At 40.3% G+C, this 72,089-nt stretch overlaps 2 protein-coding genes across 2 annotated transcripts; one reads left to right on the top strand and one right to left on the bottom strand.

The window, feature by feature from the left end:
- Positions 1 to 18,555: 18,555 nt before the first annotated feature.
- Positions 18,556 to 20,192, bottom strand: LOC128918430 (forkhead box protein D1-like). The gene has a single exon (XM_054222636.1). It carries the CDS (start codon positions 20,073 to 20,075, stop codon positions 19,230 to 19,232), a length of 846 nt encoding a protein of 281 aa, XP_054078611.1. The 5' UTR covers positions 20,076 to 20,192; the 3' UTR covers positions 18,556 to 19,229.
- A 6,847-nt stretch (positions 20,193 to 27,039) lies between these two features.
- Positions 27,040 to 54,556, top strand: PPP1R3A (protein phosphatase 1 regulatory subunit 3A). The gene is made up of 4 exons (XM_054188320.1): positions 27,040 to 27,857; positions 48,604 to 48,662; positions 48,774 to 48,910; positions 51,145 to 54,556. Exons 1-4 carry the CDS (start codon positions 27,064 to 27,066, stop codon positions 53,692 to 53,694), a joined length of 3,540 nt encoding a protein of 1,179 aa, XP_054044295.1. The 5' UTR covers positions 27,040 to 27,063; the 3' UTR covers positions 53,695 to 54,556.
- Positions 54,557 to 72,089: the final 17,533 nt, after the last annotated feature.

Here is a 72,089-nt window from a genome sequence, read left to right as displayed (position 1 = left end):
AGAGAAAGGCAGCTTCACTGTAAGCAGCAACACATTCATATGAAGCCTTCCTAATTTGCTGGTCGATTTTTGATAAGAATTTTAAACAGGTATACCAAATATCCCTTCCAAACCATGTTGATACTTTTAGTTTAGCAGCATACTAAAAAATTAGGCAAATACATAAGCACAAAATGAGTCTCACTGGCTGCCTTACATTTTCGTAAAATAAGGCACATAAAGGAGGAGTTATGTTGCTCATCTGGGGTGTAGGTGATGCCTACTGATGATCCACAAAATGCTACTCACAATAAAGAACAGCATCTGGTGCTCCTCATGGAGACAGTCCGATCAAGGATGAAGACGACGACCTCGGGTGCTCAAAATGTGAAGACTGACCTGAAGGTTTCTTCCCTGTGACAGGCTCATTGCTCTGAGGACAGAGAAGAACTGCAGGTAGAAGTGTTGAACACAGATGGAAGGTAACCTAAACAATTTTCTGAAATCAGGCTCAGCAAATTCATTGACATTTAGAATTTGACTAAATAAACAGGGGGAAAGGTATGGCGCTTTTATAGTTTATATCTTCACAATCAAATAAATTCAGCTCAGTTTAGATCTCAAGCTGTGAAGGGATGCTACCACATGAAGGGCAGCTGAGGGAGGTTCAAAACCATCAGGAATTTTCCATTCAGTTCCTCTCTTGTCACTTCCCTTTCTTTTCCCTCCCCACTTTGCTTTCCTGCCTTGCTCTCCTCTCATCCTAGAAGACCTCTCTTTCCTCTAAGTCTGCAACAATCAGTATGAATCAGTGAGGACAGGGAGGCAAGCAGTGTTTGCATGGATCTTGCGTAGCAAACGGCTCTCCAGACAGGAGTTACATCCTCAGCAGGGAAGGTGTTTGGTTGGGCAAGGGCAAGATCAGTCTTTGGGGGATGCTGTGAAACTCTGGTGGCAGGTGGAGGGCAAGGACCTGGCCAGGGCACGGTGATCTGGCTAAGGCTGGCTTGGTGGGCAAAGCAATCCAGGGGGCTTCTGCTGGGAGGTCAGTAGCAGGACCTGGGGGAGGGCAAGGTGGAAAGGTGGATTGGGGCAGGTTAGCTGGACCTTCAAATGGAGCTGCAGGGAGGAGAATTAGATGGTCAGTGTGGCTGGAGGTTGGGAACCTAAAATCCCTCGGGAAAAGTAAAGAGCTGAACTGAAGTGGCTTGGGAACCACTGTGCTAGAACCTAAGTCAAAAGATAGGTAAGATGGAAAAAGCTAAGAAAAAAAATACCAAGGAATTAATAGTTGCATAAAAAGCAAAATAATAATCTTACAAAATTTTATCTGTGTTTAATTAAGCATATGAATAGTTTCATTGATACTAGTGGGAATACACACAAGTAAAGATAAACAGAGAAGATAGAAACCTGAAATAGGAAATGGTGCATAAAACCGGGAATAATTAATACCAAATAGGAAGGGCTGAGAAAAAACTAAAAGGGGAGAGAGAAAAGAGAAGGGCAAATGTAATTTTTAAAAGAAGCCAATTAGGTGCAGAAAAAACAATGCTTCATTGATTATTTTCTGTTGATGGTTTAAATATATGAAAACATATTTAACACTGGTATTGCTTTTAAAGGCTCAACTTAGAATACATTAAAGAAAGAATATTCAGCTTCCTCGGATTAGTAAGCAGGCAAGATTTGCATTTAAAATAAGAGCCCAGATCGTGCACCCTCCCAGGCAGGGTTAAACCAGACCAGAAAAAATTGCAGGGTCAGGGCCAAGGCAGCTGCCTGCATGCCTGTTATGTCTGTCATTGTTTGTTTTGTCTTTTTGGACTTGTAAGCTCTTTGGGCTAGGAGCACTCCCCATGGGGCCCGTCCAGCCTCCACTGCCTTCAGTGGGCACTGGGGAAGGCTTTGTTTGTCCAGCATTTGGCTCAGACGAGTCAGGGCCTGATTGAGACTTGTAAGTTATAGATGTAATACAAGCAAAATATCACTTACAGTCACTGAGATATGGCCAGGCTTGAATGTTTTTTCTTACACTGGGACTCTGCGCAGTCATGAAGTTGCACCCACATAGAGTGAGAAAGAGTTTTTGGTTCTTAGATACCGTTATGATTGCTGGATATAGCGTAAAAAAACAGGACAGATGAAAAGGCAGTTTAAAAGCAGTCCTTAAAAGCGCATGTGCTTATTTTAACACTAGCTGTGGTGGCACCAGCTCTGCTGGCACCACCGCAATAGAGGCCACAGTAGAGAGGAGGAGGGGTCTGGTGACTCTTCTGGTGGACACAGATGACTTGCTGTCCTGTTTCCCCGTGCTGAGAATAACAAGTATTCCAAGGCAGAGAGGAGCTAAAAAGAAACCCTGCAAAGACTGACACCTGAACCTTGACCTTGGTAAGTGACAAGGAACTACTGGGGTCAGTACTGGGTCCGGTCTTGTTCAATATATTCATCAACCACCTGGATGAGGGGACAGAGCGTACCCTCAGCAAGTTTGCTGATGATACAAAACTGGGAGGAGGGGCTGACAGACCAGAAGGCTGAGCTGGCATTCAGTGAGACTTAGGCTAGAATGTTGGGCGGTGAGGAACCTAATGAAATCCAACAAGGACAAGTGTAGGGTCCTGCACCTTGGAAGGAATAACCCCATACACAGGTACAGGTTAGGAGCTGACCTGCTGGAAAGCAGCTCTGTAGAGAGAGACCTTGGAGTCCTGGTGAACAACAAGTTGACCATGAGGCCGCAATGCGCCCTTGTGGCCAAGAAAGCCAGTGCTCTCCTGTGGTGCATTAAAAAGACCGTGGCCAGCAGGTCAAAGGAGGTCATCCTCCCTCTCTACTCTGCCCTGGTGAGGCCATACCTGGAGCACTGTGTCCAGTTCTGGACCCCCCAGTTGAAGAAGGACAGGGAACTACTGGAAGGAGTCCAGCGGAGGGCTACGAAGACGATCGAAGGACTGGAGCACCTCTCTTATGAGGAAAGGCTGAGAGACCTGGGTCTGTTTAGCCGGGAGAAGAGAAGACTGAGAGAGGAATCTCATCAATGCTTATCAATATCTAAAGGGCGGGTGCCTAGAGGATGGGGCCAGACGCTTTTCAGGTGCCAGGACAAGGGACAACGGGGACAACACGGGAAAATCCATCTCAACATGAGGTAAAAGCGCTGGAACAGGCTGCCCAGAGACAGACGGACCAAGGGGAGCGATCCGCGGCGGAGATGCGTTTTGCCCGCTCCGCGCCCCGCGCTCCCCGCTCCGCGCCGCGGGCGAGAACGGCGCTTTGGCGCCACCTAGTGGCTTGCTGTGGAGCAGGACACCCCCCCACACCCACCCCCCCGCGCTCCCTGGGCCATTCCCGGTGTTTAATTACTCCTTGCCGTATTAACGCGGGGGCGCAAGGAGGGGTTGTCTGCAGGACGAGGCCGTGCGAGACGCACGGGGCAAAGATTCCAGGATTCAATAGCAGTTCAGAAGACAATTCTTTGTTGTTTGGTTTTTTTTTTTTTTTGGTGTAGAATTACAGGAAAACCATAAAAAAAAAGCAGAGTTTGCTAATGCCGGAGGAGGAGATGTGCTGGTTGCCGGGGAATTGGATTGTGGTTTTGTTTCGGCTGTAGTGGAAGCACAGACTGGGTCATGGCGGAGCTCCACGATAAGGCGCCGCTCGCTCTCTGCCTCCAGATGATCCGCTACCAGCAGTCGCCGTTTCGAGCGGAGGTTCGGGGCAGTCTGTGATGCCCGGAGTGCAGCAGACTGAAACATATTTATTCTCATTTTTTTTGCAAATTATCTATTCTCAGGGCACGCCTTTTAGAATCGCTGGGTGCGATGTTTCTCTTAACATTGTGACAGAGGACAGGAATTGCTTCTAAAACGTTACAAAACCAGAGAACCCAGTAAAAATCTCAGGGTAAATTTTGACTTAAGGAATTGGAAGAGTCTTGAGGTGAAGCAGGTGTGTGCCACCTTGTAAGTGTTTCATCTGAAAGCCCTGTGAAGCCCTGGTGAAGGGCTAATTGGTGGGCCCTGGTGAAGTGGTGGGCCCTGGTGAAGCCCTAATTCAGAGGGCATGTTAAAGATGGACTGTTTCTCTCCGCTCCGTTTATTGCAATAAACAATGTCTGAATTGAGTCCATCAGAGAAACTAGGAGTAAGCAGCATAGTGCTTGCTGGGGAAAGAAGAGCAGCCACTAATTTTATGATGCCTCTGTACAAAGAGTAGCAAAAGCTTCTCACAGCGCAGCCATTTTACCTATTTGGCCTATCTCTTCCCCTCCCTTTGTGTCCAAGGAGCAGCATCAACCTTCTCTTCACAGTTAGGGCATGAAGAAAATCCTGTGGGCAACTGGTCAAAGGGCTGTGAGGGCCCTGAATTCTCTTTATTACAGAGTCCATTCTTGGATCTTCAGAGTTGAAACTTAAAGTCTGGGTTCCTACTGCTGAAAGTATATTTCAAGTGTTACTTGCTGTGTGCAAATATTTAGAATGTTAAGTGTAAGTCAAGGCTGCCTTTCCTGGATTTTTAGGCTTTTTTGAGGGAGGGGGGGGATTTTTTTTTAAATTTTTTTTTAATTTCTTTGCTTCTGAGCCATATTTTGTGACTAAGATCTAAATTTAAGACTGTAAGGCTAAATCCAACAGTACAAAGTAAAACTTGCTGTTAGTTCAGTGGTGGATTTTGTTTGTGCCCAGGAAATTCCTGTCCCATTGAAGGCAATAGCAGAACTTCTAGTGTTTTCAAGAGTGCAAGAATTTCCTGCTATCCTTTGTTTATATAAAACTGCCCAGAGGGTGTGACAAGCATTGCAGAGTTTCAGAATTATTCCTGTAAATAAATTGACCAGAAATTCACAGGTGTTAGGTATTATTTCAACATATGAATCGCTTTGGGGACTGAAGAAAAAGGCTCTATATACCTCATCCTAAGGTTGAAGTCAATGTATAGTAGTATAAAGGCTATATACTGTCTCAGTCCATGTGAATATCTAGTTTATGAGGAAAGCCACTTGTTCACAGCAATGGAAAAATGCATTAAGAGATTCATATTGAAAGAAATTCAAACACTGCAAGCCAAGAGAGAAAGATACCAATGCCGTGTATTGCCTCCAGTGGAAGGCAAGAACTCCTCGTATTCTGGAATTCAGCGATGACCCATCCGGCATATCTGAACATCTCCACTCTACTTAGGGTTGGCATTAGCCGAGTCACTTGCCGCTTTCAGTTATAGCTCCCTCATAGAGAAGGTATATTAGAAAAATCAATAGAGAAATCGATACATTTTACCCAAGTTATCAGATGTGCTCCAGATGCTTAAGTTGCTAAATAGCATTTGATTCCAATAAAACGTATCTCACATCCTTTGTATTAAAGTGAGAGTTGGCATATATTTCTCTTTCCTCCCTCTCCGTTCCCAGTTGAGTAGTGTTTGCACTCTGGCACCAATTTATGTGGAATTTCAATGTGTTTTTGAAATAAAATTGATTAGCATTTTCTCTCCTGAAAAACTGTCTTAACATCATCCCAACAATTATGGGAAATTAGGTTGTATAAAAATACTTTTTAGTTTTATTTCCCAAATGAAGAAATAATGCGGCATAATGAAGGGTTGTACAAGAGAGCTCTAGGAGTACTTTGAAAAAGCAACAGTCAGTGAAGTGGAAAAATGAGGGAACAAAGACTGGATTTCACAGTAAACTGTTTCCATTGGATTTCATCTCTAGATATTACATTGATATTTCATGTGCATACAAATTATATTCCATGGGAACACTACAGGGTAAATTAACAGTGCATTGCACATAGATTAGACATGCAAATGACAAAAATGGGAGGTAAGTATGTAAAAAAAAGCATCCCTAAATCAGCACGTACTTAACTCATCGACAAACAGGAGCATCAGGAAAGCATTTTAAGACATATTACATTTTGCAGGAAGGTGTAGAGCTTTTGCTAAAGATGTTGGTAATGGTCTTCTCAAATTCTCTCATGATAGCATTAGTCTTTAATGCAAGATTGATAAGCACTTTTTTTGGCAAGCTAATTCTTACAGTAAATCTATTAAAAAAGCCAAATCCAGGGCTGCATGGTTTCATGGTGATAATAGGCCACAGTGCCTCATACCTGTAGGTTAGAATCACACCTTGGTACCTCGGTAGTGAAATTCCAGTGAGGCAGGAGTTTCAGTTATTTCCAAAGCTTAATAACCGTGTCACCAAAGAAACTCACCACTGCAATTTACTTTGATGATAACCCTTGCTGACAGATCTAACCAAGTGACCAACATTTGAAGGAATGGGGACACTGACATATGAAAGTCTGGGTGAAGGTTATCTACGTGTGTAGTTTACTCATGCAGTATGAATTGCATCTGTTTAAGCAGAGTTGCATCCACGCAGCGTAATTGCAGTGGTGTAGCTAGCAAATCAGTCCGGTGGTTTTATTCCACTAGAGTCATCAGAGATTTAATCTTACAGTAAGTCAGATGATTTCTGAGTTTGATGTTCACTGTAAACTACTGTCCTGTCTTGACCAGCTGGTCTGTTTGCCTGAATGATCTTTACTACGGCATCACAATGGTGGCTAGAAGTTATATCTCATTAAGTGCTGGCTCATATCTGCATGTCATATCTAAATTCGTGCTTCCAGTGAGACCTCTGTGAGCATCTTGCAGCTCCTCAATTTCTTTGTAAAAGTAGAGACATGAAATTCATGGAGTTCAGAGGCAGTCGCTCAAACATTTTGGAAGTTGCTGAGAAAATGGCAGTGCAAAGCCTTCACTGCGATGTCATACAGAGCTCTACTGAAACAAAGGGTATGGAAATGTTGTCAGAGAAAGCTAAGGACTGGTCATGTTTGAGCAGTTAGTTAGACTGTTGTTGACTCAGACTGCCAGCATCAGCCAGTGTCTTGTTTCAGACGTGGTCAATGCACAAAAGGATTGTGTCTCCTGTTTCAGTCTCTTGTGTCAGTCCTGTGTCACTTGCCTCCATGACGAAGACTGATATCAGGCACTACTTTGGATACCAGGATGCTATTGATTCACCCAGACCCAACCGGGACCTCAGAAAGATTGACCTAGCACCCTCCCTTTAGACCCATTGCCAGCCAGCCTTCTGCCTCTGAAAATATCTCATTTTGAGCCGAATATCACTGCTGAGAGGACTAAGAGCATGATTGCACATGCTTTAATTAAAGGTCACAGGTCTGACAGGCTGTGACGTTATCTAATATATAGCTTTTCCTTTAGAGCTGCAGATCACCGCTTTGTGAGCCAGTACTTGTTCTGAGCACCGTCCCCAGTTCCCTGACTCACACCATTGACATGATGGACCTAAAGTAGTGATGAAACTTTGTGAGAATGCAGTAGCTCAGCTCCTGCACTCTTCTCACTGCCACTCTTCTCTTTTCTCCTGCCCTCCTGACTGAACAAGGTTTTTAAGAGGCAGCTGAAGTCTGTGGTAAGCCAGAGAGTGAGTAAGCTTGATGATTTGGGAATGACTTTCTGCCAGAGCCTATCCCTTTTCACCCCGTTTTCTCTCTTCTCCCCACGGAGCAAGTGTCCTTGTCCCCGCCACAGGCTCAGTGCGGTGGCTCCATCTGTACAAATACTTGTTTGTCAGAAGTTCTGGTCTTGGTTTCTTCAATTCCCCTTACACTGACCATGCTGTAACACCCAAGTGATCGTTGCAAAATATTAAAAAATAAAAATAAAGATAGGAGCTCCTGGAGCCTTCTGAATCCAAGTCCAAAGTGAAGAGAAATTCTCAAAAACAACAGTTCAAAGGACACTGCAGAAGGAGGAAGGACTTTTCCCCTTCCCAGGGCCTCTTTGTGGGCAGGTGGCTGCCGGGGAAAGGATGCACGGCAAACCAGGCACAGGAAAGTGCCACAAAGGCCAGAAAGATGCTAAGGCAGATTATGAGGTAAAATAGAGGTAAACTTAGGAACATGCATGAGGAACATGCTCTGCATCTCTTCACTTCAGCATTCCTGGAAAGCCACATCAACCTCATCTCTGACTAGCTCCCATTCTACAAATTTGGGAGCATTTCTTTTGTTAGCAGCCTTTAATGCACATGCTGTCCTTACTTCTCTTTCCCTCATGACATGCCCCCTTTCGACTTCTCCAATCAATCAGTGTCATTCAGTGTCATCTCAAGATTCTGTCCAGATCTGACATATCTCCAAGAGGCTGTGAGATGGCCTACACCGAATCAAGGCTAAAGCATTTTGAATCTTTCTTTTATTCAAGATCATGGTGTTTGCACTTTTAGGAAAATGGAAAAGGTTTGTTTCAATTGTCAGATCATATGTTTGCCAAAAAGCCAGGTATATTGAATATGTTGAATACATCTCTGACACACAGTTAAGAAAATATACGGTTCTACATAACAGATACAGCAAACCCTTCATTTAGTCTGTCTCCTCTTGCAAGGCATAGAACATAAAAATTCCTAAAAGTCTATTATTTGAAACAAGTGTCTTCACTCACATAGCCACAGAGGGCCAGACTTTGTGTCATGACTGGCATATACCCTTCAATAAAATCCTGGACACCATTATTTTCCAGTAGATTTGCATATGTTTGCATATGCCCTTTGCGTGGAAGAGTGAATCCCTAATCTAGAAAAGTTTTAGGTATTTTGCTAAAATACTATAAAGAAATTTGCCGTCCTGCAAACAAAGGGGTAATTTTGCTTTTCAGAGTAGCTGCTGTAATGGTTTTTAGAAAAAAAACCCACAAAGTTCTGTTTTCCCGTAGAATTAAAATTTTGTTTCTTCTTTTAGTATTTGTCCCCTGTAAGGTACTATTTAAATCACAGCACAAATGCACTGCAACTGGCCACGTTAGGCCATATTTCTTCTTTGGTCTTTCAAGTGAGAGAATTCTATTGAAGTACAGCTAAAAAAATTAGCCTTTCCAGTTGCTTTTCACATGTATACATCAAACTGCCATTGTAGGAAACAATTAATTGGCCTGGTATGTTGGATCTTGGAAACTTGTCTTTGCTTTTGTTTGCTAACAGATTACTTTGTTAATTCCAAAGGTTTAGCAAGCACCTTGTTTTTTTTCCAGCAAAGTTTCATTCATCCGTTCTTGTTCTATATGAATAGATGTCTTCTGGTCACTGAGAGATAGGATTTGGCTTTCACATTCATATGTTTTCCCCTGGTTAATTGTTTGAAATGTTTGATACCCCAGATGTTCATTGGCCTCTGTGGAGTTTGTCAGACTGCACGTTGGCAATGGATTTAAGAAATGCATTCAGACATGTTTTGAATCTGTAAAACGCTGTATTCACTGTCGTACATTGGGCCTGTTCTCTGCTGCCCTCCACAGTCACTCACATTGGCACAAACGTCAGAGCTCACTTCCATGAGTTAAGGATCAGGCTATTAAGGAAAAAATAAATCATAATTTGTATGTAACAAATGGAATTCCAGTTTGTATTCTCTGAGTTATCATGATCAAAGTGTTTTGTTTTGGTTTAATTTTCGGTTGCTTAGATTCTTTTTTTAACTTTTAATTTTTTTAGATTCTTTTTTTCTGCAATCTCAGCATTCACAAGTCAAGTCCCCAGAAGACCAGACAATCGTCTTGATTATGGTCCATTTCGATTGTGGTCTGAAACAATCAAAGAGGAAAGAGAAGCAGAGAAAAAACAAGAACGAGTGAGAATCTGGCTTTGTGAGTATGTTTATGAAACTCCCTTGGGAAGCAGAGAACATCTCTTCTCTGGCCCCTGATCTACTGTGTAGTTGGAGCAATAGTGAAGGATGTGCTGCAGCAGGGCTTCCCTCCTTGCAGGAAGCTGCCCCTTGCCACTGGGCTGTAGGAACGCACAGTATCTGGTTAAGTTCTTACTGACTTTGTGTCGCGCAGCTTTGCAATGCAGAGAGGAACAGCTTCAGTGGGAAAATCGGGGTGCCTGGGAAATATCCTGTGACCTGTTAGGTGGTGCGTATTCCTCTAAACTGAGTTTCAAACCTTCTGGAGATACTAGGAAAGCAGTTAAACGCTTTGAAATTGGTAGAAACCAAATTTTCATTTTTAATTTAAATAAATACACACCACAAAATGACAGTATTTTCTCAGCTTTAAGGTACAGCAGGTTTACCGGAGTCTCTATGCTTGTGGTGCACAGTAGTCATCTAGCTAGCTGCTGAATTATTTCCTTATAAGATCATTTAACTTCAAAACTTCATATTATACAGGTCACATGTTCTGGTGATATTCAGAAGGGAATTGTCACTTTCAGACAACTAATATCAGTCATTCTTCTATCTATATTTGGATTGCAGGCTCAGGAAAGTGTGATGGCAGTTATTAACTGCTCTCAAGAAATCCACTTGCAAGATGGATTTATTTCTTGATTAATGATGGAGATTATTCAAGTATTAATTCCAGTTTTTTATATCGCAAACTTGATATCATCCTTGTTCTCTCCACCCTTAAAATTACTATGATTACTCTAATTGTTAGAAAGCTATTATTTGATTCAGATTTGCAAAGTAATTATCAGCTAGTAGCACATCTGCCATTTCTTACTAAATTTTGGTATGTATTGTTGTATCTCAATTAACAAAAGATCTACTAACTGAAGCATTGCTGTATGAATTCTAGTGAGGCTTTCAAGCATGACATAAATTTTGTCCTGATTGATTCTGACTCTTACTGTGTGCTGTTTAATTTCTTGCTTTGCATTTCAGAATTGTTCTGTGAACCCAGTGCTTGATGTTTTATGCAATGATTTCTTCGTGTGCAGCAATTGTATGTACATCTAGAGGTTTTAACTGATGGAGCATCCTTTATGACATTATTTTTACTTCTGATTTGCAAGTTGTATTCTCATTACCTTTTTTCTTTGATTGTGTCACAGGCTACAGGGATTAAACAGAATTACAGTTTTTAATCTCATCTTTGAGATGGTACTACTAACGTAATGGGATAATTACCTCCACATGTCTAGCTTCTCTTTCGTGAATATGAGGAGCAGTGAAGGCAGCAAACATACCAGCTATTAATACTGGAGCATCACTGATTTGCTTTTTACATCAGCTGTACCTCTTATATAAAGTTGTTCAACTTGTTGCAAAATTATGAACCATTTAAGAATGAGATTCTGAGCATTCATAAACATGCACACGTGCTTGCGTGTGTGCGCACACACACATACTGCAAATGTCTGCGAACATATCTATATTAGATAAACAATTTCACTCGCTTACTACTGAGCTGTTTAAAATGTGTCTTGTGCTGAAAATGTGCTAATAGGTCAGTCCATGTGCAATGTTGCTTTAACACCGTAAACTATTCTGGATTTTGAAGTTTAGTTTATGTATGTTTTCTGTAAAAATACTTTCATGACCTTTTCTAGAAGCTATTACCAGACAAAACCTATTTCAAACTCCTTTTCTCAAACTCCTTCTGCAGTCTCCAGATTTAGAACCATCTCTGATTACAATGGTTTTCCTTTACAACTTCTTATTTCAGTAATTTTACTTACTGGTTTTACACATAACGATAGCCATGAAAATATTCTTACAAAGTTGAAAGTTAGGAAGAAAATTAATTTAATTTGTGGAAGTGACATGTAGGTTGGGAAGACTGGAATATATGCTGTTTCAATTGCATCTAATAGCTGCTTCATTTGTTTATTTGGATATTTTTATTGTCCTTAGTATTTACAGGTATTACTGTTATCTGAGGAACCCCAGCATGTTGCATGTGTATTAGAATTACTAAATAATTCCAAAAGCCGTGAACAGACTGGACTGTGATCCACGGCTTCAGAATTTTTATGGAAGAGGAGCAAAGACAGATAATACATTTTTCTCCTATAGCGGAGCTGTATGTCCCAGGCTATAATGATATTGCTTTTTTGTTTTTTAATTGTTATCTAGACTTTTTATCATTTGTTGGGTTTTGAAACAGCACAGTATTCTAATTTTATATTTTGATTTTTTAAATGCTTACTTTAAAAATTCGATTTCGTATTCTATTGTTAATAATTCTTGTCTGAGCACATATGGCTAAGACTAATCTATTTACAGCACAGAAATACATACATATCTGTCAACATCAACACTAGAAGATTGTAGTGTTTGAATTGCTTGGAGCAGAACGTGGTAACACTCATTATTTCCTTCTAGACTTGCTGTGGAATTGGCTTCTGCAACAGCAAACTGCTTGAATTACATGTTAAATCAGTTAGTTTATTTAGGGTGAAATTGCTATTTCTCATGTCCAAAATTCTGCTGTGTCCCTAGAGTAGCTATTTGGGAGCAGAACTGTGCTCCCCTGGGCATGGAGAACTGGGCTCTCCTAGGGAAGGCCAGCATATGGGGCAGAGCACTGAGGGTCAGGAGTCTTCAATTTCTCAGTCCTGCACAGCATTCAGGAGCGGCAGCTTCTGTTACAAGTTAGGTGGCCCTCTATTCCCTTCCCTCCCTAGCTGCAAAATTAAGTATATACTAACTGATACAGAGGGTTTCCTTTCTTTTTCTTTCTTTTTTTTTTTTTTTTTAATTTTTTTATTCTGGCTTTATTGTGTTGTAGCCTTACTTCCTTACTAAAGATTTCTCTTACACCCATTTGGACAGGATGGAAGCACGAAAGCACTTTCCCAGCAGGCAGATTAATGTTTTTTTTCTTACTAATAAAAGAGGGAAAGCTCTTCCGTTGCAACTCACTGCCTCCTTCTCCAATACAAAACCAATACTCTCTATAAGAAGCCATTCTCAGGCTATTTTTCACTAAAAGTTCAAATTTATCTGATGTTTTTTGCCTGGTGTGAGCATTCCCCCATTATTTTTCTACTCCTTCATTTGGAGAGAGGCAGCTGCGTAAACATCCAGCAGACCTGGCACTTTGTCATGTGTCTACCTGATCAGATCTTCATTCTCAGCTCTAGACATACCACAGCTGAGACGCATTAACACTTCGCAAGTGTAGTGTCAACCATGCACTGCCTTCAAAGGCCACAAGTAGGTAAGCTCTATGTGCTGAAAACACAGTAACAAAATGAATGTTAAAACAGTTAAATAAAAATGCTAAGTGTCGAAAGCTCCAAAGGGTTTTTGAATAGCTGACAGCTCTACCTGGAGACAAGAACTTCCCAGAAGCAAGTCCATTAGCTGAGACTTTGCTTGCTGAGCCATCAGTTTGAGTCAGGTCTACCACAGATTGTGCTGAGAAATCTGTTGGGCGCACAGGAAAATTAGCACAGCATGGTCTTATGATAGAAATAAAGTCCGCAAGTCTGATTTTTACTAAACTTATGCTCTGTTGTATCCAATGAAATTAGTTCTTGCTTCCATGGTTGTTGGTAGGTTCAGAATCAGGCTCTGTATCATCTTTCTACATTGTTCTTACAGTAGTTGTTAAAGTCTTATTCCAGTATGTTGACATAAGCTTAGCTCTGTCTCTGATGAACTGGGAATATTGGGATTCAGGGTTCTGCTTTGACTGTGTTGGCTGAGCCATACTTACGAAAGTAACAGAGTAGGGCCACAAGGAAACTTGAGGTGGGAAATTCAGTTTGGAACTGGAAGACAGCAAAGTGAACACAGACAGAGGAGGACAGACTAAACACTGGAGGAAGAGGAAGAGAGGATGAAATAGTTAACACAGCTGGCCAGGTCCTCAGTTGTACTGGGAACAGGTAAGATGCAGAGGAACCATTCATGGACTTTGTATCCAACTTCTTACCTAAACGTAGTGTGAACATAGACTACGACAGCCTTAAAGACCACAGGAGAGTCTGACCTCCAGCTTTCAACCACATCCTCTATGCCAAAGCGCCGTTGGGGCAAGGTGGTATGTGAGCTGCCATGGTGGCTTTCAGCCATTTGAGATGGCCCTTCCAGGGCATTTCTCAGGTGCTTGGACGCACCTGGTCAGGGGTCTGTGTTGGCTAAAAAGATTCAAAACTTGGTTTATGGTACAAAAAGTGTGTATTTTGACCCATGTCTGCATGATCCATTTGGCAGAACGCTGCACCTTACCAACAGAGATGGAATTAAATTTGTAAGTAATTATCACTATTTGGTGTATAATATAGATTAAGGATGTTACGATTGTTTCATTGTGTCCTGGTTTGAGGTAAAACAGAACCAATTTTCTGATTTGTAATTTTACTTTTTAGCTGGGCCTCTTCTAACTGACTAAACTCTGAAATTAACAGCATATTGTTCAGACCCTGTTCACTCTCAGAGTGATAAGACCTGATTATACCAAGGAATGGTACGCACAGAGGCTCTTGCTTAGACTTATTGCTATAACATCCAAGGTCAGCTAACTTCGCTGTTTGCCCCGTTAGAGGGTCGGAAGCGGAGAAGCGTAGAGGGGTCCCAGCTATAGGGAGGAGCGGACAGGACAGGTGGCCCAAAACTGACCAACAGGGTATTCCATCCCATGTGCATCACGCTCAGTATAAAAGTTGAGGGATCAAAGGGGCAAGGTGGCTCTGGCTCACTTTTTCTTCAATGGCCGACGTCTGAGGAGGACCCTGTCTGTTCATCTGTCTTTGATCCCAATCTGAGCATTCCTGACTCTAGTTCCGGAATTCACCTCCTGTCACCCAGACTCCAGTCTGGGACATTCCCTGTGTCTGCTGGTGACACGATTGTCATCCTGGGAGCTGGATACTGTTTTGTATATATTGTATACATTTTTTTCTTTAATTTTTATTATTCTGTTATTACTTACTATTTTCTTATTTATTATTATTTTCATTAAAGTAGTTTAGTTCTTTTTCTAAACTCGTAAAATCTCCTTATCTCTTCCTCTCCTCTCTGAGGAGAGAGGGGGGGGAAGGCCATCTGTCATTCTGCTTGGCCAATCCGGCCAAAACCACGACAATTCTTCTAACATACACAGGCCAGATAATACAAACCTGGGAAGGTCCTGGTTAAAATTATGCTTCAAAGAAATTCAAAGGTTTAGGTACAGGAGGGCAGATTTAAATCAATCAGCCATATCCGTGTCCTATAGTGATACTATATTGTTCCCATGTGATTGTGGCTGGGGCATTTTCATTTTCATAATCTCATTTCTGATGACACCAAGTCTCAAAGAGGTTTTGAGTGTTTCCTTTTTTTTCTTTTTTTTCCCCTCATGGTGTCACTAAAGGCCAAACCTGACATATCCTCATGCAACCATATACAGAAGCCTCACCACTCTGGAAGAGGTATTTGTGCTCTGCTGCCTCCAAAGGGAGCATTGTCTTCCATGAGCTGTTGCAGGGAGTACAAGAAATGGATAACTGTTGGGTGAGCATAAATTAGCGTGCGTAGGTTTGAGTGGCTATACAGTTTGGAGGCTTCTTTTTCTAGAAAGCTTTCATTTGTGCCCCAGGAGAGTGGTTACTTTCAATATGAAAGAAGACAAGTCTCAGCGTCAGCAGTTGTGCCGGGCAGCAAATGTTTCAGAAATTAAACTGTATACTAACTTTTTGGGCTTTATAGGCTGAGACATTTTACTGATTTTTTAGAATAAATATTTGTATAAACTGGTGAAGGTCAACTGCAAAGGCAATGTTATTATCTGACTTAAAATGATTACCTGTGAAGTGTTAGTAAAAGGTTCTCATGTTCAGGCCTAGTTCTCTTACTGCTCATCATTAAGATGCAGTTTATTGAAAGCGTTCGCAAATGTATGGTTCAAACATAATTTCATTATATGGAAGTCATTTTCTTTAGTGCCAAAAGAAGAGGAGAGCAATTGGCAGTATTTATTTACGAGAGCATACGTGACCTCCATTCCAGCTATTTATGTCATATGCTGGCATTTCATCTGTGTACGCCCAAAGTAGATCTGCTGTAAAAAGATGACCTTTGCCTTATTTATGGGCAGAACAGAGGTGACAATGGTCAAAATGCTGAGATTCTAAGTTCCTGACGTTTTTATCAACCCTGGTAGTGCATTTCAGCTGGAAAACGCTGAAGTTGTTAACAAGCAATTTTTGGATATTTTGTTCCTGTCAGTTTTTCTGTAATTCAGCATTTGTAACTGTTGTTTTTACTTCTAAGGGAATCTCTTGCAGCACGTGTACTGCCTCAGATATTCCTGTACAAGCATATAATTCATCCGCTTAATTTTCAAGAACCTTTCTGTCTTCTCATTAAATGGTAATTTCCTGTATCAGAAATTTAATGTCTTCTCTAATTGTAGAATGATATTTCAAGATCAGAAAATTATTTAATTTTATATGCTAAGTGGATTTGGGGGCTTGGAATTCAGCTAAAATACACAAGTTGATTTGTTTCTTATTGCTTTTAAATTTTTACTTCAAGTTGTTTGCAAATTAGTACTTTGACATTCTCATCACAAAATGACACACTAACCCTACCCCTTCAGCTGTGATGAAAAACATTATTAAGATTACAATGTCAAGCTTTCAGAAGCGAGGGTGGAAAAAAAGGCATCTTGTCTAAATTGTGCATTCCTAACTTGGCCCTTACCTCAGTAGAAGGCATTACAATATTGCGCTTGATATATGAAAAAGTCTATTTTTCTCTTGCCATATTTAATACCCAAAGTAGACCTGTTTTGCAGATTAATTAGAATTGCTTAATGAAGAAATGCTAGGGTTTGTTGCGGAAGTTGGAAGGCAAACTCAGTTGAAGGGAACTCGGTTGGCAATTACAGGAAGAAAAAGGATTGTCCATATTACGGCAGTTTCAGTTTGCCTTGAAGAGGTGGATTCCTCTCTTTCATCTGCTGCAATGTTCCTGGACAATTTGTTGAAATCAGACTTTTCACAGGTGGTCACTTATTTCCTTGTTGCTTGTTATCCTTGGAAATGTTCTGAGCACCCAGAGCTGACAGCCAGGGCACTGGGCGCCGGGCTCTGAGCACATAAAATGCTACACAATGATTTCACAAAAGCGATGTCCAAAGTAAGTGTGTACCTTGGACCTCACTCTTTCTAAGCTTATGTTTCAAGATGTTCCTCATCTCATGATGTTTTGAAAGTAAATTATATTATGGCTTTGAAAGATAATAATAAAATAGTGGTTGGGCAATGTTGTCTTCAGAGCAGAGTTTGAACTATGCACACTAAGAAAGCCACTGAATGATGACAACAAAATAGTTGCTTATTACATGAAAAGAATCCTCCTCCACTGAGGCATGCAGGTGCTATACAAATGAACAAAAAGTTAAAACACATTGAAAAAAAAAAAGTAAGAAAGCATACTGACAGCTACATAATCAGACTGGAAATATCTAAGATGGGAGTTCTCAGGCTATGGTATGTGTACCACTAGTGGTATGAAAACTATTTCAAAGTGGTCTTCAAATAAAATCTGAGCATCTGAGCAGAAGAATGTCTCCTCCTGCATGTGAGTTCCTCTTATCGCATTCCCACAGGAAACCGGGATGAAGATCTGCATGGTATGTATGGTTTGATTCATGCCACGTTTCCAACCACCATCACTAATCTGGTAAAATGCAATTCTTTTTCCAGAGCAAACTAAAATGGTTACTCTGGGCTTAAAGGATGTCCTGTTAAGTGACAGGTCACATTACCTCAAGCAAAGTGCCATTTTATATGCTTACTCCCCTCCTCCAACTCTTATTTAGTGGGGAAGATGCAGTCAAATGGCATTGTGTCCTTCTAGGAATATCCTCAGGTGCACTTCACAAGCTTCTGCCAAGTAAGCTAATGGAGCCAGTGAGAACAAACAGGAGTAACTTGTTGTCTTGTGTAATTTTAAAGTAATTTGCTGACAGCTAAAGAACTGTGGGTATTAAATTCCATCCCAGGCATTCTAGTACATAAACTATAGCAGGCAGAGACTTTTCCCACCTGCTGCTCCTTAAACCTGCCCTGACTCTTCTTATCCTTAGCTTTCATTCTCATCTGATTATAATTGCCTGGCATTCACAGCTTGTATTCCTCAGGCTTCTCACAGGTCCTTGCTCAGCACGTCTGGGCTTCTTGTCCCAACCCCTGTTATCTCCATCGTTTCCTCAGCCTGGTCTCCCCATCTGGCCAGCCCCTGGACGCCACCTTCACCCGTCTTCCCCCAAGTCTCAAGTTTTGTCCACATGCTAGGGCTCTTCGTGACTAAGGCACAGCAGAGCCTTTAGGGCTTTGCTACACAAATCTGCATTTTCAGTAAGCAAATATTTCAAAGCAAGTTTTTCTGAAAGTTTATAACTTGGCAAAAGCTGAGCGTTTTCACCATAACGCTTGCTACACTTTCCTGACTAAAAGTTCCTGTTACAATGAGGATTCTTGATAGATACATATGTTTAAAAAATGTATTTAAGGGAGCACTTTATATCATCGTATACTCTATAGCTGTGCAAGTAACCATGTCCGTACATATGACTATGAAAGCTAAAAGTACAGATATAAGCTTAAGCAATTCTGGGTAGGTAACGTCATCTGAAAAATGAAAATTTCTGAAATGGATTAAACCCAGCTAATGGGTAAACTCATAATTAGTCATGCTGTCATTAATTGATTATTTAAGTATGTTAATTAATATGTGGCTGTGCATTTAAGAATCAGATTTGAACTCAAAAACATATTAAAGATAATATTGCAATTCTATTTCACTCGGAATATTTATTCATCTGAACATTTATTCAAACAGAAGCAAGTATCCACTTAACTGCTCAAGATACATAAGTGTACAGTGCTTTTTGAATCAACAAAATGCATCAGAATTAATAATGCCAAGTGAGTCCTAACCAATGTATAAAATTAAATGAGTAGAAGAATAACTCACTTAGTATTTCCAGCAGCACGGGAGGTGACAAGTAGCATTTCAAAGACATTCCCAACTGACAAAGGAAAAACGTATTAACGCTTCCTACTCAATGTAATATAAAAGTAAATACATGGGTGTACATATTTGAATATATAAATCCACATGCATGTGTATTAATAAGAATCTAATAGAGCAGTAGTATACAGTAATATCATTAATACAGGACAACTTAAAAATAATTTTATTGGGCAGTCGGCCCTAATGGATTTACTCTTACACAGTTATCTATGCACGGCCAGTGACTAATAGAATTATTAAAAACAGTATTCATTGTTATCATTTCAAAGCTAACACACTTAGGTAATAATCATTGGTAATCACTGGCTTACAGAAATAAGTAAGCCCTTTTGCTGTCTTTAAACATATACAAACCTTCAAAACTGTGCCATATATATTAATACATGGTATCTCGACAGAGTCCCAAGCTGCCTGCGAAGTTACTGCACTTCAAGTACTTTCTAGTACTTAACAGATCTGTCTGAATGCTTCCCTTTGCTGCTGCTTTTGAGCAGAAAAGAGAAGGGAATTAGGGAAAGCCTGTTGAATATTTAGGAAAATATTCTGCTGCATAACTGAAGTAGCGGGAGATCCATAAAACCAGTCCACAGAAATGTTGTGTGGTTTATCAGTCTGTAGTGGAGGTGAAAACTTCCCCATGATTAAATCACTGTTTACATTCCATTTTTGGTATTCATGCACAAACTGCGGTCTGTCGGCATACAGCGTTTTCCACAGAGGATCCAGAAAATAATGTGTTTGGCAAAGCCAGTTTGTTGCTGGGTAGGAAGGATAGTGTCCCCATGGCACGAAATAATTCACAGCAAGGCAATGCTCTAGCTCCTTTTGACGCCCTCGCTTTCGAGACCTTCGATGTTGCCTGAAGTCCCCGTGAACAAAGTCATTTAAGTTTGATGGGTGAATACTCCAGTAGTTTCCTTTGCCATCCTCACATCTTCCCACCTTGATGAAACAATCATTTAGTGAAAGGTTGTGCCTTACGCTGTTCCTCCAGCCTCGACCTTTGTTCCTGTAGAAAGGAAAGTTATCTTCAATGTATTTGTAGATAGCAGCTAAATTCAGTTTATTTGCAGGGGAAGAAAGAATTGCCTTTGCAATTAATGCTATGTAAGATAGAGGTGGTTTTTCCAGAAATCTTGGTTCATCCACAGTCACAGAAAGACCCTTTTTGGGATGTATGTGAGAGCTGGGAATGTGGGGTGGAATCCTGTGAACCAGTTTTCCTTCTTCTTCTCCTCCTACTGTATAGATGTCTAGACTTCCTTCATTGTTTTCAGAAAAGTCTCCACTCATTATAGCAGCACGAAGCCTAGCATTTATTTTAAGCGTCCTGATGTTTTACTGCGAGTTGTCCGTTGAATAATTGGTCCGCTGAATATAACTAGCAGGAGAAATAAAGCTGGACTTTAAATGTGCTGCTCTCATGTACCCAGATTCCTATTTTATACTCTGTTAAGTCAACATCCTTAACAATGAAAACTGAACTGCCTATGTTTACAAAAGTCAAGGTGCAAGTCCTAGCTGAATGAAAAAAAAATACAAAATAATTACACTATGTTAAGTATGAAGATAAACAGACCATGACGTTAGCCTCTCACTTCATTATAATCTGAGAAAACACCCTTCAGTGTTCCCCATTGAAACATAATGATTAATGAAAAATTGATGGTGGCTAGATAGAGTTGTGAAAGGTTTAGACCCTCCAGTGATATGCAGAACAAATTGAAACCAACATGTTGGTTCCTGTGTTCTACACTTAGTCAAACATGTCGTATTTAGTACAATAAACATTTGTTTTATGCGCTAAAAAGAAAGTACAGTGGGCAATGAAACTTGCTATCAATTTTTGTAGCTGCAGGGTACCTATTCTTGGTGAAATTGAATTAAAGCACAACCCGTCCAAAAATTGCTCCCTGTTTTTCTTATTAACTCTCTGATCCCAATTGTGTAACTAGTTTTCATGCTGAGTATGCATGTGACCGGTCCTGCTGACCCAGGAGACCACTTGAGGGAGCAAGTACCCCTCAGAGCAAGTGAGCGCTGGGCTCTGGGACCCTCAAAAGCATGAATTGTCTCTCGAACTTTGACATTGCCCTCAGCCTTCTGAGGTCTGACACTGTTAAGGAGAAGATGCTTATATCATGTCATTAGTCAAGAAAGCTAATTTAATATGTTTAAATATGTTCCAAAACAAAGCAAAACAAAATGGTAGAAGCTTTGAAAGAAGAGGTATTGTCTTCTTTTGGGTCACTTTTGATGTTCAAAATATGTATTCCCAAATGAGATCTGTATTTTGAGGCATCAACAACAGCCTCAAAGATTCAACCTTAGGAGGCTGAAGTTGGTGATATTGTTCATGCTTTTATGGGTTCTGAAAAGAACCCTTGGATGCTTCCTTCAGATGCTAATACTGGCAAAGAGAGAGAGAGGGACTAGGGCACCCGTTAAACTGACCCCTTTGCCTCTGAGCTGGAAGTTCACATCCTGGCTGATCATCTTAAGTGGACACCTGGAAGCTTTTCCTCAGGCTTTCAAATCCACCAGCCAGTGTTTCAGTTGGTAACCACAATGTTTTTAGATCAGGAAACAAGACTCAATATAATGTTATAGTTCATGTGGGTTAGCCAGCATTTCTGTGTCAGGGCAGAATTGCCACCTACTTGCTTTCAAGATTTAATAGAGGACCTTTCCACTAACCATTGTGAATGGGATGTAATGTACCTGGCATTTTAACAGCCTTGGCTGTTCAAAAATCCTGGTGATGACATGATGAGCTACTAGTTCTTTTTCCTGGGCCTGAAATCTCAGCAATGACTTCTCTTGAAGGCATTTGACCTGCTCTATCCCTAACAGAAATTCCCTGCCTGGCACATCCCAAAGTTGCCATCATCTTTCCATTACTGGCAGCTTTTCATAACCTTCTGATGACTAATTTGCCCAGTTTGTCCTCGTCATCTCTTATTTGCAGCTGAATGGTTGCCAGATCATAGCAGAAATTGTTGAAATTACCTCTGAAATGTGTGATCTGGCACTTTAAACTATTTATTGCAAATCATTCAATTTCTGTTGCTGCAACTGTAAGCAGGTCATGCCTAAAGGGGTTCCTACAATAATAACATCAAAAGTTTGACTTCAATTCAAAATACCGGATTGGCTATAGATTATTAGGTTATTTCTACTGAGATTTGTTTTTTTTTTGTGGAACGCTGCAGTTGCAGGCTGCAAATGCCACTCACTGTGACAAGGACTATGTCTTCCTTCCCTCATATCTCCAACAAAGAAACACAGAATCAACCACACATTCTACTATTTTATTAGCAACTTTGTAAATGGAGAGGATTTTAAAGAAGGACTAGGCACAGAGATTAGACTTTGGGTGCCTACAAATACCCAAATTAAGTCAAGAATAAAAAAACCCATTTTATTAAGGTTTTCAATTTGAAGGGCAAATTTTCAGAAACTGAGGAAACTGAGGTTGTTAAAGGGAGCCAGACTGAAGAGTTCAGAAATATAAATGTAGTGAAGGCCCAAAAGTCGAAAGCATAAAACTTGAACTCAAATCTTAAGCAAGAAGAAAAAATGTGTAGGAAAGGGCTCCACACTTAAACAGACGAACAATCCTTTCAGTAAATAAAGGAAGATTCTACAGGGAATGAAAGATAAAAGGGTGAACAAAAAGAGCTACATTTGGAAGGGCTGAAAGCCCTGGTCTCCTGATCTCTCTGGTTGGTTTTTGTTTTTGTTTTTTTTTAGATACACCCTCAAGGAAAATATTCAACCCATACTTCTGGGCATCTTGCTTGTTCCTCCTTTCTACACATTATTTCTGGAATTAACTTTTGTTTTCCTCTGAGTCATGTCTTTAAAGGTGAAAAGCGCCCTCTTTCCCCAAATCAAGGTTCCTTCCAAAAAAACGTAAGGCGTATTCCCTGTTTTATCCTTATTCTTTGTGGGAATCTTCTTGTCACTGCCTGAAATGTCTGCAAAGCTTTCATATTAGAGGGAGAACCATCTGCACCGGCTCAATGTCCAGTTTTATCTGAAAAGACAAATCAGAGGCAGGGAAAGCGTGCTGTCTACTTTTACTATACAGACTTTTTCCAACCTGGGGAAGCAGACTGTTCTTCAAATATCCACATACACACCCCCCTTATTAAAGCAGCATTTTCATTACTGCATTCTCTACAGCGCTGCTAAAACATTGGATGGTTAGAAATCTGAGATTTCCCACAGAACACTGTAACAAAGAAGGGGGTAACTTTATCAGACACACTAGTTAAATTGTTTATAATTTTTATTTGTCAATAAATGAAATGTTATTGAAAAGATGAATGGAGAAACCAGAGCATTTGGAAATTCTGTTGCAGTAACGTAATCTGTTATGAATTTTCACTGTGCAAAGATTGTCTTTTCCTCTGTTGGTGTTTGGGTCTCTCATCAATTTAGGTCAAAGAGAGTTTTGTCAGTGAATTAGCTGTGATTGTATGAACGCGGGCTACCCTGTTACAAGAATTCTAATGTTTCTTTTTAATATTTACAAAGACTGCCATTTTTCTGCTTGGCACTGTGAAAACAGCACATATTTTAAGAGTAAACTGGTTCCTACTCTGGGTCACAGAGTAGACCAGATGCAGTCACAGGACAAAGTTTCATAAAAAAATCCGACAGCGCATAGAATCTGTAACTAAGAGCAGAAAACAACTGATGGCAGCTTTTGTCCTCACTCAGTCTGTATTACTGATATTTAGCTTCAATCAAGTGGAATTTAGAGAGAAAATCTTGCTTAAGTGAAATGCTGTGCTTTCTTCCTTAGCTCTACATACTTTAAGAATAAATTGCTGTATCAAAACACCTCTCGCAATATGCCAGCAATGTTTTTTTTCTGAAGGATATAACCTTTAAAATCTTTCTTTTACCTCTTGTTCAGCAATTTTGACCATCCAGCAGTCAGCTAGAATAGTGTTCTCTGCAAGGAGAAAATGTTTTTATGCCTTATCCTAATAGATTTATTTAATAGCAGTGAAGTAAGTAATACATCTCATACTCTCAGCTGAAGAAGTGCAGTTTTCTAGGGCACAAGGGAATACACTGTTAGGAAGCCAAGTGGAACCAGATTTTATACTACTCATCTTTAGTCCATGCTTAAGACATAATTGTTTTTCAGTTGACACAGAAAGGTATATTCTCTCTCCCTCCAGTTATGGCCAAGAAAGATCAGCTGGCCAGTGCTAATAATAGATATGCCAAAAACATGGGCAGGTGCAAGTATTTTTTAATTAAAGGTCTATTTGGCTATCACTTTTGTTGCTCTGCTGTGTGTTTAATTAAGTCCCAAGCCTGCTAAATCTGTGACGTTTTTCCCTGTAATATTTACTGTGTTGTTCAATAGAGAAGTTATCCCATATAGACTTGTCTTATTTTCTACACTAGCTTCCTTAATTCTACCTGTTATTTCCACTGTTGCTTAAACAGTGTTTAAGAACACCTGGAAACCATTTGTCTTGATTCAACATTTGAATTTGGTGTGTTCAAAAACATTAAGGAAGTTGAGGCTTTAGAAAAGAAGTGATTAGAGAAGTTGTGGCTCAGTGGCGGCACTTAGGCTAAACTGCTAAATAACCCTTTGATTCCCAGCTCCCATGTTTCTTTACAGCCAGGACAGAAGTAAAGGATTTGAACTCAATGAATAGCAAGACAGTTACAAGTGCGCGTAATAATCTAAGTCAATTAAAGTCACTGGTATTGCTTGGTTTAAAAAATAAATGTTTGAATGCATCTTTGTTTTCAGGACATCCTGCAGTCCTTGTCATGGCATGTAGTGATTTGATGGCTTGGGCAGAACATCTAACCTAGTGCCTGCTGAAGCCAATTGAAAGGATCTCATTGACTGAACTGGTGCTGGACTAGACAAAGACAAATCACTGTTTGGTTTCAGCAAGCAGAAAGAAAACAGAAAATTACAACAAAAAATAATCGACAGATCAAACCCCTCTTTAACTGGACTTTAAGCTATTTTCATACAATCTAGCAGCAATACTAGTTTCCATGTTATTTTGTTGGGCTTTTTTTCTGCTTTCCTCCTTCCATTTTCAACAAGAAATTCTCAAAGCATGCATTGGTCTGAGACACACCCTTCTTGGCCCTTGAGTGGTGGGCAGCCCTCCTCCTTCCTGCATCTCTTACCTCTGTGACCCACCAGAGTTCACCGGGTTACCTTCCCATTTGCATTCCTCTATGCGGCTTTTTGTAAAGAAACCTACAGAATGAAAAAGGGGAAATGGCTTTTCACAGAAATAGGTGCAACCATTAGGGTAACAGTGTCATAAATAAGTTCTCCTTATTTGCATAATTACTGCAGTAGTATTTTCTTAGATCATGTTGACAGAAGAAATTGAGTTGCCATTACAGCAAGATGCCTCCTTTCCCAAACTGAACCTAATTCACACGATGCAAAGCCAAAACGTGCATGCAGCAAATCAGCTCTGCAGCTATGTGCAGAGCAGTAAGCGGGAACAGGCAAAAGTCATGCTTCTGGGGTCCCACAGAGTGAGAAAAAACTTGGAACTCTTCCATGAGCGCAGCTCTGGAGATCTCATTCCTTTCTTAGTCACTCATGAATACATGGCCGGGTAGCACTACCATCTATCTTTAAACAAGAAATCTTGAATGCTTTTCCTGTTGGCCCTTGTTGAAAAGTATAGCATTGTACTGTACTGGTTCGAAATTGGTAATATCCCCATTTATGGACTGTGGTAAGGCTTATGTAGTTTATAGTAGAAAACTGTTTTATAAATCTCTCCTTATATGCCATTTTGTCAAAGTATGACAGTACTAGGGAAGCATCAATGTTTTCATAGTAGCAGGCGGGACAGCTGTTGAGAGGTTAAGATGGAGAAGCATTGGAAAGACCTGGAGATGCTCTCACGGTGTGGGAGGACGCCTCATCATAAAAGGGGATTCACGGTAAGATATGGCTTACCTTGTTATCTGGTAATAGACATACTCAGATCAGCTTTAAAGTTACCAGTGTCACTGTAACGACAGGGGAAAGGATTCAAGGTGGCCTGCAAGACCAGAGCCATTTGAAAATGTGTATGAAGGTTTCTAGCCTGCACTGAGATCTACGATGCCATTAATGCTGTCATTTTCTAATATGGCTAATTCCAAACAAGCCCTGTTATATTTCTTAGCTCATACTGCACTCTTAGATTATAGTATAGGCTTACCTGTTGAGACAGACACAGGAGAAATAGGAGAGGTTAAACAATATGAAGGAAAAAGGCGACATTTCGCATTCATGATCTTTGTCCCATAAAGACTGCGTCTTCCCACGTGTGGAATGCCATAAAAGTAAAAGCCAAATGCTAACTGATTAAGTTGATTGAGAAGCCGTGGTTTTGTTTCATATGATGGGAAGACATCCCGCACAAAGGTTGAAAACCCTTTAAACAGTGCAGTGTGTTTCTTCCTCCTGTTTACAGCTGTGTGGCACGGGACTTGTGTTTCAGGGTTGGCTGCACAAGTTAATTCTGCAAGTTGCTTTTTTCTCCGTTTGGCTGGATGATGCTAAATGCAGTCTAACACTAGATGATTTCATAATCTAATTAGTGGTGAATTCAGTCATATTTACAATGGCGCGTTACAAGTTCACCTCTAGTGTACTCATTTCAATGTTTTATAGCATTCCTGCTTCGTTTAGGTTGGCATGGCTAATCCTTAGCCAGAAAAAGCTGGCATAGTCCTAGGATCTGGCCCAAGGAGTCAGCATGGTATGAAGCCAGGGCAGAATGTGACATTGCACTTTCATATCTGCAAACACTGTAAAAAAAAAGGGCCTTGAAAATATATGCGGGAATAGTTTATGATATAGAAACTATTTATCTCATGAAGTATACATCCTAATCAGAGATGAATAGCTCCTCATTTGTGCGATGTGATGAATTTGTTGTGCAACATAAATTGATCATCTAAAAATAGCTCAATATGTGCAGCTTAACAATGCAAAGAAGTTGGTTTTTGAGTACGATTTTTCTTCTTAGCATATAGAACCACATAAAAATAGGGAATGCAATATTTGAAATGTATCGTTGAAATTATAACACCTAATACTGTCAGACAGAGAACAGGCCAACATAGCTCACACACCATAGCATCTATTAATAGTCCTGACTCCCTTTTGCAATGTCAACTGAAACATTAATCCTTGTTTTAAATCACAGTGTCTCAAATATCAGCTGCTACTAGTTGTACAGTTGTCTTTCAGTTTATATCAGAGACCCCAATGGAGTCTTTTGAAAGACCTAGTCGGGTTAGCAGGGCTAACTTATTAGAAGTCCCCACTGTAAATGATTTCTCTTCAGAGGATGAAGATGTTAAACCTGACACTGAACATCGTTTCTCTCCACTTCCCCGAAGGCGGAATTCTGCTTCTTCAGAGGAAGAGGAGGCAGAAACCCCCCCCACCATCACAAGAAAAGTTTCATTTGCTGATGCATTTGGGTTTGATCTTGTGTCCGTTAAAGAGTTCGATACCTGGGAAGTTCCAAATACAGGACAAAGCAACGACACAGAAGATGAAGTTTTCCCTCAAGAGGAATATTTTTTCTCTCAACTGTTTACGTTACCTGCTTCACAAGAAGAAGTTTTGCAAAAAGTGCGAGAGCAGAAAGTACTGTTGGAGTCAATCGTGTTCCTGCCTGGGATTACCTGTATGAACGGCATTATACGAGTCCTCAATTTATCCTTTGAAAAACTGGTGTATGTTCGAATGACACTGAATAATTGGCTCAGTTATTACGATATCCTCGCAGAGTTCATGCCCAATTCTTGTGGTAGTGAAACCGATCAGTTCTGTTTCAAGATTTCTTTGGTGCCTCCTTACCAGAAAGATGGAGCTAAGGTGGAGTTCTGTATACGCTACGAGACATCGGTTGGTACCTTCTGGGCAAACAACGACGACAAAAATTACACACTGATTTGTCACAAGAAAGAAACTGTGCCCAAGGCGGATAATAAACCACACAAAGAGGTTGCTGATAGACATCTTAAAGGCTGCTTAAAGACAACACAAAGCAGGTGAGGTTACACCTTAACTTTTGGTAATTTACAATATAGCTGGCTAATTCTGTATAAGTGTGCTTGCTGGAGCTATGACTGCCCATGCTGTTTTCTTCTATCGTTTGTTTTTTTTTTTTTAAATGATAAATTAGGCCAAGACTTGTTTTCAGTAAAGCTCTTGCATATATCAGCCAGCAGTTTTCTGCAGACAGATTGATACTGCAGACAGTTTTAATACATGGCATGCATGCCACTCATTTGAAAGGTAGTGTGAGGGTCTATAAATTATGGGCTGTGTACCCATTTTGACCTCTGTAGGATATAAATTGAGCTGACATCAGTGAGAGCTTTGCTCCAGACTGAGGTAGCTGTACAGTTAAAACACTTTACATCCATTTCCTTGGTAAGTCAACAAAAATTTAAAAGCAAAAAAAATCCTGAGTTTTCACATGATTTATTTCATATTTCATTCTCTACATGTGATTATTAAAACAGAAATGGCACTGGTGGTTCAGGAAGCTGATAACTCGGGGAAGGATCCTATTGCAATTAGAATGGCTGGTACAAACTTTTCTGCAAGTGGTTGGGCTATTCTGCAAGTTGTATATTAGGGTAATAATAGGGTAATAATTTTCCTGCCACTGGTTGATGGTTCTGTTTGCCAAATGGTGAAATCAATAATGATTTATAAGGCAGAATTAGTAATATATTAAAGAAAAAAGATACATAGAATTTATCTCATATATATTATTCTAATTAAATGTAGGCAAGTACTATGTTAATTATAGAGTAAAGTGGCAGTGGTTAACTCATAACTTGACCCCACATGAAGAGAGACTCTCAGGAATAGTTACTTTTGGCTTCCTACTCTGTTCTTAACTCCTTTCTGTAAGCAAAACAATGTTGCCCGTCAAAGTCTAATTCTCAATATTTTGCTTACCAAATTTGCTGTCAATCAGTTGGAGTTCTGCAGAACCGAATCTATATTTTACCTGCAGCATCCTTAGCAATACTTAGATCCCAGAACTGAATTCATGTGGAGTTTTTAGTTCCTACAGTTTCCAAGTGAGGCAGTGCTGTTTGATTTCCCCGGTGCTCTTCCACTGGACTGAACTGCTGGGGAAGGGGGATCAAAACCGCAGCAGTAGTGGGAGCTTTAGGAGAAGGGAGACAGCAAGGGCTTCCCCTGTGCAGAACCTCCTTTCCCAAAACCCAGACTCGCTGTGCTGAGAGCCTCTGCCAGCCCTAGTCCCACCTCAGCCCAGTGAGGAGAGGCGCGAATACAGCTTAGTGCCTGCATCAACACCATGGTGTAAGAGCGGCCCCAGGGCTAACCTGAGTCCACAATGCTCTCCTGATAAGTGTCCTTTGGGCCACGATGGTGCTTCCATGGGGGAACATCCTAGCACATAAGAGCAGAGGGAACGATGCCCTTACCTGCCGTGTGGTCAGACCCTGACATTTGTGCCTGGTTCTGTATGTTGTATCTGTCCTTCAAAAAGTGTCACAAGACCCATTCTGGGTAAATAAGGTAGCCTGAGATGCCCTGCAGAAGGGCCGTGATATCAAATGCCACAGGCATATGCAGGCGGTGTGACTTCAGTCTGAGTTCAGGTAGCCCATATGGAGCAGATGATGGACACGGAGACCTGAGTCTTAATTTAGTGAGCCCCGGGCTTCCAGATGCTTTAAGGACTAACCTGCAGATTTAGATACAGTTGGGCATCTAAGGTCAAATGACTCCTAACAGCTTAAAGGCTCCCTGAAGCCTCCTGTGACATACCTAGTACTAGCATAAGTTGTAGAAGCATTTCTTCTGGGGGATCTTCTTCTACAATTATATGCTGGATGTTCTATATGTAAGTCAGACAGAGAGGTATTTTAAAAAATGGGAAAGGAGGTAACATATATACTCCTTCACATAAAATTACCTCGTCTCTAATCAGAGTGTAAAATTGCCTCCCCCAATATCAGTCTGCAGAGGAATGTATATATGTATATATGTGTGTGCCTGTGGGTATAGATATCTATATATGTATGTGTACATATATGTGCGTATTTGTTCATATATACACATACACACATGTATATTTGTGATATTAAAATTAAAGCGATCAGATTCTTGTTTACATTAAGATATGTTGAATATTTTTGGCAAAGAGTTAACTATTGTGCACTTTCAAGACCCTCTTTAGTGGCAGAAGGATGTAAAGAGACCTTACAGTAAATGCAAAAATGAGCTGAAAGTATTTTTGGAATACAGTTTCAGTGGTCGCCAAGGCTTCTGAAAGACAGTTCTGGCAGATTGTAATCCAGGACTAATTTTATGCTACAGGGACTTCATTGACTTCACAGGAGTTACAGCTTTCACCAGTGTAAATGAGGTCAGCATCAGGGCCTTTCCTTTCAAAAGAACTAAGATGCCAACCTCCATTGCTCACTTGTTTTTCAAAGTGTCTTTGTACATGTTGCCCCTTTGAGTGAGGAGGAACACCCTGCAGACATCTGCAAAAGTACCTCATTATTCTCCTTCAGACCCTCATTAAAACTCCTTTGCTTTGATGTCTAGAAAAAAGTGCAAGAAAAACAAACCCCCCAAAATTGGCAAAGTGAGGCTGCTGATGTGCTATGACTCCTCCACATCACGTTGAACAGTGCTGCCTGTTTCCCTGCTCTCCTCCACCAGCCTGTCTCTCTCTCGCCTCTTGTTTTATGCTCAGATGAAAAACTCTGCAGCATTTATATACGCTGTGCTGGATGTTCACAGGACATTTAGCAAAGTGGGAGTCCTTTGTCTTAGGAGCTGTAACTGGCTTGTCTTAGGAGCTGTAACACTGCAAACAGATATACACAGAAGTAATAACGATTTTACCGATGGTTCACACAATAAATACACAGGCAAGGAATATTACTATCCATGCCCATGAGCTGGATGTCTTCAATTAAATATTTTTTTCTATATTTCTTCTATAGCAATCTGAGAATATTTTAACAGGGCACTTGTTTAGGCCCCTATTTAAAATTTAGAAACGTGTTATAACTTTTTTTTTTTAAAATCTTGGCTCTGAGATATTTATACTTTCTCTTAAAATGCACCATTCACCTCTTCAGTTAAAAAATAGGACTGTTAAAGAATTATGTTTTTTAAGCAGAGAGTCTGATCCACTCTAGGGCATACTTGTGCAGCTCATTAAATGTCATTAGTGAGGATTAGTTGCATTAGTTAAGTGAAAGGAATAATATGCACTTTCAGAGGAAGTTACTGAGGAAACACAATATGTCTGCATCACGTTACCCTTAAGAATATGAGCCAAGACAAAGTTGTGTGAATGAGGGCAATAGGGTGGCTTCTGACACCACTATTAAGAAATAAGATAAAAATGGACTTAACCCTCAAAAGTTGCACCTGAAAGAACTGATGGCAAAAAGCAAAACTGCATGGAATAATTAATGCTGAAAACAGTCTAGATTTGAATATTCAGAACCACAGGACTTAAAATCCTGTCCACTCATTCCATGTTTAATTTGCTTTTTCTTCTATGTCTAGGCATGAGCAAATAGTCTTCTCTTAAGAGTTTCATAAAGTATTTGCTTCTAACCGTATTTGTCCGAGGTAAAATTCTTTCCCACATAAATTTTAAATATTTTTGTGTTTTTCAAAAACCTTGAAAGGATTCATAGACACAAAATGTAGTCTGAAAAAATAATGTTTGAATTAATTAATTTATGTTTTAGTCTATCTGAAAGTGTGCATTTGACTTATACATGCTCATAAAAATACTTCAGGGAAAAAAATTGACTCCTACAATTTTAAGGCTGTCACTGGAAAAGAGAGAGCTTCTGGCAGTAAATAGCCCTGATTTCTATCGTAGATATACGTAAACATTCAGAAAAATGTAAATTAATTGTATCAGCTCCACTCTTTTCTCTTTTTGTTTGACTCTTGTGCTTTTGGGACATGAATAATGATTCTGAACACAAATTTCTCCTGGTGCTCAGGTTTGGACCACATGATTTTGTTGTGGACCCCAGGCTCCTGCATCGGTCTGATCAGACAGGGACTGGTTGTGTGTTGCATGAGGCAAACTCCTGTAGATCATGCTGCACGGCGCAGTGATAACGACCTGCAAACCATTCCCCCCCCCCGTCACTGGTGAGGCTGCGCCCCATTTCTGTGCTTGGTCCTGGTTTGCCATCGGTCAAGAGAGCAGCGGGAGCAAGAACGCAAGGAAAATGGCTGATAAGCATGAGAATTGTTTTACAAAAGGGTAAAATGTGTATTTGGACTCCTGTCCTCTGACAAAGGAGGAGGCGGCTAGTATTTTTATCCTAACTGTTAGTTATCCCCCTCTTACCTCTCTGAGCCCAGGAGCGTATCACCCTGAACTGATGTTGGTCCTGTGCTTTTTTTTTGTAATAATTGCCAGATTGTACTTTTCTTTGAATGGTGGTGCCTCAATTCACTTCCCTCTGTTATGCCACTTTAAAGTAGAACGCAAAATAGGGCAATGTCTCATACAAGAGCTGCTCTATGTACAATGCGCGATGATGAGAAGGAAGAGATTAAACCCCCTGGGTCTGTGGGCCACCAGTGCCAACTTCAGCAGCATAAATACTGAATGGTCTTAAAGCAATTGCCAGTGAGAACATTTTTTCTGCGCATGAGTACTCGCCTGTCTTCAGCTGCTGTCTCGTCCCCTTTCTGATGGAAGGCAAAGGAAGTAAGTTGCTGAAGATCCAGCCTGTTGGGACTGCGCTGTGCTCAGTCAGTCCTCCCCAGGCAGATGGCAGACCAGTGCCTAGGTTGCCTGGAGAAATGCAGTTCTGCATCATCTCCTCCCGGCCTTTCCCACAAACCCATAATGTGACTAAAAAAATCAAAGACTTCTGAGGGAGATGTTTGGAAATAGCTTCGCCTATACTTTGCTATGAGGAACAACTGTATTATTCCCAGCTGGTCCATTTAAAATATGGCATTTAAGTTATGTTCCCTTTTAATCCTTGTTCTTTTGATTATTGCACATCATAATCAGAAAGGGAAAAGGAGAGCAGAAAAGGTGTTAAAACGCACATCTTCTTTGTGTACTGCTATTTAATCTCAAGGTTGTTTCTGGCATCTCAAGTCACAAGTTACACCTTGATCAGCATACAGATATGGGATTTGACTAAAGTTTATTTCTATTATTAGGAAGTGACTGCAGTCACTGTTTTTACCAGGAGAGCAGCTGCTACAGAAGCTATCCATTCACAGGGAGCCAGCTAAAAGCAGCACTCCTCTGCTGTTCAATCTGACCTAGTATTCCCAGCCCTTCCCTCGCCTCCTGGTCATTGCCAGTCTCTGCCAGTTGTAGAAGTAGGAGCACTGGCACCAAAACAAGACCTCTCCAGGTACTTGAAGACCGTGATTGTCGGGGACGCAGGATAATTATTCAAGGCAATCTAAAATGTATTATTCAGACAAGCCCGGTAAAAGCAAGCTGTGGAACTGAGACTGAGTATTAGGAGTACTTCTTCATAGTGACTCTAGAGTTATCTTTTAAGGAAACTGCTGTGGCCTTACTCTCCAAAGTAATTTAAAATAAACTAAGATAAACCATATGAAAAATGTTCTACAGGGAACAATCCTACTTGGCCAGGAACTATGCTCAATGGTCATTTTCGATCCGTCTAATCATAATATTTCAAAATCTGAGCATACTTACTATTTGAACTATGAAAGACCCCAAAGATAGATATCTAAGTTAATGGCACAAGGCTTTGAATGCTACCACAGAAAGGCTGAAGAAACAGGTGGAAGTTATGGATGAGAATGGCCTGCACAGAGCAAACAGACATCTGCTAGCCATACTTGTGTTCTCCTAATTTGAGAGCACCTGAAGACTGAAAAACTGTCTCATTTTTGCTTTGGTGACTGTGAACTCTGCTACCCATGTGCCATCCATTTATTGCACTGGAAATATTAAAAGAAGCTTCTAAACTTTTAAGTAACAATATGTGAAAATAGCATGTTCCTTTGTCGTCAATCTTAGCATAGTATTTACTCTAGATCTAATTAGTGTTACTGGTTTCTCATTCACTTCCATGATCTACCTTAGAAACTGCTCTCACCAATGTTACAGAACAGAAATTTGTGCTCTAATGTATGGGAAATATTGGTTGCTATAAAGCTTTTTCACTTGTTCGCATAAAACCATATAAAACTGATGCTTTGTAATCTGAGTATCATTTCTCAACCACGTGATAAGTGAGTATTTGTAATTATACATTCATTGCTTGGCTTTACACTTGTAAGATTTTTTTTGCAGTTGCTACAATTTCATCAGCTTATTTATATATGCCAATACTGTAACACTATTACAACTGACTCTTAGAGCTCTTTAATGCAGCAACTGGCTTGATCCTGCAATAGGCACAATAAATAATTTAATGAACATCAGGAGTCTCACTGAACTTTGTAGAACTCTGCATGTGTAAAACTGTCCTTGAATGTTAATATTTACAGGACCGCAGCTTATTTCTATGCTCTTTCAGACCACTGATTAAGGACCTTCGGACAAATAGAAATATATTACTAAGTGAACTCCTGTATTCCATTGTTCAATGACTCTTTTGTTTAGTGAGAAATCTGTTTTGCAAATTGAACCAGGCTGGTAATGACCATTTCAGTACTCTGCCTCCTGTCCACTGTTCAGGTATCGCAGTTCATAAATGCTCGGTTGGGTAAAAATTGTTCCATTACGTTCACCTTGACTTGACTAAATGTTAGTCTTGAAAAGATGTTTAAAGTCAGTGAAACATTAACTGAGAGCACTGGAGTCATATTTAATCAATGCATTCACTACCAATGTCATTTGAGCTGTTTATTCTGATTATGAACTTTAGCCATGATCCAGCCACAGCACTGCAGCTCTGGAATTGGAGCAATTGATTCAGCTGCAGTGTAAGTCCAGAGACCCAATCGCCCATCGTATTTTTAAGATAAAATGTGGATTAACTTCTCAGTTAGGAAAGGTAGAAAAAATGATCCAAACAAATTTGGATCTTGCAACAACTTTGCAAGTTAAATGCAGTCCCTGCCTTAGGGTGAAGGAAGAGATAAGACCTTTTAAACACCATGGGAGCATGTTAGAAGTGGCTATTTGATCCCTAGGCTTTCAGTGACACACAAGAAAATATTGGTTGATATGCCAAAGCATAATGGGGGGCTTGGTTTTCTGACTCTCTCTCCACTCTCCTCCTGATCCGTGGGACCATCTGATACTCTGACACTAAACCCAAAGATTTATTACTGCTGGTTACTAATAGCAGTCCTAAAGAGCACTGAAGAGCACTGAGCTGCACAGCTGAATGTGAACTAGGTAAAGCTGGCAGGTTTTTCTTACCTTGCACTTAGGTGGATTTGCATTTACGTTTTGCTTTGATGCATAATAATTGTCCCTGCAATAGTGTTTGTGGCTGCTGGAGGATAAACATAAGGTGTTCAAGCCTGGATCACTTCCTCTTGCGGTAGAGGGTTGGGGAGTTTGTCAGTCTTTCTCTCTCTCCAGCTACCCTAGTAAATCTGCACCAGGGCCTCTCAGGTTATATTCCAGCTCTTCTTGATAGAAATATTGATACGGATGACACAGCTGCCTTCTTGCTGTGTGGTAGTAAGACAGCACATTAAAAAAAAAAGTTATAAAAGTCTCTTCTTGTCATGGTAACACCTGGATATTTCATCCTTTTGAGATACTTAGTGAATTTACAATTGCTTTCCAAGATTTGGGTCATAATTGTCCCCTCTCAAGAACGACTGGCTAAGGCTTTTTGTGGTCACCCATTCTGTTCTCCTCCCCAGGGGTGGTATCTGTGTCTTAGTCTCACCTGACTGCCATCTATCTAGCTACAGTCTCTCTAAGGCATCTGTCACCTTCTTGCATACATGCCTCAGCCTATTGCAGTCAGCCTCTAGGAAATGACTCTCTTCTGACACGTCAGTAGGGGACTGCTCCTTCTCTTTTTTTTTCCACGTGCGATCCAGGGAAAGACCAGGTACCACATATGTATGGTCTTTTTCCTCTCAGATGTATCCAAAATGGAAACAACCTGGGAGAAGTGCAAGACCTGTTGATAGTACTTGGTTTACTCTCCTTCCATCTTTTAAAATAGAGGGAGAAAAAAAGCAAGAGAACAGAGGGGCTCTACCCCCAACTCCTTTCTATACACCATTTTGATATTTGACCATCGGCCTTCCAGACAAAATGGCAACCTAAGAAGTGTCTCCTCTGACCTCAGGCCAAGCCTAGCCCTTCGGAAACTTGACTCCTAACTCATCTTTTTCTCTTTTTCAGTAGCCTTGCCCTGGAGATTGGCATCCCAATAGTAAGGAGCTGCATTACTAATTCACAATGGAGCTGTCAATAGAGCTTCTGACCTTGTACAGGGAAATCTTTCCTAAAGAATTTCCTTGTTTCTCAAATAGTTAGCCCATTTTGTCGAGGGATTTATGCAATTTTCTGACCAATCTGCGTACAACACAGATGTGTAAAAAGACTTCTGAACTGGTTTCTTTTCAACATTGTTATGTGCCTATCATAATAAGGTACCACCATCATGATAGAACTATAAAAGGTTTTGATAAAAGTTGCAATCTCCCCGTTCATAGTTTCTGTAGCTTAATTTGAGATACAGCTGACTTAATATGCATGGGTTTTTCTGCAGTCTTCGTACCTATAGTCATGAGAATTGGGGATAGACAGGGCTATATTAAAGGTTTCAGCCTGGCACCAAATTGGTGTTGGGCTCCTGGTTCAGACTGTATGGAACTAAAATCTTCAAATGGACCGATATACATCTATATTTAAAAAAAAATATTGTACGAATGTTTTGCCGTTAAAACTCAAGGTCTTTTTTAATGAGCTAGAAAATAAAGACTAATTTCTTGGGACTCTGTTTGCTTTGAGGCTATGATTATTCTCATCCCAAACCAGGCCAATGCATTTTGTTCTGTGCCACCTATGTCCCTGCTTCAATCATAAACTAAGACTGAAAAATGAAAATATTAGTAATTGGAAAATATAATCCCCTGGATAGCACCAATCCAATAATCTTAATAAAAATAGGTTTATTACAAACATTGCCTGAACCCTACTGGGAATTATCTTTTCAGAAAAAACACTCAAATTCCCTTAAAGCTGCTCTCTTGATCAATTGTCCCCCTCGACACTATTAATCATCATACTATATACTGCTTATTCTGAGAATCTTTTTCCACATTGCTTTCCAAACGTCTTTTCCAATTTCTCCTTCTTTAGAAGCTACTGACAGTCCTTTATTGTCCTTTTGCAGGCCCACCTGTTCTCCTCTTCTGCAGTCAGCCCCTTTTCTTAGATGAGATGACCAAAACTAAGGGGTATTTCCTCAAGGTGGGGAAACACCAGAGACTAATATTACCTTCCTCAAATGTCAAATATTTAAGTAGAGGTTCTTTGTGGCTCTATTTTTTGTGCACAATGCTTGTGGAGGTTGCTAGGCTGGCTCTCCTGATAGTGCAGTCTTCTATTCACCGTATAGTTTCAAAATGGTGGCTGCAGCGCGAACCTCCATTGCCATGCCAGCCTGCAAAGATCCTCACCTACCGATCTAGCGACGAGTGGGTCACTCCGCCTCCGTGCCTCTATCCTCTGCCTCCTGACTATCAACAAGGGAGCTAATTAGTGTCAGTCCTGTTTGTTTGGTGACACCCATTTACTAAGAACTAGATCAAGCCTTCTCTAACACTGCTGGTAGTTGAAGGTCATATGAGAAAATCAGTCTTGCCTAGGTTTGAAATAAGGGCTCTGATTTTATGTACAGCTTCATTCTAATAGGATCACTTGTAATGGCATAATATTTTAGAATATTATTCAGTAATTTCTACTTAATGTTCACACAGATATTCATTTATGGCTGTTGATTTTCTTTGCAGTTTCTCCTTTAATTTCTGAATCTTTTCCTGTGTGGTCTCAGTCAGTTTGGAATCGAACAATGCAATTTAAATTATTGTTTTCTGCATTGTTGAAATTAAATTATTTTTCTGTTGTGCTTTTATTTTTTAAATACCTCCTGAAAAAATTAAACATATAAACAGAAGGCAATGATACTGGTACATGTGACAGGCAACAGCAACGTTGCAGTTCACGCACACATACCACGACATCTCCACAAGGAGGTATCGTTTGAAGCCAAAACGCTCTTAGGTAGGAACTGGCCATATTTTCAGGTAAAGCCATCTGGCAAGGAGAAATTTGGGTGTGTGCATTAGGAGCCCAGAACAGAGCACGCTGAGCTTCAGTCACCCTCTGCTTTGTTGCCCTCACAGACAGCGATGCTCCACGCCGCGCTCACACCACACTCTGCAGTTTCTTGGTCTGTCTGTAATTTGTGCGGCTGATGGCTTCTGCTCTGCTGAAGGTCTAGGTCCCTGGACTCTGCCTCTGTTTTCTGTAGGAGGCAGTAAATTCAGCCTGAGGAGGCAGCCAGGTGCCCAGGCCCACAGCCCAGCCATCTCCTGAGCTCTGCTCCCCAACACCTCCCCGAACTTCAGCCCGGCGCCATCGGTTTCCAACACAGTTGTGACGCCCCTACCTACCATTGAGATCAGCTTCTCTTAACAGTGTGTAAAAGCCTGAAAACGACTTAGAGCATTTCCCTGAAAGGTGGTACAGCTGAGTACTTAGCTTCCCTGAAACTTTCTTTCAAAGCCACTTTACTGTGCTTTTTTTTCCCCCCTACTAATGGATTTGGTACTTCAGAGCTCACACATGCTGCAGTGTTGACACTGACTGCCTTTTGCTGGTTGCCGTCTTTGCTCTGCTGCTCACCTTGTCCTCTTCTCGCAGGGCAAACTCTCCCCAGTTCCGATTTTATGTGCCCAGCAGCTCTGCCTTCTGGGCCAGTCCTAGTTCTGTGTCCAGTTGTTTAGGGCTCTCCCTAAGGTCTAACATTTGAATTTTATTTCATTGGGTTTTATCCCTGTGTCCTACCTTAAAAGAGCGGAAGACCATTTAATTTTCTCATGCAGTAACGTCACTTTTCTTGTATTTTCTTCATATCTACCATAGCCTATCACAACACGTCTTCTTGTAGGGTGCACATCTTTTTTTATGCACCCTAATCTTCATATGATGCAAATCTGTTTCGAATGATTGAAATTCTTTAGCAATCATATAAAACATTATTCCTTATTTAGGTGATTCTTAAGAAAAAAATGTATTCCCTTAATTTCTAGCAAATTCTTATCAATACCTTTATATACAAATTGTTATAAAGATAAGCTATTCTTATCTAATGGTTTCTAGGAGTTTAAGACTGTCTCAGCAGGAGTTGCTGAGGGATGAAACTTCTAATGATGATTTAAAGCAGTGAAGTGTGTAGGCTGAAACTGAAATAATTATTGCTGTAACCCTCTAAGCACTCTAAGTTCCTCAAGAGAAAATACTTTGTTCAGAACAGACCCTGAACAACAAAATGCTAAAAAAGTAAAATAAAGAAGAAAAAACACAAAACCCTTGGAGCAGGATGATAATTTAGAACTAGAATCAGTATAATGTGAGGATGTTCTCAACAACTGCTCACAAATGCATCAGACATCACAATTAAAAAGGAATAATAATTATGGCCCCATTCTAAAGTATGTAATATTCTATTCCATTCAATAAGCCATGAACACTTTAAAACCATCAGTGTAATCCACAAACCTATATTTACAACATTAAACTGGATGTTCTGCCTTTTCAATAACTGTCATCTCATCTCTATTATTTTCACCTCAGACTCTAATTGTTTCTTTTATAGGAGCTAACCTACCAGTGTCCTTGGCAGTACAGTTTATGGCTCATGCATTTACAGTAATTGTTTGGGCAATTTGCCACACGGTATAACAATCTTCACATCACAATCAGTTTTTGTAATAAACAGCATTAGTTGTGAAAAATACAAGTGATGCATGATTCTTATGGTAGATAAAGGGCGCTGAAGATGCCCTTTAGAAAAAGAAAGGAAAATGCTCAAGCCTTGAACTGCTTGAGAAAAATACTGATGTCACAATAGAGCTAATTAATTTGATGGTACAAACAAGAGGGGGAAAGGGCCTTGCATTCATTAGTGTCAATTCCAAATAAGAGCATACCCTTCATAAAAATAATATTCTGCCTTCGTTTAGACTAAATGTGCAGGTAAACAAATCAGAAATAAGCACCAGTTCCTGCAATAACTGTGATTTCTCTCCTTAGCTTCCTTTATCAGGGCTCTTTCTCTTCTTTAGCCGCAGGGAACAAAAAGCCTGAGTGGGTACAATTTGCAGGTACAATTTGGAGGTAGACTTCTGGACGAGGTCGGATCCTGTTGCCCACCAGCCTGACTGGCTCCAGTGTGGCCAGCACTGCTGGGTGTTGCTGGGCACTGGGGCCTCTGTGCACGGTAGTGGCCTGCTCCTGGGAAGCTGAGCACTTAGCTAATGGCTTCTCTCTACAACACATAGGTGGTTGCACATAAAGATGTCCCACCACATGCGAGTCTGATGAAGACATTTTGTGGCCTCTTAATTTTCAAGCACCCAGAAATAACAGGTCAAGTGTTGCTTGGTGGGGAGGCTGTTTGACACACCTGCAGCAGGCACAGTCTCCTGCGTTAGAAGTTCTCCAGAGGAGAAATAAGGTATATGCTCTCTTATGCTGGTGCACAGGCAGATAATCCTCAGCCTCCCTGTCATCTCCATGCCATCTGAGAGCCCTGGCTTGTGCTGAGGCATGGTGAAACGAGGCCCCAGGAAACACAAAGGTGGCTTCAAGCCAAGGTTGTACCTCCAGTTCTCAAGCTAGGCTGTGAATTCTGTGGCAGCACCAGGGCTTGAGACTAATATTTATAAGGTGCTGGAACCATGTGTGATAAGAAATCGTGGAGTGGTATTATAAGGCTGTAACTTCAACAGTTGACAACATGGGCATCAATTTAAATCAGCAGGGGAATTGTCCCTATAGCGCTTTGGACTGAGCCTTATGGAGGCAAGGAATGAGTTTATCTTGTTAAATATTTAGTTCATACATTCAATGAGGGAGATTCAATGAGAACAGAATTGACTATGGACAACCCTTCACAAGAGAAGTCAAAGTCTGCACGTTGGAGATCCACACGAAGGATCCTTGCCAGCTCCTGAACCCCTTTTGTGAGTTGTTATACAAAGACAGAAAGGCCAGGACATGATTTGGATCTAGATCCCAGAGGGTGGGTGGGATGTATCTTCTGTGGTGGTCTCACCATGATAATGACACCAGAATCAAGCTTATGTTTTTAACATTTTTTTCTATAGCACCAGATTTTTTTTCCTTTGTTGTATTTTCTTCTATCCATGAACTGGTTTTGCTAATATTTTCTCTCCTGTCCCACTGGCATTTTAAGACCAGTATAAATAGAGCAATATTTTAAATGTAATTTTCCAGTTTAGGGAGGGTTATGTTAGTGAAAAAATGAGTGGAATATCTACTGTGTCTTACAAACAATTTAATAGAACCTTAAAGCTCTGTTTAGAACTTTACACATACGCAGCCTTTCCTACTGCTTTCCAAAATTCCTTCTTCCTTAGAAATTTATTTTTCTTGTGTGTTTGTGGATTTTGAATGACGCTGCATACAATGCTACTGGAGTTCAGAATTACAGGTGGAAAATCCTTTATTTAGTTTTTCATAAATGTTCTTTTAACCTAACTTTTCCAAACCTTTTAGAAGCTTTCTGCTTCCAATGGGCATGTAAAAAAAAATTAAATAATTTTTGTTGTTACTTGTTTTATTTAAATACTTGTTGTTATTTTCTTTTCTACTTCCTTTTGACATGACATACGTTGCGAATGATACAAAAATAAGCAAACCAAACTACCACGTCCCTCCTCTTGTGCCCCTCCTCTCCCCGGCTCTGTGGGGTTACAGTTCTGTGCAGGATGCCTGTTTGACTCCAGTGACATCTCAAACCTGAGCACTTACCTGCAGCAATTTACTTTTTGCTCTTCTGCTTCTCAGTAAAGCATTGCTGACACATTTAACTAATTCTTTTCAAGGATCTCATGTGTTATTTACATCCCAGTGGCATCATTCTGCATCAAGGCTGGCTATTTTCGGCAGTAGATCCAAAAGCACTAGTTGTATTGAAGGTTGCTGCTGTATTAGGCTCCTCTTAAGTTTAGAAATCTGACCTGAAATTAAAATAGAATTACTGTTTGGTTAGCAACTTCAATCTTGTCAGCTTCTTTCATGAGGACTTCTTTTAGCTTCACCTCAACTTCAGGGTAGAAGAGGATTATTTTGATTTTGAATTCACCTTGAAGTAAAAACCAGAAGCATGAAAGATTCTGTGAGAGCCTAAGCCTATCTGGATTTTTAAATAAAATTGTATTGAAAACTTTCTTCCCTCTTCCCTTTTAACTAAATATTTGAGAAATGTATTTTTTAAATACTTTAACATCCCCATACCTCTCTAAATTTCAGACTAAATAATACATTCCCACCTTTCCTTTTAAATATGAGATAGTATAAAATTGTTCAGATTGCATTAATTTCATGAGTTTTACAGGTACATTTTCATCTTTCCATACTCTGTACTCCAGCAATTTTAGCCTTTTCCTACACTCTGTAAAATAAATATCTTGTGATTTAGGTATTCAGATCTAGCATAAATGGATATAACAGAACAATGTGAACAGTGCTGTGGGTTATACAAACACACAGGCACAACTTTTGCCAAATTGGTGTGTGAATTAAAACCGCAACAAGCTATAACAACCTCACCCATTATGAAGAGATTAGTAGCTCCTGGCTATAGTCCCAAACCTATTTCAGAGCAGACCGAATCACCTGCTGTTCCACAGTGAAATTTGCGCTCCTGAAGGCATAACTCTCAGGGCATATAGCTGCAGATGAGTGTTTGAAATAGAGCTGGACTGAGACTATGGGACCATGAAGTCTTATCCCTTGGGAAATGTGTTGCCTAATCCCGTTCACAAAAATATATCCATGTTTCCATACCGAGACCTTCTCAGTTTCCTGCGCCTGGTACTTGCACTGAAAAATTACAGGATATACTTTTCTAATGCTTACATATCTTCTTTTAAGTTTCTACAAGAAATTTTTTGTGAACTCTTTCTATTGATACATTAGCAGAGTCTTGCTGCTTAATATCTTTTTTGCCTTCTCAGTATTTAGCCCTTTGCTATATTAACAGAGGGCATTTATTTTTCCTCTCAGACTTTATTTCGCTAGGCTGAAAATAGAAATACTCAATTTGTCTCCTTGCTTAATATAGATTTTTCATCCTGCCAGTCTTCTTGTAGCCCTCTTCCGCACCTTTTCTAGTTTGAATTAATCTTTCTTGAACATCATATACAAATGTTCCAGAGGAGTTCTTACTAGTGCCTGGTGCTGTGACAAGAATATTTCTTGGAAATCTGTCATTACTGGGAACACCTTCTTCAACACGTTACTGCAGAACTCTGTTTGCCTTGTTGCCAGAGTCGTCTCACAGCCGTGGCTTGGAAATGTTTTCTGCCAAAAACAAACTCAGATTTTTCTTGTTCACCTGTTTCTTCCAATTTCTGAGCCCTCATTTTGTGGCAGAAACTCTTTCTAGTCCCTAAATGTATAACCTGGTACTTTATAATTTTGAATTTCATCCCTTATCTATTATTCTGACCCTCCAGGCCACCCATTTCTTTCAATCCTCCTCTGCGTTGATGATGTCTCCCAACTTCCTATCTGCCACAGATTTAATTTAACTTTGACTTTCTGTGCCTTGGTCTGTAATAACATGACTGAGTAAGTCTGATCACACGACCGGTCCTCTCCAATTCCCCATCGACGTCTGCCAGCTCTGTGCAGCCCAGCTCGGGGGGCCCCACTTGGCACCGAGCCCCTCTCCCACCGCCCAGCTCCTGTACTCATCTCCCTCTTCTCCAGTTTAATTAACAAATTTCCCATGTGGCTGCACAACAAATGCTTTAATGAAGTCCAGATAGATTAGATAACTGATTTTTAGGCAAGGGAAATATAGTAATCTTATCAAAGACAGATATTATCAGGTGAATCTGTCATTTTTATGCCATTTTCCATTTATCTGTATTTATTCTCTCATTTAAGTTTTGTTCTAAATCTATTGTGAAAACTTTTTGAAGACACCTGGGCCTGTAGCTGCCCTGACACTACTTCTCTTCTTTTTCCTAAATATAGTTTATACTTGTCCTACTCTTCTGATACTGTTATAGTAGTATTAGGAACCAATTTGATAGATTTGAATAGCAAAGATTTTAAACCAATGTGTGATTTCCTCTGTTGGGTCTCTCCAACTCCATTTTGGGTTGGACATTATCTGCTCCTCCTAATTGGAGAATATTTAAACACCAACTTCTGTCCTCAGACTGGATGAAACAATATAATTTTCTAAATCTCTGTTCTTTCAGTTATGGCCTGTAAGAACTCAATTCTTATAAGACTCTGCCCCACTAGTAGCACTGTGGTAGAAAAGTTTAGGAAACATCTTTTGATTGTGGGGTTATACATAGAGTATCTGAAATCTTGATCAAACCTCACTTCTAAAAAATTTCCTATTTAACTAAAAAGACTAATTCCAAAGCCTTGACATGACTCACTTTATCCCAGCCTTTTCTGAAGTCAAAGCAATATTGTTTATTGGCTAATTAATTTTTTCTTCTCATCACTTATACTTGTCTATCTACCTCTCGCATATTTAGGGTTCAAGTTTAACATTTTTTTTCTCTGTTTGGAATGCCAATTCCACATAAATTTGGGACTTCTGAACTCCTTTGCATAATATCCATGAACCTTTAAGCACTCTCAGTCCTACTAACTAATCCCCGAACTTCCCATTTGTTCTTTGTAAATGCAAAATTATAGTGATAACATGTTTTCATTCCTTCTTTCTTTTTATCCAAGTGAATGATAATTCCATCAAGAATGAATCATAAGAGCATAAGTATTTTTTTGAAGCCGGTAGACATTCTTAAGTTCCTAATGTACTTTATGAAGATGTGCCCTGTTCAGCTGAAGGAGAAAAAGCAACTGCGCTTCTGCAGGTATACAGGTACTTATGTTGGAGGGGAACTGCATCAGCTGGTATAATGAATTTTTCTAGCTCCCATTGTTGTCAGAACACCTGCATCGCTTAGGAATAAAACTAAATGTTTTTAAACAGAACACAAATTTTGCGCCTTTCACTATACAATGTAGGTACATTTAGACCACCCTCCACAACACAGGGCAATAATTAATTTAGAAAACAAAAGCTTAATTACTATTATAATTAAAAGACCTGCGCATGGAATTCTGATAGTGAGATAGGAACTTTTCAGAGAAATATGGAGAAAAAACAGTCAGCCAAAAAACTAACTAGACAAACACCTTCTAGTTGCCACTGTTTGGTGAAGGGGATGGTCTTTATTGGCTTTTGGGAAGTATTTCAACGTTTAGGGTGAACATATATTTTTGAGATTGCTCTGTAGTTGTATGCACCTCTAATCTCAGCATCTTCATATCACTCCTTAGATTGAAGCAGTGCCGTTAAATGACTGCAGTACCAATATCCTCAATGTAGGTTAATTTTAGGTTTCCCACTAGAATAATTATATGAGGACAGATATTTTTGATGTAGCATTAAAATAAGGAAAACAGCTGTTGCGCTGACTTTCCCTGTACTCAGGTATTTGCAGGACGGGTGTGCGCAAATAATGGGCTATAAACCAGCAATCTTTATATAATTCAGTGCAACATGCAACAAGTTATGTTACAAGCCCTGCTGTGTGGATCCCGGCTGTGAGGCTGTATTATCTCTATTTATTACCTCTGTTGCAGTTGTAAAAGGAAACTTGCGGACCAGGTACCAGATGCTACTTGAACAAGAGTTAAGGACAAATTCAAGTCTAATCACAACAAAAATAGAAGTGAGGGGCTCAGGTCACACACTCTGTGTTGCAGCCCCAGCCACTAAAACTCAATAGCTACGTTCCAGTTTGAATTTAGAATTGCAAGGTGAGATTCACTCAGCTAATTTCAGTTATCTAAAATTTATGGTTCCAGCCTGAGGCAGTCACTGTAGGTTCCCTTTATGGTCAGTCTCTTCCAGAGATAGAGAAGCTCCTTCGAAGGATACGTCATTCCATTTCACTTGTGGTGTCCACGACAGAGGGAACAAATCTCCCTTTGGAAGTGTTAATCTCTCAGTGCTGCTGACAGGGATGATGTACACAGCTGCCTGAGCGTAGGTGTTTAGAAAACTAAGGCTAGATAAGGTTAACCCCATCCTGGCACGTGCCCAGAAGCATCCAGTTTGAAGCATCTTTATACTTGTTCATTTAAAGGTTCAGAAAATAGGTACTCCCCCTTTAGCATCCTTATTCAAAGACTGTGTCTATATTTTACACTGAAAAGTTGCTAATCAAACCAAAAAACAATCACTGGATAGGGAACACAGGGAATAGGAGACAGAATACAGTTTCTCTTTTCTCCAAGGAATGAAGAGCAAGCTAAAGAGTAAGGATCCTGCTTGTACATCCAACTGCAAGAAGACTAGGCAAATCTGCTCTCCAGTTTCTCTCCACATGGTCTGCAACCTGGTAATTTGGGTACTTTTGGGATGTGTGTGCAGTGGGGTTTTTAGTCGCATCAGGGTGTGATAGAAGCGGAAAGAGCCACTGCATCTTGGATGCAAGCTCTGGCTGCCAGTAGACTGTTGTGTTAGATGTGGGCATGAACATCTTTCCTTCTTCTGGGAATGCTTCTTGAAAGAAAAAAAACGTGTCAAACTCCATTCCTTTCAGAAGTAAATTAGGGCCTCTTCTAGCAGCAAAGGATGCCATCCTTGCTTGCTGAGACTTGCATCCACATGGCTGAACGCTGCAGGTAGCCAGCTACATTCAAAGAAAAGCTTTGAGACACTCTTTTTTTCCTGGATGACATTAGAAGGTTCCCTGCTGTGCCCATGTGGTTTTGGGATCATTATTTTGGGGTGACTGAGTCAGCTCGTGTGTTATATATGTTGTGGCTCTAATTCGGGGCTTTTACAGACACCCTATTAGCACCTAAATGCTTTAATGCACCTGTCTCATGGTTAAGCTCCAACCTACGCAGTGTCTAGGCTTATGGAAGCAGGTGGGTAAAAAAGATGCAAAAGGGCAGAAGAAAACTGGGAACTAGATGTAACACTAAGACAAACAGTTGGACAGTAAAAAAAGCCCCAACAAACAGTAATGATGTATAAATTATGAGCAGTAATGATTTACCTTGAAGCCCCCCCCAGATCTGCTGAAAATAAGGACTGGCTCTGCCAGCCTTTTCAGGATGAAATGCAGATTATAGCAACTGCTGGCAGGGGAAAGTACAACTCGGTGTGAGTAGGAGACTGAGAAACATGCAGAGGCTTTGCATGTACCAGAATTCAAGAGTGACATGACGTTCATACGGATAGCAAGAATATTCAGCATTATTGCAATTAATGGTGAAAAAGAGCTGTTGAGAGAGCGTTAAATCTTGTGCTTCAAGGACAGCTTCTAACAACAGGCCAAGCGGAAATTTAATAGGGCAGTGCAAATTACTCCAAGTATTTTCCTGCAAGAACTTTTCTTCTTCCCCTGAAGTATCTGATGGTGGCCAGCGTCAGAGATCAGATGCTAGACTTGCAGGATCTTCTGTCTGCTTTAGTCTGGCAATCCCTATAAAGGCTTGATTTTAAAAAGTTGGTGACAGTCAATGTCTAGGTTCTTTTAACAGAGTATAAATTTAGCATCCTCCTTCTGAATTAAGCATTTAGGTGGCAGAGTTAATGTTATATCAATTCAAATGAAAGACGCTAGGAGAAAATAGAAGGGGAAAAGATTAATATTTAAAAATTAGAAAGTAATTTTCAGTAACAGAGGTGGACGGCTGGTTGATAAATGCATAAATTAAGACCTACAGAAAAAAAAAAATTGCTCCTCATAGAGAAGTCATTAGGAGTGATACAATAATTTACATTTTACATAAGTGACATTGTTTTTACATTTTTTTTCCCCTTTTCCACTAAAGGTTACATCCCTATAGGCAAGCAATTCAAACTGCTATCACTTTGCATTGATATTGATGAGGACTGCAAGCACTCAGCATCTCTGTAGGTGTTTGTCGTGTTGGACCTGGCCTTTGTTTTCACAGCCAGCAAAGCTACAGAGAAAATTGCACCGGCTGCAGGGAAGCAGAATCCATTCCTGCCGGCCAGGCACAGCTTAGCAACAGGATTTATGCTGTATACACGCAGGGAGAATCTTTTGATTTATTTCAGGTAACAAAGATGTCTTTTTCCAGGGATCTCTGTATACTTACAAATATTTGAAAAATATAAGCAAGAGAGAGGCCTGGTCTCCTGCACACATATATCCTTCCAGACCCTTGCCTGACCCCAAAGTTACGCTCTCCTGTCACTGACCCATCTAATCACCTTTGTGCTGCTTTCTCAGAAAAGGCCTGGGAAAACCCATCAGCTTTGCAATGTAATCTGAAGGTCAACACATTTTCGTTTTCTTGGCCAATTCTTTCTTTGACCAAGACTTAATATCAGGTCACTCAAAAAAAGCTACATTTTACAAAGCTGCTATTTTCAGAATTTCAAACAGCATTCAAATTTTTGTGCAATTAACTAGCACTCTTTATAGCAGAGTCTAAGAGAAATTAGAACAATAATTTTTGCAAAATAACACAGGAGGTTTCTTTTTGTTTAACAGCAAAGAAGAAATATTGGCGACGTCTGACGATGACACATGGAATAATTCAAGGACTTCAGGTACAACACCCGGTTTAATTAGTTCTTCTTTACTGCACATGTTAATTAAAAAAATAGTGTAACAAACAACCTCATGGAAATTATTCACATATGTTTTTGTTAACTCTTCAGACACAAACATCCCAGAGATTGTTTATTCGCAAGCAGAAGACAAAGACACCACACCAGCTAATGAAAATATAAAAGATAAAAATGCAGAATACAACCAGGGTGCTCATGAAGATGATGAAAAGGAATTAGAGTTGCTGGTAAGTGTTATACAATTATATCTACAGTATTAAACGATATGAATCCATTTACGCTTCAAAGCTGGTGAAATGCCCCCTTTTAACAGAGCTGACTGATGTACTAATTTACAAATGTAAAGCCTTGGTCTGTACTTTCATTGAATCTCTAACTGGTTCAACAATAGAAGGTGCTTTGATTTCAGTATAGTGCATCAACTTTTTCTGGTCTTAAATTAATGACTTCTCCCTTTTACTTCTTTACCAGAGGCTCTAAGTGACAGTTTGAAGGAATTAGAAGAGTAGCATTTCAAAAATCTCCCCTCCTAGTCTCTAGGATGGGAATATTCTTAAATACATGCTTTGTATTTGGTAAAATTCTTATATTTATGGTACTGTTTGCTTTTGGGGTTTTTCAAAGGATAACCATGTAAAATGCTATATAAGCAAAATAAATAAATATATATTTATATTAGCAGATTTTTTTATATCAGTATTTGACATTAAATTTTTTATAATAAATTTCACACTCGGTGAACATTCAATCTATTTGGATTTGTGTGTGTGCATGTGTGTGCGTGGTTTAGCTTGCATTTTTCAGTATGAAAGAAAAAATGGCAATAAATGAGACACGTACAGCAATCTATTATTCTCAGTGTCTGTTCTCAGCTCATATCATTTGGGTGCATAGATTCATAATCATAGATTATAATAGCTATCACCTGTGAAAATGTGAATGCTGAATCAGACAGGAGAGGAAGATGAGAACCATTCTTTTTTTTTTTTTCTTATAGAGAGCGAGAGAATAAATTCCTCTTATTTGAATATAAATTTTTCTCGTCTTTTACTTAAAAAAAGTTGAAAATTGTTGCCTATTGTGGGACCTTTCACTGCCTGAAAGTCAATGTCTCCTTTTTTTTTTTTTATGGTGAAACATAAAAAGGAGGACCTCTAAAATCCCTTGTTATTCTCAGTCCGTCCTGTTACAAAAAGCAGGATCAAATATAACCGTTTGTTTATCAATTGCCAGGATTGTCCATACAATAAATGAAGGGGGAGCTATAATTTAGATGTTAATTTGCACTATGCGCTCTTTAATGAATTAAACAATGAAGGCTTATAATAGATGGAAATGCAACCAAATCTTTGAAACGCACAGGCATTGGCTCACAAGACAGCTGTGCAGTTGACAAGTAACATGAGCCTTATGTGAGAAGAAGGGGAAATCGTAAGATTTGCATATAATTATTGAGATCATGCAAATGTCAGTTATGAGGAGGGGAAAAAAACACAGGCATCTCACTGTTAAATCCTGACAGTTGGCATCACCGAAGAACTCAAATACACTTGAGCACTGGTTGGCAGAGGGTCATTAAAACAGAATTTGCAGAGACATTAGCTCCCTCACTTTTCTTTGAGTGACGTTTTACTATTAATAGTTTGCAGAGGCTTTGCAGAAAACATATTAATAAGAGAAACTGTAATGGGGGTATCTACAGCAAGTGCAAATGCATAAAGGGGTGCCCAAGAAGCTAGCCTCTAATTGATCAGCTAGTGCTATCAGTGTGACTATGCTAAAGTGAGAAGAGAGTGCAATGACAAGCAGGCATAGCTGAATAATACAATATGATATTTGGGAGCTAGGAGGGAGAGTGACTAGTTTCTGGCCTTTTACTTCGCTAATCTCATTTCCAACTCGTGTCTTACCAGATTGTCTAAAAACAGTCTGGTTTGAAGCCTGTAAAATGGTCCCTGAGAGAAATGAAGCACCGATAATCCTTACAGTATTTGTCAGTGTGAAATGTGTCTTTGTTTTACTGGACAATACTGTACATTACCAGGCTTTGATGTACTGTATCAATGCCCTCATTTAAGCGCCAGTCCTCCCCCCTCTTCCCACACCTCCCTCTCTCCAAACCTAGAACCAAATGTATAGAGAATGAATTAGCCTCCCTTTAAGGGAATATTCTCCTCAGATTCAATTTGTATAAAATGCACTAGCAGCTTACTGAACTCATGAATAAAGAGAGAGGGTTCTGAATGCTATTTTATTTCCTGCTTCTTTCAGCACCACCATAAAGCTCATTACCTATGTTAAAAAATACATACAATGCAAATTTTACAAATGGTTTGGAATATGTTTCCATAAAAGCTTTGTTACTGAAAACAAAACTTTCCATAACGAAATCCTGCCTCCTTCATTTGGCATATTTTTGCAAAGCGTTTTTTGATCATTCTTTTCTATTCTATTGTTTCAGCTAAATCAGCACTTCACAGGAGCTAGAGGTACCTCTTCCAGAGATGAAAGGAATTTACACACAAGAGAACCAGTTAATTTTCCAAGTAAAACGGAAAGATTGGAGAAAAAGCTAACCTGTACAGAAAGAAGCAGTGACTTGCTAAGGCACCCTGCGCCTATCAGTTCCTCATCTGAAAACACTTCACAAGAGATAGGAGGAGAATTAAAGGATAAAGTTAAGTATTCACTAAGAGATTATAATAGTCAGCCATCAGGGAAGGAAGTCGCTGCTGGCTCGGTAAACAGCGGTGAGAGGTCTTTGGAACGTACTGGTACCAGTGAAAACCTTTTATCGGCAACATATTTTCCTGGGACAAAGCAGAATGAGGCTATCGATATTATGGCTACTGTCTCAAGCCGACAAGGAGAGAGCCATACAGATATTTCAAAAGGTGAAACAGATAGTGCCTCAGGAAGTAAGATGATGGAGAGGTTATTCATCAGTGAGGATGCTGCTGATACCTCGAAAGGGGCTTGTGAAACGAGACCAGAAACCATTTCTCCAGAGCATGATGAATCCATGCAATTAAATGCATGCATAGCAGGGACGCTGGATGGCAATGCTAATCCAGCTCCGGAGCATCAGCCGCCGCAAATGTCTCACCAAACTCTGGATTCACTGTTGTCAGACGCTGACAAAAATGAAGGGAAAATCAAGATGATTGAAAGCAAAGTTCGGGTACATTTAAGAGGAGATTTATATGCCGACACTTTTGCACATGCTGATGTCTCAATAGATTCCGCAAAAAGCCAATATACGCAAAGAAAAGGAGTTGGCGAAATGTCAGGGAAGAACTATAACACTGATGCGGGGAAGGAGAAGAAAGTCATCGAAGTAGCAGACCTCGCACTAATCGGCGAGGAGGAGGCACCCAAGCCTTTCAAGTCACACAGAAAACAGGCCGCCAAGGCCTTGAACACAACGGCTCTGCCAGCCGAAGACAACAAACAGGCACCCAGGCCCGCACAGGCAGATCCCCCGGCATCCTCTCCGGGGGATGAAAGGAGAGCTGAAGGCGCTCGGGAACACAGGGGATTCACGAGGTTAAAAGACAGAGGAAAGTCAGACAACACAAACAAAGGGAGGCTGATAGGAGAGGAAAGCGAAGCAAACCCCGGGGAGCAGAGGTGGCAAGAAACGGGGAGCGAGGTTCGGTGGGGAGCGAGGGGGAAGGCAGGGCCTCGGAGCGCGGCTTCCTCAGAGGAGTTGTTTACCTGCCAGGAGACAGAGAGTTGTGAAAAGCCTTCTGTCTGCGAGCAGGGTCTTACAGAGGAAGCAGCGGCAGGTACAGCTTATATAATTAAAACAACATCAGAAAGTGCTCCAGAAAAAATGTCTGCCAGTGAAAAAGCAGTAATTGCTAAGCTACCTCAAGAGACTGCACTAAGTGACAGGCCCACAGAGGAAAAGGAAACAGCGTTTGATACACATGAAGGGAGAAATGATGGTTCACATTATGCTCTTTGTCAACTCAACACAGTGGGTGTATTATATGACACTGAATTTGAAAAGGAATCAGTTTTAGATATTTATAATGCACGCGTACATGAAACACTGCAAGGAGAAACGGCGTCTGTATGCAATAGCAGGGAAAAACGTGCCAAAGCACAACCAGACATTGGCAATATTCTACCTGTAGGAGAAGCAGTAAAGGCTTCTGCTACAGGAAAGAAAGAAGATTTGCTGCAGGGTTTATATTCAGAAGTATCTAGATGTCCCTCGAGCTCCCAGAAGCATCTATACAGTGAGGAGGCAAAAGAGCTCTGTAGGGAAGAAAGCCATGTTGGTGTGCTTTCCTATTTATGTGCTAAAGCTGAAACAAAAATGCCACCTTCTGGTACAAATGCTCTGCCCAGTTACCATTATAAAAGCTCTTCAGTGGCATCTTCTGAAGGGTCCACTCTGGCAGGAGATATGGAACATCTGTATAGACACTTTGAATTCAAAGTCGTTAACAAGGTTGCTGCTGAGTCAGGGTATGATTTAAGTCTACGGAATGAAATGACATGTATTAACAAAAACCTCTCTCCTGAAGCTGAAAAAAAAGAAGTACCTTCCACTTCAGATATAGTGATTTCTCGAGAAGGAAGAGGAAGGAATATAGGTCAATGTTTCCATCAAGCAGAGTTCAAACAAGAAAAGCCATTGAGGCCAGAGGTTTTAATTAGTAAGCCCACTGAAGAAATTGGAGGGACAGGCTCTCAATCTGACCATTTAATAACTGAGGGGAAAACGCTAAACTGGCTTGATGACTCACGGAAGGAAAGCCAGCACATTTCTGATTCTGCAGATCTTTCTAACCAGAAGAGTGGTGCACCTAAGTTACCCAGTGAGTCTCCAGGTTTAAAACATATTGCTTGCAAAATCTTTTATTTCTTCTTCTTTCTTTTATTTGCTGCAACACTCTACCACTATGATTTGATGGTTTGTCTTGCACTCTACCTGTTCTCCTTGTATTGGCTATACTGCGAAGGAGGGAGAAACAAGGAGTCTGTCAAGAAGGAATAACATTGATTGTCAACTGTGCTCAAGATCCACGGTCAATTGTCTCCAACCCCTCCAAAGCATTTTCACTGTTAAAGAGCTTATTCATCGTTAGAACCAAAGCAAGTTTTCCAACGAAGCATCTTTTTTAAAAGATTACATATGAAGTTAAGCCTTCATATAAGTAATTATACTGTATAGGACCATTATATTTGGATCATTAAATACCTGTATGAATATAAGTTCTGAAGCACGTCAAGTTAAAATGAAGTACAGCTGTTGCTCCTTAGCAGGATATGAAGAAGAAATGCTTCATATCTTTTTAATACTTAAAACCACACTGTTTTCTTGCATTAATTTCTTCTGCAGGAAAGCGTCATATTTTTCTGGGAGTTTTTTCTAAGGTTTTGCATAGTATGTAACAACACAAGGAACGATATAAAAACTAACTCAGTACTTGGGTACTGACATTACAGTTGATAATCTACTAGTGTAATTAGCCAATGCTCTGAGAAATATGGCATCTGTTGATAAGTTAATATTTTTTTCCAAATTTTTATTTCATTGCTTTGATTTAGAGCTCCAGTGGTACCCCTGTTTGAAAAATGTAGGGCTTTAACTTCAGTAACATCATGTAACTTTTGGGATGTAACTGCATAGCAGAATAAATGTGCTATTTCCACCCTGAAGAGACTGAAGGCCACAGCCACAGGCCTCTTACCATGTACTCACCTGCACGAATGTTTTTGAATTTTGTAAATGAGAAATGTGTAACATGACTATTTCACTGAACTAAGTGTTATTCCAGACAAAGCCTTCAAATGATATTTTTTCATCAGTGTTGCTTGAGCATATCTACAAAACATTAAATAAATTTTACAAAGGAGTGCTATGACTGTGTTGAGCATGTCTGAATTAGGTTTATTCTTTTTTCTGTGGCTTGTTGCCTAGAGCTAATCACACACCAAGAGAAAACACAGGGCATAGCCCTGGCATTCAGTGAGGCTGCTTTGTGTGGTTTGGGTGAGGCAGGAAAGCTGGCTATCTGCCCTAAGGAGAGCCCAGCTTGATCCTGCGAAGCAGGAGTCCCGCGGGGCACGCACACTGGCGGCTCTGCTGCTCCAACACTGTGGGTCTCCCACATAGGGTCATGCCCAAAGTTTGACCAGAAAGAAAAGGATGGACAGATTATGTTGCACTTCAGCCATTTTCTGGATTTTGATCACAAATCATAAAATCATAGAATGGTTTGGGTTGGAAGGGACCTTTAAGATCATCTAGTTCCCACGCCCCTGCCATGGGCAGGGACACCTCCCACTAGACCAGGTTGCTCCAAGCCCCGTCCAACCTGGCCTTGAACACTTCCAGGGATGGGGCATCCACAACTTCCTTGGGAAACCTGTACCAGTGACTCACCACCCTGACAGTAAAGAATTTCTTCCTGATATCTAATCTAAATCTACCCTCTTTCAGCTTAAAGTCATTACTCATACATGACGACATGCCCTTGTAAAAAGTCCCTCCCCAGCTTTCTTGTAGGCCCCCTTTAGGTACTGGAAGGCTGCTATAAGGTCTCCACAGAGCCTTCTCTTATTCAGGCAGAACAACCCCAACTCTCTCAGTCTGTCCTCATAAAAGAGATGCTCCAGCCCTCTGATCATCTTCGTGACCCTCCTCTGGACCATCTCCAACAGGTCCATGTCCTTCTTATGTTGGAGGTCCCAGAGCTGAACGCAGTACTCCAAATGGGGTCTTAAGAGAGCAGAGTAGAGGGGGAGAATCACCTCCCTCGACGTGCTGCACACGCTTCTTTAGATGCAGCTCAGGATACAGTTGGCTTTCTGGACTGCAAGCACGCATTGTCTGCTCACGTTGAGCTCATCATCAACCAACACTCCCCAAGTCCTTCTCCTCAGGGCTGCTCTCAATGCCGTCATAGATAGTATGTTAAAAGAAGCACCAAGGCTACATAATGTTACTGGAGCCCTAAAATTTAAGAAGGAGAGAGAGTTGTTTTTAAGCTGTGTTTGTTTCTCTCTCCTCACTGCCACTGTGAAATACTACATTAACTGTGAAAGGGTTGGTTGAATATATGGCTGAAGCTACAGAATAGTGAAGTTATTTAGTTGTTAATACTAACAATACTAGCTCTGAAATAAATCTTTTAAAGTCTATTTAAAACTTATGCACATGTTTCAGGGTGTTAGGAGACTCTGCTACAAGAGGCACCTTGGCGTTCCTGTTCTCCAGGGGGGCAAAGCTTTGGAGCATTGTGGGAGTGGTGCATTCAGTGGGGCAGCAAGTGTGTGGGTGATCTATTGCTGATGTGCATGCTGATGGCTGGATGCCTTGACAACTTTTGACAGCAATTGTGAATGAGTTATAGTGATGGGATAGAGGCATTAAGGAGCGACATGGAAGGGTGCATCAAGGTATATAGGAGCTAAATGTTCATTGAGATAAAGAAATTAATTCAGTAAGCATTAGGAGCTAGATCCAATAAAAAGCTTAGGCTTAGACTTAAAGCAGGATTGAGGTTGAATCTGCGTAAGTCCAAAATAATGATCGCAAACCCTTCTTTACCTGGAGACCACAAATGATGAAAGAACCTACCCTTTTCATGGTGTTTATAGTAGGTTTTTTTAAAAAGCGTGACATTCCCTTACTTTTGGTGGTTCACTCTCCAGTGTGACAAGTCCTTGGTCTAAATGGTTCAGAATTTCAGCCTTGTTGGCATAGAGACGTCAGGTATTGCTTTGCTGCCTCCCAGTACGGTGGAAGCTCTCAAGTAGTGTCTAATATATTCTGACAGGATCAAGGTCCTCAGTTAGAGGGCTCAAGGTCCTCAGTTAGAGGGCTAAAAGAACCCTGCATCTGTCCTGCTGAAGCTGTCACCGTGCGGTCCAGCACCAGGCTCCTGGGGCAAGAGAGAACAAGCACATAAGACACATTTTACTCTAATAGTTAAAACCTCCATGCCAAAAAGGTGAATCTTTAGACTCAGTTTCCAGTTCAAAGCCTTCCTAAATCTAATTTACCCTGTAAGTTCTTAAAGAAAAATTCATAAAATTTAAAGCAAGGACCAAATCCCAGGTTCCTGTCCTGTTAGGTAAATTCTCTATTCACTAAATGACAGGATTCAAACTCATGTATGAATATCTTCAGCTTTATCAAACCTGGGTCTTCCATCCAGCAGGACGTATATTAACCATTGGACTACTATTGTTGTGAGGAGGATTCTGGTCCCCAGGGTTTGGAATTACTTCTGCGCACAGGTGCATTCCTACTTTCTCAACTGAGTTAAGCTGAAAGTGGTTCTTAGTTCAAAATAATAGCTACTTTGCTTTCCATTTGAGGGTAGAGACTTCCATTTGCAGCTCACATCCCTGGGGAGTTTTCTTCTCCCAGAGCTTTGGTCCTAAAAGAGACATGTAATGTCCGTTTCTTAAAGAAACCTAAATCAGATGTAGTCCAAATGCTTAAGCAACTGAGATAGCTAAATAACTTCAACTGTCTTGGACACAAGCCTTATTGCAAGCAGAGCTGAGCAGTTCATGGAAGTGGGAAAGCCTGGTTGCATTTTTTATGGAATCTTGGGGACTCCAAGGAGTGTTCACTTTGAGGAATATTTTGCTCTTTTACCTGTGAGCCATGACAACCTGGAACCATGGGAACCTTTGTGTGGTAGTCCTCTGTACGTAATGTGCAAGTCGAAAGTGGTTTCTCTCATTTATTTCAACCCAAAATATTTGGTCAGTTGTCAAAGATTCAGCTCAGCTGACTGGAAAGAAAGAAAAGGGGTCAGGGATAATTGATGGGCCCAGGACTATGGGTGGAAGAAAGTCATTGGATTGAATCAGTCTCTGGAGAATGGCAGAAAAATGTTACAGAGAGCCCAGGAGAGTCAATATGACCTGCAAAAAGAATGCAGGGGATAAATAGAGAGGATCTATTAATACAGACATTCATTAAAAATTAGTGGGCTTTTAGTGCGTGTCATAATGTATTTAAACCAGTTGCTAAATATCAGCTGAAATTTAGCTAAGTTACTCCAGTCTCTACAGACAGCTAGCTTCAAACATCTGTATTCCTATTTCCAACAAGTTAAACATCTGGGTCTGCCATTTTAACATGTACAGTCATTCAGAGTTGGAATTTAGGGTAAATATTTGAATGTTAGAATAAGCATATTTCATCTACATACAAGTGGAATATTGTTAGCATTTCTCAGATTTGGAATGGGATTTTGTGTTCTATATTTAAGATATTTAGTCAGCGTATCGTACCTTATGATTGCAAAACAGGACTCTAGACTGATCTGTGAACACAGGTGCCCGAACTTTCAAGTACTTATGTACTTAAAACAACAAAGCAAGTAATTTTATCTTTTTTATTTATCATTTGATAAGCTATCTTTTAAAAATCCTCTTACTTTTGTTTGTAGTATGAAAACAACACCTTTATAACATTGGCAAAATACTCGGCTTTTACTTATTTCAGGGAATAAGTGATCTGTTGGGTTTTTGCAATGATTCATATTTAGCTTGCCTACTAGGCCTCAGTAACATATTTCTGTTTAATAATTTCATTTCTAGTAGTTTCTAGTTATTTCATCAGGCTGTGCAACAGAAAAAAGGTATGATACTATGTGGCAGGCCCATGGTTATGAAAGGCTCGGCTCTGATACAGTACAGAGATTAAAAATAACATATTGGGCTTGCCTATATGAGGTATATACATCCCATACCATGTGAGGTGTATCCCGTGGCTATTATCTGAACTTTAAATGTAAAAAACCCATTCATTTTGATATTGTGGCATCTATAATCTGTTGAATTTACTTAAATCTAAATTCAGGGCAGCAGGGAGAGGAACTTTCTTCTTATCCATCAGTGACTTTTGGCTTGACAGTAGATAGGCTACAGAAACAAGCTAGAGGCTTTAGAGGTCTATTTAATATTGGAAAAGAAAAATAAGGAGGACAGAGTATGAACTAGATCCCTAAAGGAAGGTTAATATGGTAATATTTGGACTCACTATACTAAATTTTAGGTGCCTAGTGGTATCTGCACCCCTGAATAAAATTCCTAAGCTCTGTAGTCATCGAGCCTATGAAAGAGAATCAAAATAGACAATGTGTTAAATAGGGAGCTACCAAAGTTATCTAATAGGAAACCCTGATGGCAAGGTTAGGTCTTATACCCTTGCCCTGTCAGAGGGTTTACATACTCAGTGCTGGGTTGCAGGGACATGTGTTTCTCAGATCAGGTTTCATATCCTGCAGTCCTCTTGTGCACTGAGGTACCTAAGCTGCTGCTTTCAGAAATAGAACACTTTGCAGAAAACAATCCCGGAGTTTTGGGACTGGACAAAGGAAAAGTTTAACCCCTTAAAGCATGGATTGGGACATTTCTCTAAAACGGAATATTTGGATATAATCCCTACTCCAAGAACAACTTGTGAATTTTATGTGAAATCCTAGATAAAATACAAAACTGACACCGAGACCTTCATGTCTCCTCAACCAGGTCAATTTCTTCCTTAGTTTGCAAAGTCACTCTTCCAGGCCTACACCAGTGCTTCATGAACCGGCGCTGGAGAATTGCTCTAGCCTTGAAGCTTTCATAGGACAAGGGCACCCTGAGCCCACTGTACTTTTTGAAGAGCTTGATCTTGTAACTGTCCTTTAAGATCAGGCCCCCCAGATCAATCCTGATCAAGACCAGGATTGCTCTGCTCAGTTACATAGACTGGACAAAGGAACTGGACTGGTAAAATGTGGAAATGTCTAAAGATAGGTGGAATTTGTGGATTTCTCTCTTAGACCTACAAAAGTACCTAAATACCAACACAGTCCCACTTCAGGCAACCATCTCCTTTTACGAATCTCAGATGAGCTTTCTAAGACTTGCAGCTCTTCTGAGAGCACTGTCTGCAAAGGAGACCAGGGAGGTACATAGATAATGATGAGACTCAGGATGCTTTGCTGACCTAGGAGGTCTTGATGCTGCTGAGGATTCAGAGTTGAGGTGGTAATCCGGAGCTCTGTCATTCTTTGGGTGTCAGGGGAGTTTTTTTGATGAAAACTACATATGTCTGAGTGAGGGCAATACATGTGAAACAGAGTGGTTAGGCTGAAGGCAACTGATAATTTCTGCGTTCCGAGCAGGCATGAACTAGGTGAGCTGAGTCATTTAATGAGTGCGGTATGCATGACTTGGTGGTACATACGAGATGTGTGTGTGCATATGTGTGTAGGTGGCACTAGGGTAAGTGGGTGGAAAGGTGAGAACTAGATTTCATGGGTGAACAGAGAAGAAATAATAAACAGAATGGCTAATTGGAAAGTTTCTGAACAGCCTTCTCTAGAGACATGAAAGTTTAATAAGTTCTCAGTAGGTTGGACAGATAACACAAATACGGTATTAGCTATATAAAGTAGTAAAAATTAAAGTATATGCTAACTTCTTTTTGTAAGTTATCAGATACCACTTAGTGGAATTATAGTGGAGAATATCTTGCCCTTGACCTTAATATTCAATGATTCAAGATTAGAGCATAGCTCCAAGGACCAGAAACACAGGATGCTATAGACCTCCAGGGAGGGACAGCCTGCAGCTGGAGCTAGAACCTGCCTTGTGGCCATTTACTCAGGTCAGTCCCCAATGACATGTTACTATGTGCATCAGGAAAAAACAAGAGTACATGTCAGCCTGTTGTTATTAGTGAGGAAATATAAAACTATCTGTAAAAAACCATAAAAACTTCTGAGTACCTGTGTTGTCTGGTATAGTTCAGAGTCACCTAGGAGCTTTTTAAATTTTCTTTTAGTATACATGGCTGCATGAGGGCTTTCAGATTCCCAGAGACCACAGGGTATGAACGTGCCTCATATATGTGTGATGGCAGGGAGATCATAGGACATATAGACTCATACGAGCTGCTACACTGGTTATATTTATGTGGAAATTTCTTCTCCTGGGGCTGAGTGTGCTGACTGCTTGTGCTCCTGGCACTACCTTCTCCAAGGGAAGACAGAAGACATCTCCATACTGCCATACTTCCCTAGTGTCTCTGATGGGGGAATAAGAACTGCCAAGGGATGGACAGGGAGAGTCAGCTTGCTAATTAAGGCCCCTTTATTAGGGAGAAATACCTTCTACTCCCAGGGCAATCAGCGACAATTAGGAGCAGCTTGAACTCTTTAAATACAACAACAGTGACCTGTTTGAGGGAAAGTCCTGATTAAGCTCCTTGGAAACTCTTTATTTCTTTATTCAAGCTCTATGCCTGTCTGTTCTTCTGTGTTATGGATGAGCCAAGACCGGTGCCTGTAAATGCAGAGTGTTTGGATGGTGTGGCCGGGACGTGCTATCAGCCTGCTTTGCTGGGACTCTGCTTCCATGTTTCCCCTACATCCACTCATGTGACCATTCGCAATCATTTAAGCCACCTATGTCCTGGAGCACAGGCACTTGCCTTCAATCTTATGGTAATGTGCATTGTAAACTGCACCTACAGTAATGCACTGTTTTATTCATTACATGATATAGAGTTTGGTATAAAGAAATGTTTAAATAAGCCATTTATTATCTTAAAATTATCAAATATTGCAAGACATAAAGTGCAAGAAACTCAACACTAGCAACTGCGGCTGTGACCTTTTAGACTAGCTGATCTGGACAGACTTACACCTGTAGCTGTACATCATCTTTTAGTGTAGACATATCAAGTGAGAAGTAAACATTATGATTTTTCAAAAGTGTATTGTCTGATACTCCATAAGGCAATAGCATGACTTGCCATGTACTTCCCTTTTAATTCTACAAAAGTCAAGAACTTACAAATTCAACAAACGTTGATTATAAATTAGATTAATGACAACTGTGATGTCATTAGTTGTATTTTTAATAAACCACTGCTAAACGATGTTCTATTGTGTGGATACAAAACTATGGTTTTTGCTATGCACTAGGCATCACAATTTTCATGTTTATTTGATCTGTGGGATATTTAAGCCAGTCATACTGTTGTGGGCAAGTCTTCTTCACAGTCCACAGGGCTTGACCCAGGGAAGGGCTCAAGTGCCCACCAGCTGGGAGTGCACCCCAGAGCCCTGACTAAGGCCTCTGTGCTCGCTATCCAGTGCCATGGAAAACGAGCTATCTCAGAATGACATCTCAGAAACCCACTGAAATATAGTCTCATCTCTCTTTTGAACAGAAAGGCACCTGGTGGATCTAAATAAATCCAGAATTAGGTAGAAGCCATGTCCGAGTGGCTACACAGTGGGGATGAGGTGCCAATACTCTGGAGAGTCTTAGCCTCAGAGAGCTCCTGCTCCGAACTCCAGGTTGGGGAAGTCTGGGCTGCCCCACCACTCCTCTGCACTTCTTCATTTCCTTCTCTGGGGTCACTGAGAGGAAGGGATGTCAGGTATACGCTAGGTCTCCTGAGGGGGATGACCAGGAGACCATAACTTGGGGCACGCTGTGGACTCTGCCTTACCATGAAAAGCCATCATGAATAACTGGATTACAATTTTGGCTTTACATAACTCAGCTCCACCTAATTCTTGTTTTAAGCACCCGAGACATATATTGAATATAGGCTGATGTTATCCACCCTCTTCAGTGCATGAGAAAAGACATCATTTTGGAACAGAATTTAATGTTACTCATAATTAAATTAGTAATAAAAACTTGTAGTTCCCCTTCAATACCTACCTTGTTTCTGTCTTGACAATATTTTGCCTTCTGTCTGGCATCATAACTATAATTAAGAGAACTTCCTTTTCAAGTGCCCAATTCTTTAATACTTATGTCCTTTTAAATGTTCATATTCCACAAGCATTTCCATTAAATTCAACATCACACAGACTGCATTTGGCTTTTTATATTTCCTCCTAGCTCAAAGGCACGTTTATGCAAAGATATAGCAGATATTTTATTCATATGCCAATAAAAACCATAGGATTACTTAACTTATTGCCTTTACATTAGTGGTAAGCAAATCATGGCCCAAAACAGACTGATGCCAGATAGGCTGCTAGTCAAGCAGATAGAACTCTGCTATGGCGAGTCTAGAGAGAAATGACTCAAAAGCAGAGAAGTCACACTCCTGACCTGGAAATGTCTATTGAATGGCTTCTTTTCTAAAAGAATGGGAGCTCTTCCAGTACTACAGATGCTGAAGATTTCAGGGAGAACCTCTCTGACTGCATCATTAAAAATTGCAATCCCCCTTCAAATACCCACCTTACTGATTACACAATATTTTTCCTCCTGTTTGGTATAAATGGCAAACCTTTTAATTAATCACCCTATAATTCCCCCTCCTGGCATGAAGGATCCTGCAGAAGCTGTGCTGCTGTGACTTGTAGGTACCTCTAAATGGTGTGTTGCAGGCAGGTGGAGGCTTGGTCAGCTCATACTCTGGGGCTGATGCTCAGCATGGGGCTGATCTCCTGCTGGGCAAAAAAAATGAAGCACATCATTGCCAAGCGTGGCCAGTGAGCTCTCCCTGGGTCCTGAGATGGGAAAGTGGTCTTTGGTTTGGCGCAAAGTATGGCACATTGAGCCCACATCTGCCTGGAGGAAAGGAAGAAATAGCTCATAAATTGACCGAGTAATGTTGAAGTTGCTGAGGAACTGAATGTGTCTGGAGAAGCTTAAAGTCATCCCAAGCAAATTATTCCACAGATTCCAATCTGAAATATATGAACTTTAGACAAATTCTTCACCTAGTTCTGCCCATAAAATCTTACTGACATCAGATAAATAAGTAAAAAGTAGAAATTGTAAGTTTCATTGTGTCATTTTGTAATGACATAATTGCAATTTCAAGAAACTGATGGAAAATTCACATTAATGCTTGGAATTAATTCACTCACAGTATTAGTGGAAAGCAGTATTAGTGCAGCAGGGTTGGGAATTAGTGAGGGTAGAAATGGGAAAAAGTCTGCATTGGAGTGGAACTTGGCTCCCTGCTTTGCAGCAGGTATGTAAGCTATTCATGCCTGGGACAGCATTTAATTCAGTGTTTGAACACCTCTTGGCACAATAAGGTCCAAATATTTAAGTCTAAGAAGTAACAGCTGTGTTTTTCAACGTATTAGTGTAGCGAAATCAATGAAAGATGGCTAAAACACCTCTTACTGGGCTCTTACATCTTAATAAAAGATGCAGGATAACTTTCTTTTGTAAAATGTTTTCAGAGTAATTACTATATTATTTTTATTCCAACATGTAAAGAGATTTCAGGGCCAGGTGGAGAGATATAATAAGGGCAATGTGAGAGATGCAGACCAAGTGGGGACAAATATCTCTAAAACTTGTTGCCTGTTTCATCTGTAGGAAAGAGGGATTGCAGGCTGATGGCAGCTGACAGGAGCCAGAGCTCAGGGATGTGGTGTGTGAGTGTCCTGGGAGCCAAAATGTTCTCTGGCAAAAAATGACCATCATTATTATGATCTCCTGCATAGCACAAATCATGGCACTTCAGATAATGATCCCAGGATAAGAGACAGTGTCTTTTAAATACAGACTTAGTCTCGATTTAAAGAGGGTGAATGAGAATGTATTGCGTCCCTTGATAGCCTGTTCCAGTGGTTAATTATTCTCCCTGTCAAAAATGCATGTATTTTTTTCTTGTTTGGATGCACGCTAGTTTCAAACAGGTGTTTGGTTTTGAGTGTGCAGTTAAAACACTACGGAGAAATCTACAAGGCACTTTAGAGAAATGGAAATTCTGAAATACTTTTTTATTATAAAACTTTGCAATTTTATAATTATAACAGTTTTTTACCTCTCCCTTTAGCTGGCTTATAACAATTTTTGAAAGAATTTAGCACTTTAGAGCTATAATTAGGAAGTAAAGTTGTAGGACATTTTTATTTCTATAAAACAAATGTAGATTTTATTTTAATTGGGAAAAACACTTTAAGTTAGTAGTTTATTACCAGCTTAATTGTTATAAGGCTACAGTTTTTGCCAAGCAAAATGGGACTGCACTAAATGTGAGATAAACTGTCCTGAGCCAGCCCCAAGATCAAGCTACTCTCAGAGTCTGACTTCTCAAAGAATAAAATGGTGGAAAAATGAAGTTATAACAAGTTAAGACCCATGTGCTGTTGCTGCACTGAGTACAGAGTCGTGGTATGTGCCCGACCCACCTCTCTATGGCCCATATTAACTTTTCCTCACATCCATGATCCTACAGGACATCTCTGGCCATCCCACAGTGTTCCTTCCTTCTGTGAGAGCTCTCGGCAGCGATGCTGCTGCCTGCCAGTGCACCCCACACACAGCCTGTGGCACCACGTGTGGCTGTGTCCAGCACTAAGAAAAGCAACTCTTCATAGAGACACCACTTAAGGGGCAGAAGCTGGTGTGAACATCAGCCATGTGTGATGGTGATGGTAGTGGTTCAGACTAGAGCCTGCACAAAGGTGGATTAATGTGGGCCCATGTGATGGGAAATACATCTGCCGGCAGCGGCGCAGCATGAGAGGACGTGCTATGGCATCGGGCCCTGCCTTTTGAGGGTTGCAGCTGAGGAGACGCTGAAGCTTGGTGTGCTGTTCAGTTTGCTTGTTTATTAAGATGGCTTCTCTCACCAAAGCCCAGCCTTATGTCCTTAAGTGTATATCCTAGCATACCTCACATGAAAGGTCTACGTGTATCTCCTTTGCTCTTCGCACGCATTATTAGCAATGAGAGCTTGTAGCATCTCAGAGGACAGCAGAACTGTGAATGTAACAGAATCTTCCCGTCTGGATTAAAACCAGATCTGGGCATATAGGACATGTAGTTTGGACTAAATATAGTTTGTACTGCTCACCTCTTTCCTTGTAGTTGCTCAAGAGGTAGCAGAGAAACAACCAGCAGAACGGAAAGGAAAGATCTGCTTGACCAGACATATTTCTTTAGTGAATCTAAACAGCTCCTGTGACAGGTCAGACGGCCTGTAGTGCAAGCTCTTTCAGCAGCCGTCAGGTCAAGATATAACTTTATGCTGGCCAGTGGGAAAAAATGATAGGAGAGCTTGCAAGTGAAATGTCAGGAAAGAGGCATAACATTTGGCACATTTGTGAAGGTGCCTTGTGATTTTGGGTGCTTGGCTGAAATCGAATATGGGCCAGGCATCTTTGATGGGCACAGGAGCTGCTTTTGGAAATATTAGCTGTGATGTCTCACACATGATATAGTCACGCCATAGTCAACGGGGCACCGTGGGTCATGACATAGCACAGAATTTGCACCTGCAGTGTTTGCACAGAAGTTCCGCGGCTGTTCTCACACCTGTGTAAATCAAGATCTTTTCCAAGAGTTAGGATGTTGTCTTGTACAAAATTAGGACAAATAAGATCATGTACTGGATAGTGATTGTAAAATTCTTGAATTACTGCAGTTTACACAAATAACAGTGCATCACTGTTTTCAAAGTACTCTGATCTTAGATATTGTAATTGCTACTAACTCCTCAGTAAACCAGCTAAATAAGAATGAGATTTACAGAGAGTTTAAAAGTTAATTTTTGATTTATTGTTATTTTTATTTCACAAATTATTGTTGCAACCCACAGTGCTCAGAAACTTACTTTATAAAAGTGTTATCTTGTTTCTGTGAGATGTGCTTGTGAGCCACACCGCACTGAGAAAAACAATACTAGATTCTTCAGCCCAGCAGCACTGAGGCAGATGTAGAACAGAGCTGTGTCCCTGCATGAATCTTTAACAAGGCTATCAGTACTCCGCCTAGATGCTGTAGTTATGGGCACATTAGGAATAACAGCTAAAACTGTACAGATATGTAGCTCCCAAATTGTTATTGCTGATGCTTATGTACTAGATTTGGCAGAAAGAACACAAATTGAATTTTAAATGTCCAACACGGTCAGGCTGAGTTGTCGGGGAAAAAAAATAAATTGCTTTTGACCTTGTAAAGTGAGCACATAATTTTCTTATGTGAATTTATTCAAATTCTGCATTTTAAAATAGCATATGTGCACCTATAGTTGCAAACCGTAAAAATAATGTAAGAGGAAAATAAGAATGCCTGGTATGTTAAACGACACAAGTTTCTTAGGTCTCACATATTACTTTCACAGCCTCGCTACCATTAGCCTCAATCCTTTTTAGTCCACAACACCAGAGAAGTGAGCTAGACAGTGAGTAAGTGAATTCTCCATCATTCACTTCTTTACGTTGTAGTGAGGATCAATAAATGCTCATTCAGAGGAACTGAGGTTAAGCCACTCATTAATCCTACCTCCCAGAGATTCTAAAATATGATTTTATTTTCTTTCTCATCACCTTTAAAGCACGCAAAATAGAGTTTATGGAAGGTGGGAATGATATAGAACAGAACTTGATGGAAGATGAAGCAAGTATTTGCATCAGGAAAACTCAGTGTTTATTGAACAGGTCCCCTTGTAATATGTGGTTGGGCCACTTGCCATTTTTTCTTGGCAATTTCTTTGCTCTAAGACCCGATTTCTCTCTGTGCTTAGTTTTTTGGGGTTTCTTTTTCCCCCAAAATTTGTGTTGCTTCACAGACAAAAAAGTGTGTGCTTGAATGTAAACAGCATCTGACAACATTTTTTAAATAATAAACTTGGAATATAAACAAAGGAGTTGTCAATGCATCAGGCCAAATTCAATTAAAAGCTGCTCAGAACTGTCAAATAGCTCAGAATGGCTTTGCTTATGCATCCTAATATTTTTTCACTCTATAATTTTTACCTCCTTATAGCTGCCTTTTCAGTAAAGAGGGAATCACTGCCACTCATGTTAGGCTTTAAGGTCCTTGAAACACGAAGGCACAGAGCGGTTGTTGCAACTCTTTTGTCGCAACTCTTTTGTCGCCTGTAACTGAAATCCTTTACCTTGCGATGTACATTGCAATCGGTTTATACTTTCCCACCCGAACTTTCAGCACTGGGACTCTCAGCGGCAGGTGCTCCAGCTGTTTGAACAGCACTGTACAGACCAGCTATCAGGAAGGTCTGCTTCTGTTTGATTTTGTGTTTATTTTGGCAAAAACCCTAGAGTTAATGTTTGTTACTGTAAAGCAAGTTTAAAACTTGCTTGGGAGTGAACCATTCAAGGTATGTACAAACAGATATATATCTGTGCTGGAATACAACTCTGACCTGGAAACAGGGTAGCTACATATTCCTGAGCTAATAACCTACCTTGGAATATGAATAAATCAAACTTCATTTGGTTTGCACCCATCTACTCAGATGTGACACAAATAGTCACTCAGATCAGCGTCCACCTGGAATGGCAAAAAAATAAATGAGTTGCTAACTGAATCTGCACCTCACCGCGCAAAAAGATGCTCCAGTCTGAAGAGAGGAAGGAAACATGCAGCTGGGGCTTCAGGGAGATGGCAACCTCCTTCTCCAAGCAGCAGTTTGCTTTGAAGTCAGCTGTCAGCATGCATCCCAACCATATAATAAAAAGTGGGAGATTTAGTGCAATGTAACGTTACAAACCAAACATTTCAAAATCAATGCATAAAAGGCCTTAATGGGAAATTACCTGCCTCAAAATGGGTATTTTTTAAAACCTTCACCATTCTAGTTTTCCTAGAGAAAGAATCTACAGGAGTAGCCATGTTTTATTTCTGTGAAAAGTTGGTGAATTCATATGAAAGTCTAGTCACATACCCTGCATGAGTGATAGAGAAGTATGTATAGAGCTTCTTGTCTAGATAATTCATTGCAGTACCAATCCTATTCTGTAATGTTAATGGGATACTGTACAAGACTACCACTGTATAGGAAACCACTCTTAAATCCATTCGTCTCCTTTCCAGCACAACCGCAGGAAGAGAAAGACAATGGCAGGATGGATTTTACGTCTGTTCAGTTACATTTCGTACACAAAGAGAATACAAATATATTGTTAGTCTTGCTCTTTATTAATTGCCTCACTGGCTATTGACTCAAGCCCAGGTGGTATATTTTTCAAAAGCATTAATAACCTCTTTGTGTTCTAGGCCAGTCTTCCTCAGTCTTTTCAGGATGATGATTCCCTATTTCAAGTCAATATTACAACCAACCTTCCAACATTTATTGTAGAGTAGGAGTAAAAAATGTTTACACAGGGTAATAGCAACGAGCTTGTTTGATCCAGTGTCTTTTGAAAGAATGACTCCATCCATGTCTAAAAATCAACCGTAAGTGTCATGCCTGGGGCCTCTGTATCCTGCCTGCCCCCATCTGGGACATGAGCCGCCTGTACCCTAGGAGGTGCCCAGCTTCCCTACCCACACAGGAGACCAAGACATGTGTCATGCACCTAGCTCTTGCCCCAGTTGAGACAAATGAAGAGATTTGCACCCAGACTGGAGAGCTAGGAAGTGCTACACAGTCCAGCATTTTGTTTTAGCCAGAAAACACTGGTTTTTTTTAAAGTTGAAGTGCTATGGGGACTGAAATAGCAAGGAAGGGACACTTGTGGTGGTTGAGAGGAGCAGATCTCAGGTACCTTGATGGTTTTGACATCCTTAGAATTATTCTGGGACTTCTCTTCTTTGACATGGATTCTAACTCATACTTTCAGCTCTTTGCAAACCCACTGATTTCGTATTCACAAAGTATCACAGGGTAACAATGATCCAGCATTGCTGCTCCAGGCAGATGGTGGCTGCTGGCTGAGGAGGTGTCTGATGTCCGATTCTGCACTTCTCCCCCTACTTGCAGAGCCCAACATTTTCTTTGGAAACCACACATACATTCGGGTTCCATCACGACTGCAGTGCCTTGTTTCTTTGTACCTCAGGCTTCAACTGGCCTTTTGTTTTTCTGGAACCTCATAAATTCTCTTCAGGCCAATACTTCTGGCACCAATTCACTGTAGTCACCTCGGCAAGCCAGAATCTATTTCTGCACTTGAATCCTTCTCTCCTTGAAGCCATTACAGGGCAATTCAGTCACCTGCCAGCCTTTTAAAAGCAAAGTAGCATTAATTCAACACAAAAGCATATCAGAGAAGTAACAACTTTCTATATGAGAAATAATGGGCAGGCAGTGCTTGAGGTTGTACTAAAACTCCGATAAAATAGCCAAAGAGACTACAGGCACTCTGCTATCTGTCCAAGAAGGCAGTTGGGTCCAGCTGGGCTTACTGATTTTGTTCGTGTTTCTGGACCTTCTCTGGTTCCCACATAGCTTTGTGCTGTCGTTGTGCATTCAACAAAACTTGCCAGGCTGGGCAAACTGCTGGTCCTGAAATGGTTCCTGTGTCCTAATAGTACTGGGCCCAAATTCAAAGTGTAGGGTAAGTAGAACGTACTGTGGAGCACGAGAAAAGCTCGTCGAGCAACATGGAATCAGTTCAGGTCCTACGTGGCCAGAGCAAATAAATGTGGTAGGAGCCAGCTTGATTCCAGGGGGATTGGCTGGGTGTTGCTGTGACGTTTCTAAGTGTTTCCAGCTCTGAAAGTGCCTTGCAGGTTTGCATGAGCTCATTCTTCATGGAGCCAGCTACGCTTCTTCATTCCATCTCTGAGCCATACGGAAAGGAGTCAAATCCTTCCTGAACCTGCAAGCCAGGGCTGGGAAGGGATGCTCTCGCACACCTGGACCTAAACTGTCATCTGCATCTGGGGCATGGACAATCCACAGAAAAAATCGTATCATCATGAATACAACTATCTCAAAACAATTTATACATAAACATAATTTACTAAGTTGTCTTTTATCTTTCATGTTCTGATTTGTCTAAAGGACTTTAAGGATGACTGCATGGCCTGTTTTCAGTCTAACATTGGCTAGTTTTTATGCAGCATATCTGTGGGGCAGAATATAATTGAATGTCTCTCTCGGCCTTCACCTAGGTAAATGTAGGTCCTTCCTCTTCAGGAAGGTGAGTTTCTGTGACCTTTCAAAATGCTCACTATCATTCAACTTTGGCTGCTGGGGATTTGCCTTTATTTACCTCAAGCTCTCTTTAGAAACTGCAGTAAGTGCTCCTTGTTGTGGCCACTCAGCCAGCAATGTTAGAATTTGCAAGCCTCTAAAGATATGTTCCTAATGCTGTGCTCATGGTATGTGTAAGTAGTCTCGGGTTCTACAACACACAGGTTTCACACGTATTCAGGAACATTTCACCCAGGCATCCATCTACTGCAAACATCTGCTTTTAATTGGAAATACAACTCATGGTGTGTGGCTTTGAAGGTAATTCCAGTTTTTATCAAGTCAGATGTTTAGTTTAGCGCTGTATTACTCTCTGTAAGGGAAATCTAATATGGCACTGTGTAAAACAAATTCAGATATGGTGGAAAAGTATATCGGTGTTCCCAAGATAAGGAAAAGTACAGTTTCACATGCAATATTTGTACTGAGACTTATTCTCTGCCCATGAAATAGCAGTGGGTCAAAAGACAGATAAAATCTCTTGAAGTGAATAAGTCACAGTTCCCTCTTGATTGTTATCTTCTGTGCGGAAACACCACCTAAAGTTTATGGTATAATGTTACATTATTATGGTGTTTTTGCATGAAAATTCTGCTGCATTAGGCTGAATGAAAATACCGAAAATATCCCTTATTGAACTTCTTAGTCTCTTTCTAGATAATTAGTACCTACTGAAGAATGGAGTACCAAAAAACAAAATAGAATTGTATGCTGCAGAAAATCACTTGTCTGAAACTGCTTAACTACTATAAAGTATACTATTCCAGCGGAGTTTGCATAGTTGCCATGTCACAGAGTGATACATTTTGGAAAACATCAACCAAGCTGGAGTTTGTGTTATGTCTCTAGGGGATTCTAGAAAAGGAAAATAAAAGTAGATTTTTTTTTTCCTATTTGATAGGCTTCCTCACATTAGCTGATTGAAGCATTTTGAAGTAATGGTGAAAAACCCCAAAATTATTATTTTTATTTGTCAGTAATCTTTAAGGAGCTTTGTCTTAATTAGGCTAGTAGAAGTTTTAACATGACATATTTTCTGTACCCAAAAGGCTTTCGGAATATTTGAAGTCTTAATGCAACAAAATAAGAAACTGGACCATAAAATATAAATACAGTATGTAGAGATGAAGCAGTAATATACATGAACAGACAGGACATAAAATTCACCATAAAATATGATTAACCTAGTTCCAAGGAAAGACTCAGAAATGGTGATCTCATTAGCAAGTTATGGGGGTTTCCACATGAGTGAGGAAACCACGTATAATGGTTGCTCATTACATACACTACTTATTCATAGGGCTTCTTTAGAAAAGGTTTTCTCCCCGATTAGTTTGAGACTAGTAAAAAAAAAAAAAAGAGAAGATTCCCCAGAACTTCAGTTTCTTTGATTGTATGAGTTCTTTTCACTAAAACGAAAGTTTGGCAATGCAAAATTAAGAAAACTGACCAATAACAAAAATATCTCAAATCCAAACTCTTGTCTT

Source organism: Rissa tridactyla, chromosome 1, assembly GCF_028500815.1.
Source record: "Rissa tridactyla isolate bRisTri1 chromosome 1, bRisTri1.patW.cur.20221130, whole genome shotgun sequence".
In the NCBI taxonomy this organism is placed as follows: domain Eukaryota; kingdom Metazoa; phylum Chordata; class Aves; order Charadriiformes; family Laridae; genus Rissa; species Rissa tridactyla.
The sequence above is the reverse complement of the archived record's forward strand: the minus strand, read 5'-3'. Positions and strand labels throughout refer to the sequence as shown.

What these genes read in the sequence shown, in the direction of transcription:
- LOC128918430 (XM_054222636.1), bottom strand. Translation starts at nt 20,075, where the DNA reads ATGAGTGGAGACTTTTCTGAAAACAATGAAGGAAGTCTAGACATCTAT.
- PPP1R3A (XM_054188320.1), top strand. Translation starts at nt 27,064, where the DNA reads ATGGAGTCTTTTGAAAGACCTAGTCGGGTTAGCAGGGCTAACTTATTA. An exon ending in TTAAAGACAACACAAAGCAG is followed by an intron (nt 27,858 to 48,603) that starts GTGAGGTTACAC and finishes TTTGTTTAACAG; the next exon opens with CAAAGAAGAAATATTGGCGA. An exon ending in GAATAATTCAAGGACTTCAG is followed by an intron (nt 48,663 to 48,773) that starts GTACAACACCCG and finishes TTAACTCTTCAG; the next exon opens with ACACAAACATCCCAGAGATT.